General features: G+C 42.1%; 3 protein-coding genes and 1 pseudogene across 4 annotated transcripts; all 4 read left to right on the forward strand.

The window, feature by feature from the left end:
* Positions 1-1,629: 1,629 nt before the first annotated feature.
* Positions 1,630-2,559, forward strand: LOC306646837 (olfactory receptor 7A40-like; the record flags this gene model as incomplete). The annotated part of the gene is made up of 1 exon (XM_079115591.1): positions 1,630-2,559. One exon carries the CDS (start codon positions 1,630-1,632, stop codon positions 2,557-2,559), a length of 930 nt encoding a protein of 309 aa, XP_078971717.1.
* Positions 2,560-16,083: 13,524 nt separating this feature from the next.
* LOC306646840 (olfactory receptor 7A40-like) lies at positions 16,084-17,012 on the forward strand (annotated as a pseudogene). The gene has a single exon. The product of its transcript is annotated as an olfactory receptor 7A40-like (transcript).
* Positions 17,013-30,822: 13,810 nt separating this feature from the next.
* Positions 30,823-31,752, forward strand: LOC306646838 (olfactory receptor 7A40-like; the record flags this gene model as incomplete). The annotated part of the gene is made up of 1 exon (XM_079115592.1): positions 30,823-31,752. One exon carries the CDS (start codon positions 30,823-30,825, stop codon positions 31,750-31,752), a length of 930 nt encoding a protein of 309 aa, XP_078971718.1.
* Positions 31,753-45,567: 13,815 nt separating this feature from the next.
* Positions 45,568-46,646, forward strand: LOC306646836 (olfactory receptor 7A40-like; the record flags this gene model as incomplete). Its single annotated transcript, XM_079115590.1, has 1 exon — positions 45,568-46,646. The coding sequence occupies one exon, from the start codon at positions 45,568-45,570 to the stop codon at positions 46,495-46,497; it is 930 nt and encodes a 309-aa protein (XP_078971716.1). The 3' UTR covers positions 46,498-46,646.
* Between the last annotated feature and the right edge of the window lie 20,841 nt (positions 46,647-67,487).

Here is a 67,487-nt window from a genome sequence, read left to right on the forward strand (position 1 = left end):
TGGTGAACTGACTGATGTGTTTATTTTTACCATGCTGGAAAGGGAAGTGGACAGTGAGCTCAGCAATGGCAGGTCCTTGTTGAGAATGACGTGATGGCAAAGGAAGCCCTGTGGAAGAGGGAGTGCAGGCTTCATATGTGCACTTCTATGTGTCAATTAAAAATTGAAAAACGCAGCTACTCTAATCAACTCTAATCGAATGGTGCAGGAGGCACATGTCTTCTAGTATTTCATTTAAGAATACCCACATTTGTGTTGTTGTTTGGTTGGTTTAAAAATCTTTGTTCTTCTTTTTTGAATATGGACATTTAATCTGTTGTCAGCACCGAGTAAATACTATATCTGTCCTTCGAGAAATGTGTCTTGATTTTCCGTTACCTTTGCTGGTGGTTGGAAGGTGACTGGAGTTGGGATGCAGCCAGAAGGAAGCAGCTCTTTTGTCCTCCTAGCAACATCTTAGATGCACCTGAGTTCAATGCACTGTTTTATCCTTAGAGTCACTCATGTTTACTGAGTAGAACTTTGTGTTACCTTGAATGCAGAGTTCAGAGTCACCTTTCCATGATGGATCAGTGTGTGGCAGAGTGACAAACCGAAATTTCTGAGGACTAACCTTTCCTTTTGAAGAAAAATAATTTGCTGTTGAGCGCTTGGTGGGTATTTATTTATTTTAAATAGGGGACTGAAGATGGGAAGAACATGGCATTGACCTCAGCCCAGGTTGCCCTGGACTCCAGCTGAGTGTGTGTGTGTGTGTGTGCGTGTGAGCCTGTGTGCTTGTGTTTGACTTTAAGGCCTTTAAGGAAAGGGGACCTGGGCTGAGAGTATTCCAGAAGGTGACTCATGACACAGAACCCCTAGCATAAGCCACTGAGAGAAACAGGGTGGTCCCAATTCACAGAGAACCAGGAGATGCCTCAAGGGGAATCTGTGTTCGTCACCCTGGGACACCAGCTCACGACCCTCTCCCTCCCCCTTATCCTCCTGCCCCTCCCCTCTGGCTTCCTGGTTGAACTTGAACATCTGAAATGAGAATCCCCTCAGGCCCTTTGCACTGACCATCCTCCATTCTGCCAGACACACATGGCTGCAGGTAACTCTGTGGCCACCTCCCTGTCTCCCTGGAGGGCTCAACTCAAGTGACACCTCAGGGCTGATCTTGCCTGAAGAAGTAGAAGGAAATGACACTATCAGTGCCCTTTCTCCCGAAGAGCTTCAGTGTACCCGTCACACCTGAGCGTGTGAGGATTAGTGCTCTATGTACCTGCATTTGCTCTGACTTCCTTCCATTATTTCTTCCTCATTAGATTCAAGGGACATTCAGTGTCTTGGGAGTGACCTTTCATTGCTGAGTCCATGACTGGATCAACATTGTTATAAAATGATATCCCCCCATACAAGAAAGAGTTAGTTCTAGTGATTTGAAATAAAGTTTGTGTGGAGGAAAGACTGAGAGTGAGAGAGGAACTCAATATCAGAGAAGGCAAGGAATCCCTTAAAGGAAAAAGGATCATAAAACATAGGAATTAGTCTTGACTGTATACTTCAAAGAAAATATTATTTCAGGTTAGTACTGAATAATAATGTCAAATGATTTCTGTGTATTTTTTCACTAGTCACATTTAATATATGGAGCAAGGGAATGAAACACGCATTTCTAAATTTCTTCTGCTGGGAATTTCAGAGGACCCCAAATTGCAACCCTTCCTCTTTGGGCTGTTTCTGTTTATGTACCTGGTCACTGTGCTGGGGAACCTGCTCATCATCCTGGCCACCATCTCAGACTCCCACCTGCACACGCCCATGTACTTCTTCCTCGCCAACCTGTCCTTTGCAGACATCTGCTTCACCACCACCAGCATCCCAAAGATGCTGGTGAACATCCAGACCCAGAGCAAGGTCATTACCTACACAGGCTGCATCATCCAGATATACTTTTTCATATTCTTTGGTGTTTTGGACAACTTCCTCCTGGCGGTGATGGCCTATGACCGTTATGTGGCCATCTGTCACCCCTTGCACTACACGGTCATCATGAACCGCCGGCTCTGTGGACTGCTGGTGCTGGCATGCTGGGCCACCACTGCCCTGAATTCCTTAATAGATATCTTAATGGCAGTGCAGCTGTCCTTCTGCACAGACCTGGAGATCCCACACTTTGTATGTGAACTCAACCAGCTGGTCCTACTTGCCTGTTCTGACACGTTTTCCATTGATATGGTGATGTATTTTGGAGCGGTGTTGCTGGGAGGTGGCCCCCTTGCTGGGGTCCTTTACTCCTACTCCAAGATAGTGTCCTCCATCCGTGCAATCTCTTCAGCTCAGGGCAAGTACAAAGCCTTCTCCACCTGTGCCTCTCACCTCTCTGTGGTCTCCTTGTTCTACTCTACACTCCTGGGGGTGTACCTCAGTTCTTCCATTACCCAGAACTCACAATCGACAGCAAGAGCCTCGGTGATGTACAGCGTGGTCACCCCCATGCTGAACCCCTTCATCTACAGCCTGAGGAATGAGGACCTCACGGGAGCTCTGAGAAGACTTTTCCGAGGGAAACTGTAGAGGAGACATTTTCCAAGTTGTGCCTGTGGACTCCGGACTCAAGACACTGAACCAGACACTGCAATTCTTTATCCAGACCATGGAAATAGAGGTTGTGCTTTCTGTGAATTTCGTGCAGTTTCCTTTCTTCTCAACTGCGTTAGTGTTTAAGGATGCTCATGAGGAAGCTCTGTCCTCTCTCTGATATTCATCATTCTCTCCCTTTTGCCAATGTACTTTCCACCTTAGATCAGAAGCACTTTTCAGATTCCCGGGAGCCTGATACCCTGATGAGTTGCACTGGTCCAGTGGAATAATGACTTTGGTCACCAAGGCTGTTTCCTTTATTTATGAAGGAGAAATTCTGTTTTTCCATTTTCTGTTCTTTGTTCCTTTCTGTGCTGCTACCTTAACTGCTCTTCCTTAAAATGTCAAGATCCACATAGTGGTGGATTTACAGTTGACTATGTGGGACAGGCATGCACAAGAGCTTGTCTCCTGTCCAGTCATGCCTCTGAGATTGAAGATTTGTGCCTCTGAGATCCAACCCACTTCTGCTCAAATGAACTTAAGCTCTATATCCAGGTGAACTGGAAACTCACCCATGGTCACTTTTTGGTACTATTATCTGAAATAAATGTGAACCACCAGGTAGTCAGAACTATTGCTTTTATAAATATCAGAGCAAATGACAAAGAGAGATTTAGCAGGTTATTCTGAATATCTTCAGTTCTGCTGGCACTGTTTGTAGCGTCAATAAACTTTTGCTACCAAGAATACTATCCCAAAATAAATGGTTTAAAAAATATTGCTTTTGGTTTTGGAGTGCATCTTGGTAAATCTTTCGTTCTTTTTCCTCACCTTTTAAAATTGTTGATTCAGAGTTGTATATATTGTTAGGACTTGTTGTTACATATTTGTGGCTGAACACACTGTAACAATATCATGTGGGAATACCACTCTCCATCTTCTGGCCTTTTCCATGTCTTCATATGTCTCTGTTCCTTTTTAAGTCTATTGTCAACTAAGAGTCACCTGGGGATCTTCTGCTAACCTTGGCTGATACTCTCAGACTTTGGTTAAAGGCTGAGGGTGGGGATATGGGTTAGTCAACCCTGCATCACTGGGACCAAAATACCCAAGAACAATTTGGAGGAAGAAAAATTCATGTTGGCTCCTGGTTCTAGATGTTGAGTCCATTGCTCTGGCCCAAGGTGAGGAAGATCAGCATGGCAGACAGTTGTGGTGGAGAAGCTCTGCTCACCTCATGCCAGGCAGGAGGCAGAGAAGGAGCAGCAGGGTAGGTGCCCGGGGAAAGACAGCCTCCCAGGCATGCCCCTGTGACCTGCCTCCCGTGGCTATGCCCCACCTGCCCATAGTTACTGCCCAGTCAGTCCATTCAAACTGGGACGGGCTGACTAGGTCACAGTCCTTCCAATCCACTGGAATCCTTCACACAGGAGCCTTTGGGGGACACGCATATTCAAACCACAATATGAACATTCTGCAAAGTTTAGCTTAGGAACCCCTTGGGTTTTCTTTTTTTCTGTCCTCTCCAAGTGCCTTCTGCCCCCACTTCCCTGCCCAAGGGTCCCATGTCAGAAGAGGCTACAGCAATTATACATATTTATGCACCCAACAGCCTCTTCTGACACAGAACCTTTTCTGGTCATATCACATCCTTCTCCTTGTCTCCTTTTACAATTTTTATAATTGTCCCTGAAAGTTTCCAGATTTATTTTAGCTGAAAAAAAAGTATGCACATTTACTGTTGTTCAGATCATGTTGAAAACATGTACCTATGGTGTAAGGTTCAAGTCGGGCTGATCATATTTACCCACTCAAACATTTATTAGTGTATCTGGTGAAAACTTTCAAAATTCTCCCGGCTTCTTGCAGTGTGCATCACTTTCCTCTGTCTGTACCGCAGAGACAGGGGATTGAGGGGAGAGCGAGGGTAGCAGGAGATGAAATTGGTAAGATTATGATGTGTGTGTATGAGCACATCTCATGACTACCATGGTTGTGCAGAAATTAAGGCACGAATGTAAAAAATAAAAGGGAGACCAGGAGCGTACGGGAGGGGAATCAGGAGACACAGGGGAAGTATCGGGAATGGAATGGAGCATATTGAGTTATGTGGATCTATGAACATGTCACACTGAGCCCCACAGTCAAGTATGATCATATGGCACTAATGAAAACACCATTTAAAAAAGCATACAGTACATTATTGTTGTCTCTCAAGTAATATATTTGAGTGTAGCAACATCGGAATGAAATAAAAGTATATGCACACCACTAGTGAAAGAGTAAGACTTGGCACAAAGAGTGGGCAAGATAAGGGATAAAAGTAGGGAAGGAAATCTGTGTTGCAGGAACAGAAGCTCCCAAGACTGAGGCTTGGACAGGGAAGGGGAGGCAGAGTGCACTTGGAGAGGGAAGAAAAGAGAAATCTTAGCAAACTCAAGAAGATGGAAATCATATCTGGTATCCTTCTCAACTCTAATAGTTGAAACTAGAATCAACACTAGGAATTTTCTGAATATGTACAAATGCAAGGTCCTTGAAGAACATGCCCTTGAACAACTAGTGGGTCAACGAATAAAATACAAGGAAATGTAAAGTATCCTGAGAGAAATAAAAATGGAAAAAGAATCAAAGGATAATGTGTGGAGAGTGAATGAGCCTCTGCCATTGGTTGATCCTATGGTGTTGGCAAAACCCAAGCCTGGGAAACATTCATTGCTAAAAGCTGAGGATATGAACAGCCTTGACCCTTGGCTCTGACGTTAACAGCTATCAGGTGTTCCAGTGCAATGGGCTTCCTGGGAGTAGAAGGATTATAGCAGGATGTTCGTAGCACTGCAACAGTAGGACAGCTGCAAAAATGTTTCTGATAGACTTGAAACAGAGAAAACATTGAAATGAATCAGAAATGAAACTGGAGACATTACAACTGGTATGATGGAAATATAGATGCATGGGGAACTGCTCTGAACTCTTATCCACCCTCATGGAAAACCAACAGGAAATGTATAAATCCCTGGACCATAAAAGCTACTATGAATCAATGGAAGAAACAGAAAATTGGAAATAATGATAATGAGAGAGGAGCATGAATCAGTCATAGGAAATGTCCCATGTGGTAAAGCCAGGACCTGATGCCTTCCCTGAAGAACTCCACCAAACACTTGGAGAGCTGATGGCAGTCATCTCAGTATTCTCCAAAGGAGAAAAGGAAAGGAAGGATGGGAATCCTTCCAAACTCATTTTACAAGGCCAACATTATGGTGATAGCAAAGTCAGGTAAGGACTCAGACAAATATATGGCGATGTCCTTGACAAAGATATTTAAAAATTATCTCAGGAGTGGAGAGAGAGCATTTGGTAAAACTCAACCTCCATTTATGCTACAAACTCTCAACCAATTAAGTGTCAGGGTCATTTACCTCCACAAAGGACTGAGAGAAGCCTATGGCTAAGGTCGTGCTGATCGGGGAAAGACAGGCAGTGTGTCCTGGGAGATGTGGGAGGAGTTGGGGAGGATCATCCGTATTCACCGTGGTTCTGCCAGTTGTAACCAGTGCAACCAGACAGAAGGAAGAATAAGGGCGTGCACACATAGACCACAAAGGATGGGGTTTAATAAGAACTAAATCAGAGCATTCTCATAAGTTGCTAATAATGCATATAAAACATCTATGTCTTTGAATTATCCACTATTTTATAAACACATCTCTATGTGATAGTTCTTAACTGGGGTGATAAACTCCTATTTCTGTTATTTTGGAAAAAGCATCATGAAGTCACAGATTCAGGAGTCACAGTCATTTAACAAGGGATCCTAGTGCAGTGTAGTTGAAGAGAAGCATAGGAAATTTTCTGGAGATGTTGGGGTGGTGTCCCCAACACAAGCCAAGCTGTGGGGCACAGTGGTCATGATATAGGTTCTTTTGTCTTAGACTTTGGAGAAAACTTTATTTTAGGATTGGGATAAGGTGTAAGTATTAGATCTCTAGAAGGCAGAAGAGTTGTCAGAGTAATAAAGACTAACTGACTTTCACCTCGTGTCTTGGGGAAAAAACTGCTTTTGACCTGGAGCAATTTTCTGCAGGGAATTGATGCCTTGGGGCTGGGATAACAAGCAGCCAAGGAGCCTAATTTGCAGACACAGAGTTGAAATATCTCCCTGCTGCTGTCCCTTTGCTTGTGTGCCACCTTGTTTTGTACTTCGGGACCTGGTTTTGTACTTCAGAGTCCTGCATGTGGCTTGGGGAACTGCTGCTTGACCGTCTGTAGCCTTGTCTGGAGAAAGAGCTTCTGTCTCCAAGGTCCAGCATCCTGGTAGGAATCTGGACTTGCAGTCAGAAACCAGAACCGAGTCAGAACCCACCCAGGTGAGTCTGAGAGCCCAGCAGGTGCTGCAGGGAGAAGCTAGATGCCAAGAACATATACCTGTGGACACCTGAGAGCCCATGCAGCCTTGGTTGGAGCTGAGAGGTTACTGAGGTTGTTTGCTGCAGTGATTGATTATTCATTGGTATCCATGTTTATCATGGTGGAAAGAGGAGTGAGTGAGCTCAGCCAGGTCCTGTTGACAATGACGGGTAGCAAAGGCAGCCCCATGAGAAGAGGGTGCGGAAGCTCCATGTGGTTTCAGTGTAAGTGAGCATGTGTCCAGGACCTTGGCAATGAATTAGGTGGAAAGGAGAAATGCCTGTCACCTGTGGAGGGGCATGCAGGACAGGAGGACATTTGTTATGTCTGAGATGATGCATCCTTTTGATTGGCTTATTATTATCACAAGTCAAATTTATATGATTATTTACATTTTAATGATGGAATTTTTCAGTTTATTTTTTTTTCTCAGTTGACTTTGGGAACCACTTTTTTGGAAATCAGTCATTTTAAATTTTATGTCATCAAACATGTTTATCTTCTTACGTTTGATTTTGTTGACTTACTCCTGACGATTTGCCCATCCATGAATTTTAAATGACGCTCTTTTGATGTTTCTCTGAGATGTGTTGTTTCCTTTCACATAGAGATTGTTAATTTCTTCTTGTTTTGTAAGATACTTGTGCCAGTGCACTGTAGCGTCTCTTGTGCGGGCCTAGCTCATACACGGGGTAAGCGGCATGGAGCCAAGACCCAGACCCTGGGAGTTGGGTGGAAGCAAGCTTGTGGTGAGCAGCCTGCAATCTTGTTTATTGCGGGGACAGCTATACATTTTATAGGTTTCTTGCCCAATCACAAGGCACCGCGGGGGATCAGACCACCAGGTTCCTATATGGGTTCCCTTGGTAACACTAGGTCGATTTGGGGGAGCATGTACTTTCCTAGGTGGCTGAAGTGGAACGCTTCTCCCGCAGGTTTACACGCTTGAGACGTTCACTGCTGCCAGCCAAGAACTAGGATTTCTCCCAACAGGGGACCACCCTCATTTTCCTCAAGATGGATAGACATTGATGCCAGCTCTTAATTATCTACTTAAGCTTTTCCAAGGAAGTTGAAATACAACTTTAGCATCTCTTAGTTGTCCATGTATACAGATTCCCTGTGTAATTGCATAAACAGTATGTGAATGCCTGCTTGATACCACCACACTCAAGGAATATTCTTTGTTGTATTCTGTCATGTCTAGGTATTTGCCAATTTACTTATTAATCCATTATGACAGAATCAGAATTTTGTTCTACATGTATTGTTTCACTGAGTTTTAATACTCCATTAAAATTCATTGAATGCAGCATTTTGAAATCACTGAATTTCACCTTTTCTCATTTCCCTTTCTTTTGTTCCCCAGATTCTTTTCTTTAGTTATATTCTGTATCATGAGCACATATTCTGTACCACTAAGGCACAGCACAGTGTGAGACACGGGTGTGGGAGGTGAGGTCCCTGGCACTTGCCATGGGCAGGATTTTGTTCTGTGAGAAAGGGTGGAAGTGCCAGGGCGTGGCAGGACATTACAGGTAGAACGACCTCATTTAAATATGACAACATGGTCCCTTGTTTATCAGCTGTAGTCACTTGTCCTGAGGCTTCCTTCTTCCCTAAGCACTTGTGCATTAGGAATTCTCCTCTGATTCAGTGAACTTTCCCCATTTCCTCACCCCAGACGATGCCCCTAGAGGAGCTGCTTCTCAGTCCTCCTATATCATTTGCAGAGACCTCACCCTGGGGCTCCTGCTCACTCTGCTGTGGTCATGTGCACCTGAGCTTTGTGCGTGGTGGAGGCGGCACCTGGTCCTCACCGTCAGGGGATGGAGCACAGTCGTGTTCATAAGGCAGGAGAGATTTTCCTTCTGTCCTTGGCTCAGTGAACTGACAACATCGGAATTCTAGAACCTGCATTCTCAATCTTATGGGCAGGCTATCAGGGCAATGTCCAAACAGACTCCATTTCACCCTGAGACCCCATGTCATGTAGGAAATGCTTCTCCCATGGGAATACCCTGCCTCTGTACCCATCAACAGTTGCTTAGCTTAGCATGTTTGGCAACACAAAATGGCAATTCTTATATAATGTAAAATTGTTCTCTCTTCGGTTCCTATTTTTCTTGGACAATGTCCCCTGTCAGACAATGATTGTCTAGATGTTAGTAACCATTCTTTAACTTGTACCCAACTAAGGTCATTTTGACCCACTTCCCCTTCTGCTTCTGATTTTAGATCTCATGATGTGAGTTTGTAGTTTTGAATCATAGCAACAGCCACTTATGATTAATGAACTGACTTATGGTATAAAAACCCTGCAACCCTGATCTTGGGACTGTCCTCCCTATAGCCCTTTTGGGCATTATGCCAGTCAGTCAGCCAGCCGGCTAATAGAAACTCACAAGTCTGAACTTCTCAATGGTGATCGGTGTGTTCTTAAGTAGCACCCCACAACACTCAACGCTTCCATCTAATTTTTTTCTAATGTTGTCATCTCTAGGCCATATACATCTGCTAGACCTCTGGGGACAAGACCTGAGTGGAAAATTTCCAGTCAATTTTTTTTATACAACATACGAAATCCTTTCTTTTATTGGAAATTCTTCTATACACCACAAACATGAAACATACCCAATGTCTCTGGTTTAGTTCTTCAAACATGATTTCTTTCAAAATGGTGTTCTGTATCATTCTTTACCCTTCAAATCACTATCAAGAAATTCGTAGACCATGGCAAGATGAGAGTATACCACCTCCTTCACCAAAATCTACACAGCATGGCATTCACACACCCACAAAATCCCAACAGTTTGCAAAAATACTTCATTTGAATTGAGACTGGCTCTCCAATAATACAGGGAAATCAGTTTGTAAATAAATACCCACTGTTCATCCTGAGTGACATCAGCAGATCTAAGATATATTCAGTACCCTTTCAGTCATTTCTTTTTTTTTAATTAAAAATCATAAATTTACATAGGGCAATATTGTTTGATTCATTCTGTTATATTTTCCCCTTCCCCCCCACCCGTCTCCAATTTTGTCTCCTTGGGGTTATCTCTGAGTTGGGAAGAATGTGCCCTTCCTACTGGGGACATGAAATCTGGTTATAAAAACTGTAAAGAACATGACACGGGACATTCAATAAAGATAAAGAATTGGATTTCATGAGAGGATATAACAATTGTGAACGCATATGCCCATCAGCGAATCACCCAAATATGTGAAGGTAATATTACAGAGTCAGAAGGGAGAGACAGAGCATGATATGAAAATAGTAGGGGTGCTTTTCTTGATGAAAGTGCATTTATCTGTTACGGCATTTCCAAATTAGAGTACAAGCTTACCAAGACTACTAACTAACACAGGACGTTAGATTTAAATTTGTTATACCCTCTCTTGTCTTCCCATTATTAAAAACAATGATATAAGATAAAATTGGTAGTATTTTTGCAGATATACTGATAATTAAAAATTATTTTGATTAGTTGATTGTAGTCACACATAATCATGGGGTTCATTTAGACACATCCATATGTGCATATTATAGAATTAAAAGATGATACACCATGATCAAATAGGATTTATACATACAACTTTTCTCACATGGTGATTCTACATACACAAATCAATAAATGAGACACATCACATCAATGGAATAAAAACCATATGATCATCTCAAAAGACACAGAAAGAGCATTTAATAAAATCTAACCTCCCCACATGATAAAAACTCTCAACAAGTTAGGCATAGGAGGAGCATAGCTCAACACAGTAAAGACTGTATATGACGAACCACAGCAGACGGCTTAGTGAATGGGGATAGGTTGGAAGCTTCTCTGTAAGATGTGGAGGAAGGTGAGGTTGCCCACTCCCACCATTGTTCTTCATCATGGCTCTGGAGGTTCCAATAAGGGCATCCAAACAGGACAGGAGAATGTCAGGTTGTCCCATTTGAGGTGGCCTGATTTTTAACATTTTAGTTGTCACATAATTATACATATTCATGGGTTCAGTGCTAATTTGATATTGTGCACAGCATGCAATAATAAAACCAGCATTACCAGCATTTCCATTGCCTTAAACACTATTATTTCCTTTTGTGTGCAGTGTGCAAGGTCCTCTCTTCCTAGTTCCTATAAAATGCATATAAGTGTTGTAAAACTAATATGAACTTACTGTGCTGTAGAACACCAGAAGATTTTCTGCTTATGAAACTATGTTTTGGTACCTGTTATCCAAGTTTCATGATCTTTTACATAGAAAAACTGGAAGATTTCACTGGGAAAAAATGAAAACTAATAAACACAGGAAAGTTGCAGGCTACGGAGCCAAACTCATACAGAAATCAGCAGTATTTATATACAACAATAATTAACTAGTGAAATAGAAATGAAGAAAACAATCCCATTTTCAATAGCTCTTTAAAACACACAGAAATAAAATAAACCAAGGAAGTAAGAGATTTCTACAATAATTAGAAAACATGATGAAAGAAATTGATGAAGACATACACAAGAGAAGATATCCCAAATTCATGGATTGGAAGTATTAATATTGTTAAAATGCCCAATATACATAAGGCAATTAATTCATGGATTCAATGCAATTCCTATCAAAACACCAATAATGTTCTTCATAGAAGTACAGAAAGCAATCTTAAAAGTTTTAAGGAAGCACTAAAATTCCCAAATAATGAAAACGATCCTGAGCATGGAGAACAGAGGTGAAGAAATGGTAACATCTGTCTTCAAAACATACTACAAAGCAATAGTGACAAAACAGTATGGTAGTGGCGAGGACACAGATGACACAATGGAGAGAGAATAGAGAGCACATTCACAAATCTATAAATTTAAAGCCAACTCATTTCCACAAAGTCGTTAAGAACATACATGGGAGAAAGGATGATGTCTACAAAAAAGTGGAACTGGGAACACTAGATATCTATTTGGAGATGAAAGAAATGGGACCCTTAAGAGAAAAAATGCTTGCTATCGCTGATTATAATGGGGATGCCAATCAAAACTGCAATGGAAACCATCAAACCCCAATTAGAATGAGTATTCTCGAACACATACAAAAATTCTGGTGAGGAGGGGGAGAAAGAGGGATTCTTATACATTGTTGGTGGAATGTAATTAAACCCATTATGGGGAACAGTATGGAGATTCCTCAAACACCTAAAGATAAAGATCTGGAAATTCTCCCACCTAGTATAAATCCTAAAGAAAGGAAATGAGTTTGCTGAAGACATGCCTGCATTCCCATGTCTGTTCATTTCACAATAGCTAAGATATGGGAATCAACCTGAGTGTCCACTTACAGATGAATGGGTAAAAATGTGGCATATGTACACTTTGTAAAGTTACAGAGTCATAAAAACGAGTGAAATTCTGTCCTTTGCAGTAACATGGATAGATCCAGGATACATTCTAATTGAAAGAAACTGGGCATAGAAAGAAAAGTACCACATCTTCTAACTCATAAGTGGAAGCTACAGAAATTGATTTCATAGAAGTTGACAGTAGAATAGTGGTTATCAGAGTCTAGGATGGGCAGGAGGGAGGGAGATTATAAAGAAGTGTGTTATTAGGTGCAAAAACATAGGTTAATTTTAATATTCCAATGCAAATACATCATAAATGTTGAGATTATGGAAATGCTAATCACCCTGAATAAATCATTATACATTATATACATTTATATAAATAGCACAACATAACCCCAAATACGTCCAATTCTTCATTCTTTAAAAATAAAATCAAGACTTATAATTGCAGGAGATAGAATGTGCACCTTGTGTTGATATTGATGCAAAAGAAATCACCACATTGTAAGTGCCTTAAAGCAACACCCCTGTCTTGGCACCCTGCTCTTAGGCATAACATGGCAGCTTTTTCTGCTCAGTGCTTCTCACACATTGACCAAATCAAAGTATTAGTCAGTCTGTGTTCTCAGTGGAACTCCAGAGTCTTCGGCCAGTCTCATGCGGAAACAAGCAGAATTCAGTTGCTCTGCATTGGTAGGACTGAGCTCCAGTTACTGGAGAAGGCTCACGTTCAGCACCAGGAGCTGTCCTTGGTTGTAGCCACTGGGGCCTCTCCAACATGGCAGCTCACTACTGCAAGGACAGCAGAGCACCACACCCTCTTCAGGACCCCTTCCCTAGTCATTGCTGAGGCATTCCCGATCTCTGTCTTTCTAGGCTTCCTTTGTTTGCTGTCCCCCAACCCATTTTTCCATGTTTGTAAGCCTTATGCCTTTTTCTTTCCCACTGGTGTGAATTCTCACTCATCCACCTTCTTGAGCTCTTTAGCAGCACTTTGTACTAAACATCTCAAACCATCTGCCCTATCAAATGATCTATGTATTAATTCACACCGCAAGGAACTTTTGAGCACCAGCTATGTTCCAGGCCCATGGGTCCTGCCTTTATGGTGGTTCCAATCTACTAAGGACAGAATATTTCTGTGTCCTCTAAAATTCTTACTTTGAGATCCATAACACCCAAAGGGTTCCAACTGGACAAATCACTTGGCCATTCTGGACCCATGTGTTTGAATGTAGGGTAAGGTGAACAACAAAGTAGACCACAAAGAATGGGCTTTTGTGGAAACTAAATGAGAGGATCATTATATGCATTGCTAATCACAGGGCAATGCATAAAAGATCCAAATGTTTCTCTTTGAATTATTAAATTTTTATGAGTACAAGATCAAATGAAATCATTTAGCTTGTGTTATAAGCATATTTTTTGGATGTGCAAAGGGTATCATGAAGCCAAGGGTTGTAGTCGTTTGATTTTGTATTCAGCAATCACAGTTCATTCATATTTGAAGAGAGGAATAGTGAACTTTTTGGAGATGGAACTGAAGCCATGGGGATCCATGGGATCTGGTCAAAGAAGGTTCTCAGGCTAGACTTCAGAAAAATCTTTGTCAGGCCTGGGTGAGGTGTGGGAGGTTAGCTATATAGAAGGCAGAACAGTTTTGGAGAAAAACTAATAATGACTAATTCACGTGGCATTTAATTTGTCATCTTGGGAACAGAGAATCAGCAAGAAATAAATTGCTTTTAGGTGCGGAGCCAAGTCCCACAGGGAGATGATGTCTGAATGCTGGAATAACAAGAGGGAAATGTGGCCTCATGGGCAGACTCAGAGAGAGAAATCTTCGTGCCGTGCCCCTCAGCAGTGTGGAGCCTTGGTTTGTGGAGTGGGCTTCCTCACTTTGGAGCTCTGCATCTGCTTTGGGATCTGAAACTTGGCCCCCTCCTGCAGTCTCGTGTGGCACATCACTTCAGGGTCCGTGATCAACCACCAGGGAGGAATTTGGACTTGTATCCAGAATACTCATCCAGGTGAGTTTGAGAGCCAGCAGGTGCTGCAGGAGGTCTTCTGAGAGGCTGGCAGCCAAGAACAGTTCATCCACCCTTGTCCAGGGCTGTGAGGTTGCTGTGGTTGGTGGTGGAATTGTTTGGTTGAACTGACTGATGTGTTTATTTTTACCATGCCTGGAAAGGGAAGTGGACAGTGAGCTCAGCAATGGCAGGTCCTTGTTGAGAATGACGTGATGGCAAAGGAAGCCCTGTGGAAGAGGGAGTGCAGGCTTCATATGTGCACTTCTATGTGTCAATTAAAAATTGAAAAACGCAGCTACTCTAATCAACTCTAATCGAATGGTGCAGGAGGACACATGTCTTCTAGTATTTCATTTAAGAATACCCACATTTGTGTTGTTGTTTGGTTGGTTTAAAATCTTTGTTCTTCTTTTTTGAATATGGACATTTAATCTGTTGTCAGCACCGAGTAAATACTATATCTGTCCTTCGAGAAATGGTCTTGATTTTCCGTTACCTTTGCTGGTGGTTGGAAGGTGACTGGAGTTGGGATGCAGCCAGAAGGAAGCAGCTCTTTTGTCCTCCTAGCAACATCTTAGATGCACCTGAGTCAATGCACTGTTTTATCCTTAGAGTCACTCATGTTTACTGAGTAGAACTTGTGTTACCTTGAATGCAGAGTTCAGAGTCACCTTTCCATGATGGATCAGTGTGTGGCAGAGTGACAAACCGAAATTTCTGAGGACTAACCTTTCCTTTTGAAGAAAAATAACTTGCTGTTGAGCGCTTGGTGGGTATTTATTTATTTTAAATAGGGGACTGAAGATGGGAAGAACATGGCATTGACCTCAGCCCAGGTTGCCCTGGACTCAGCTGAGTGTGTGTGTGTGTGTGCGTGTGAGCCTGTGTGCTTGTGTTTGACTTTAAGGCCTTTAAGGAAAGGGGACCTGGGCTGAGAGTATTCCAGAAGGTGACTCATGACACAGAACCTCCTAGCATAAGCCACTGAGAGAAACAGGGTGGTCCCAATTCACAGAGAACCAGGAGATGCCTCAAGGGGAATCTGTGTTCGTCACCCTGGGACACCAGCTCACGTCCCCTCTCCCTCCCCCTTATCCTCCTGCCCCTCCCTCTGGCTTCCTGGTTGAACTTGAACATCTGAAATGAGAATCCCCTCAGGCCCTTTGCACTGACCATCCTCCATTCTGCAGACACACATGGCTGCAGGTAACTCTGTGGCCACCTCCCTGTCTCCCTGGAGGGCTCAACTCAAGTGACACCTCAGGGCTGATCTTGCCTGAAGAAGTAGAAGGAAATGACACTATCAGTGCCCTTTCTCCCGAAGAGCTTCAGTGTACCCGTCACACCTGAGCGTGTGAGGATTAGTGCTCTATCTACCTGCATTTGCTCTGACTTCCTTCCATTATTTCTTCCTCATTAGATTCAAGGGACATTCAGTGTCTTGGGAGTGACCTTTCATTGCTGAGTCCATGACTGGATCAACATTGTATAAAATGATATCCCCCATACAAGAAAGAGTTAGTTCTAGTGATTTGAAATAAAGTTTGTGTGGAGGAAAGACTGAGAGTGAGAGAGGAACTCAATATCAGAGAAGGCAAGGAATCCCTTAAAGGAAAAAGGATCATAAAACATAGGAATTAGTCTTGACTGTATACTTCAAAGAAAATATTATTTCAGGTTAGTACTGAATAATAATGTCAAATGATTTCTGTGTATTTTTTCACTAGTCACATTTAATATATGGAGCAAGGGAATGAAACACGCATTTCTAAATTTCTTCTGCTGGGAATTTCAGAGGACCCAAATTGCAACCCTTCCTCTTTGGGCTGTTTCTGTTTATGTACCTGGTCACTGTGCTGGGGAACCTGCTCATCATCCTGGCCACCATCTCAGACTCCCACCTGCACACGCCCATGTACTTCTTCCTCGCCAACCTGTCCTTTGCAGACATCTGCTTCACCACCACCAGCATCCCAAAGATGCTGGTGAACATCCAGACCCAGAGCAAGGTCATTACCTACACAGGCTGCATCATCCAGATATACTTTTTCATATTCTTTGGTGTTTTGGACAACTTCCTCCTGGCGGTGATGGCCTATGACCGTTATGTGGCCATCTGTCACCCCTTGCACTACACGGTCATCATGAACCGCCGGCTCTGTGGACTGCTGGTGCTGGCATGCTGGGCCACCACTGCCCTGAATTCCTTAATAGATATCTTAATGGCAGTGCAGCTGTCCTTCTGCACAGACCTGGAGATCCCACACTTTGTATGTGAACTCAACCAGCTGGTCCTACTTGCCTGTTCTGACACGTTTTCCATTGATATGGTGATGTATTTTGGAGCGGTGTTGCTGGGAGGTGGCCCCCTTGCTGGGGTCCTTTACTCCTACTCCAAGATAGTGTCCTCCATCCGTGCAATCTCTTCAGCTCAGGGCAAGTACAAAGCCTTCTCCACCTGTGCCTCTCACCTCTCTGTGGTCTCCTTGTTCTACTCTACACTCCTGGGGGTGTACCTCAGTTCTTCCATTACCCAGAACTCACAATCGACAGCAAGAGCCTCGGTGATGTACAGCGTGGTCACCCCCATGCTGAACCCCTTCATCTACAGCCTGAGGAATGAGGACCTCACGGGAGCTCTGAGAAGACTTTTCCGAGGGAAACTGTAGAGGAGACATTTTCCAAGTTGTGCCTGTGGACTCCGGACTCAAAGACACTGAACCAGACACTGCAATTCTTTATCCAGACCATGGAAATAGAGGTTGTGCTTTCTGTGAATTTCGTGCAGTTTCCTTTCTTCTCAACTGCGTTAGTGTTTAAGGATGCTCATGAGGAAGCTCTGTCCTCTCTCTGATATTCATCATTCTCTCCCTTTTGCCAATGTACTTTCCACCTTAGATCAGAAGCACTTTTCAGATTCCCGGGAGCCTGATACCCTGATGAGTTGCACTGGTCCAGTGGAATAATGACTTTGGTCACCAAGGCTGTTTCCTTTATTTTATGAAGGAGAAATTCTGTTTTTTCCATTTTCTGTTCTTTGTTCCTTTCTGTGCTGCTACCTTAACTGCTCTTCCTTAAAATGTCAAGATCCACATAGTGGTGGATTTACAGTTGACTATGTGGGACAGGCATGCACAAGAGCTTGTCTCCTGTCCAGTCATGCCTCTGAGATTGAAGATTTGTGCCTCTGAGATCCAACCCACTTCTGCTCAAATGAACTTAAGCTCTATATCCAGGTGAACTGGAAACTCACCCATGGTCACTTTTTGGTACTATTATCTGAAATAAATGTGAACCACCAGGTAGTCAGAACTATTGCTTTTATAAATATCAGAGCAAATGACAAAGAGAGATTTAGCAGGTTATTCTGAATATCTTCAGTTCTGCTGGCACTGTTTGTAGCGTCAATAAACTTTTGCTACCAAGAATACTATCCCAAAATAAATGGTTTAAAAAATATGCTTTGGTTTTGGAGTGCATCTTGGTAAATCTTTCGTTCTTTTTCCTCACCTTTTAAAATTGTTGATTCAGAGTTGTATATATTGTTAGGACTTGTTGTTACATATTTGTGGCTGAACACACTGTAACAATATCATGTGGAATACCACTCTCCATCTTCTGGCCTTTTCCATGTCTTCATATGTCTCTGTTCCTTTTTAAGTCTATTGTCAACTAAGAGTCACCTGGGGATCTTCTGCTAACCTTGGCTGATACTCTCAGACTTTGGTTAAAGGCTGAGGGTGGGGATATGGGTTAGTCAACCCTGCATCACTGGGACCAAAATACCCAAGAACAATTTGGAGGAAGAAAAATTATGTTGGCTCCTGGTTCTAGATGTTGAGTCCATTGCTCTGGCCCAAGGTGAGGAAGATCAGCATGGCAGACAGTTGTGGTGGAGAAGCTCTGCTCACCTCATGCCAGGCAGGAGGCAGAGAAGGAGCAGCAGGGTAGGTGCCCGGGGAAAGACAGCCTCCCAGGCATGCCCCTGTGACCTGCCTCCCGTGGCTATGCCCACCTGCCCATAGTTACTGCCCAGTCAGTCCATTCAAACTGGGACGGGCTGACTAGGTCACAGTCCTTCCAATCCACTGGAATCCTTCACACAGGAGCCTTTGGGGGACACGCATATTCAAACCACAATATGAACATTCTGCAAAGTTTAGCTCTAGGAACCCCTTGGGTTTTCTTTTTTCTGTCCTCTCCAAGTGCCTTCTGCCCCCACTTCCCTGCCCAAGGGTCCCATGTCAGAAGAGGCTACAGCAATTATACATATTTATGCACCCAACAGCCTCTTCTGACACAGAACCTTTTCTGGTCATATCACATCCTTCTCCTTGTCTCCTTTTACAATTTTTATAATTGTCCCTGAAAGTTTCCAGATTTATTTTTAGCTGAAAAAAAAAGTATGCACATTTACTGTTGTTTCAGATCATGTTGAAAACATGTACCTATGGTGTAAGGTTCAAGTCGGGCTGATCATATTTACCCACTCAAACATTTATTAGTGTATCATGGTGAAAACTTTCAAAATTCTCCCGGCTTCTTGCAGTGTGCATCACTTTCCTCTGTCTGTACCGCAGAGACAGGGGATTGAGGGAGAGCGAGGGTAGCAGGAGATGAAATTGGTAAGATTATGATGTGTGTGTATGAGCACATCTCATGACTACCATGGTTGTGCAGAAATTAAGGCACGAATGTAAAAATAAAAGGGAGACCAGGAGCGTACGGGAGGGGAATCAGGAGACACAGGGGAAGTATCGGGGAATGGAATGGAGCATATTGAGTTATGTGGATCTATGAACATGTCACACTGAGCCCCACAGTCAAGTATGATCATATGGCACTAATGAAACACCATTTAAAAAAGCATACAGTACATTATTGTTGTCTCTCAAGTAATATATTTGAGTGTAGCAACATCGGAATGAAATAAAAGTATATGCACACCACTAGTGAAAGAGTAAGACTTGGCACAAGAGTGGGCAAGATAAGGGATAAAAGTAGGGAAGGAAATCTGTGTTGCAGGAACAGAAGCTCCCAAGACTGAGGCTTGGACAGGGAAGGGGAGGCAGAGTGGCACTTGGAGAGGGAAGAAAAGAGAAATCTTAGCAAACTCAAGAAGATGGAAATCATATCTGGTATCCTTTCCAACTCTAATAGTTTGAAACTAGAAATCAAAACTAGGAATTTCTGAATATGTACAAATGCAAGGTCCTTGAAGAACATGCCCTTGAACAACTAGTGGGTCAACGAATAAAATACAAGGAAATGTAAGTATCCTGAGAGAAATAAAAATGGAAAAAGAATCAAAGGATAATGTGTGGAGAGTGAATGAGCCTCTGCCATTGGTTGATCCTATGGTGTTGGCAAAACCCAAGCCTGGGAAACATTCATTGCTAAAAGCTGAGGATATGAACAGCCTTGACCCTTGGCTCTGACGTTAACAGCTATCAGGTGTTCCAGTGCAATGGGCTTCCTGGGAGTAGAAGGATTATAGCAGGATGTTCGTAGCACTGCAACAGTAGGACAGCTGCAAAAATGTTTCTGATAGACTTGAAACAGAGAAAACATTGAAATGAATCAGAAATGAAACTGGAGACATTACAACTGGTATGATGGAAATATAGATGCATGGGGAACTGCTCTGAACTCTTATCCACCCTCATGGAAAACCAACAGGAAATGTATAAATCCCTGGACCCATAAAAGCTACTATGAACTCAATACGGAAGAAACAGAAAATTGGAAATAATGATAATGAGAGAGGAGCATGAATCAGTCATAGGAAATGTCCCATGTGGTAAAGCCAGGACCTGATGCCTTCCCTGAAGAACTCCACCAAACACTTGGAGAGCTGATGGCAGTCATCTCAGTATTCTCCAAAGGAGAAAAGGAAAGGAAGGATGGGAATCCTTCCAAACTCATTTTACAAGGCCAACATTATGGTGATAGCAAAGTCAGGTAAGGACTCAGACAAATATATGGCGATGTCCTTGACAAAGATATTTAAAAATTATCTCAGGAGTGGAGAGAGAGCATTTGGTAAAACTCAACCTCCATTTATGCTACAAACTCTCAACCAATTAAGTGTCAGGGTCATTTACCTCCACAAAGGACTGAGAGAAGCCTATGGCTAAGGTCGTGCTGATCGGGGAAAGACAGGCAGTGTGTCCTGGGAGATGTGGGAGGAGTCGGGGATGCTCATCCGTATTCACCGTGGTTCTGCCAGTTGTAACCAGTGCAACCAGACAGAAGGAAGAATAAGGGCGTGCACACATAGACCACAAAGGATGGGGTTTAATAAGAACTAAATCAGAGCATTGTCATAAGTTGCTAATAATGCATATAAAACATCTATGTCTTTGAATTATCCACTATTTTATAAACACATCTCTATGTGATAGTTCTTAACTGGGGTGATAAACGTCCTATTTCTGTTATTTTGGAAAAAGCATCATGAAGTCACAGATTCAGGAGTCACAGTCATTTAACAAGGGATCCTAGTGCAGTGTAGTTGAAGAGAAGCATAGGAAATTTTCTGGAGATGTTGGGGTGGTGTCCCCAACACAAGCCAAGCTGTGGGGCACAGTGGTCATGATATAGGTTCTTTTGTCTTAGACTTTGGAGAAAACTTTATTTTAGGATTGGGATAAGGTGTAAGTATTAGATCTCTAGAAGGCAGAAGAGTTGTCAGAGTAATAAAGACTAACTGACTTTCACCTCGTGTCTTGGGGAAAAAACTGCTTTTGACCTGGAGCAATTTTCTGCAGGGAATTGATGCCTTGGGGCTGGGATAACAAGCAGCCAAGGAGCCTAATTTGCAGACACAGAGTTGAAAATATCTCCCCTGCTGCTGTCCCTTTGCTTGTGTGCCACCTTGATTTTGTACTTCGGGACCTGGTTTTGTACTTCAGAGTCCTGCATGTGGCTTGGGGAACTGCTGCTTGACCCTGTCTGTAGCCTTGTCTGGAGAAAGAGCTTCTGTCTCCAAGGTCCAGCATCCTGGTAGGAATCTGGACTTGCAGTCAGAAACCAGAACCGAGTCAGAACCCACCCAGGTGAGTCTGAGAGCCCAGCAGGTGCTGCAGGGAGAAGCTAGATGCCAAGAACATATACCTGTGGACACCTGAGAGCCCATGCAGCCTTGGTTGGAGCTGAGAGGTTACTGAGGTTGTTTGCTGCAGTGATTGATTATTCATTGGTATCCATGTTTATCATGGTGGAAAGAGGAGTGAGTGAGCTCAGCCAGGTCCTGTTGACAATGACGGGTAGCAAAGGCAGCCCCATGAGAAGAGGGTGCGGAAGCTCCATGTGGTTTCAGTGTAAGTGAGCATGTGTCCAGGACCTTGGCAATGAATTAGGTGGAAAGGAGAAATGCCTGTCACCTGTGGAGGGGCATGCAGGACAGGAGGACATTTGTTATGTCTGAGATGATGCATCCTTTTGATTGGCTTATTATTATCACAAGTCAAATTTATATGATTATTTACATTTTAATGATGGAATTTTTCAGTTTATTTTTTTTTCTCAGTTGACTTTGGGAACCACTTTTTTGGAAATCAGTCATTTTAAATTTTATGTCATCAAACATGTTTATCTTCTTACGTTTGATTTTGTTGACTTACTCCTGACGATTTGCCCATCCATGAATTTTAAATGACGCTCTTTTGATGTTTCTCTGAGATGTGTTGTTTCCTTTCACATAGAGATTGTTAATTTCTTCTTGTTTTGTAAGATTACTTGTGCCAGTGCACTGTAGCGTCTCTTGTGCGGGCCTAGCTCATACACGGGGTAAGCGGCATGGAGCCAAGACCCAGACCCTGGGAGTTGGGTGGAAGCAAGCTTGTGGTGAGCAGCCTGCAATCTTGTTTATTGCGGGGACAGCTATACATTTTATAGGTTTCTTGCCCAATCACAAGGCACCGCGGGGGATCAGACCACCAGGTTCCTATATGGGTTCCCTTGGTAACACTAGGTCGATTTGGGGGAGCATGTACTTTCCTAGGTGGCTGAAGTGGAACGCTTCTCCCCGCAGGTTTACACGCTTGAGACGTTCACTGCTGCCAGCCAAGAACTAGGATTTCTCCCAACAGGGGACCACCCTCATTTTCCTCAAGATGGATAGACATTGATGCCAGCTCTTAATTATCTACTTAAGCTTTTCCAAGGAAGTTGAAATACAACTTTAGCATCTCTTAGTTGTCCATGTATACAGATTCCCTGTGTAATTGCATAAACAGTATGTGAATGCCTGCTTGATACCACCACACTCAAGGAATATTCTTTGTTGTATTCTGTCATGTCTAGGTATTTGCCAATTTACTTATTAATCCATTATGACAGAATCAGAATTTTGTTCTACATGTATTGTTTCACTGAGTTTTAATACTCCATTAAAATTCATTGAATGCAGCATTTTGAAATCACTGAATTTCACCTTTTCTCATTTCCCTTTCTTTTTGTTCCCCAGATTCTTTTCTTTAGTTATATTCTGTATCATGAGCACATATTCTGTACCACTAAGGCACAGCACAGTGTGAGACACGGGTGTGGGAGGTGAGGTCCCTGGCACTTGCCATGGGCAGGATTTTGTTCTGTGAGAAAGGGTGGAAGTGCCAGGGCGTGGCAGGACATTACAGGTAGAACGACCTCATTTAAATATGACAACATGGTCCCTTGTTTATCAGCTGTAGTCACTTGTCCTGAGGCTTCCTTCTTCCCTAAGCACTTGTGCATTAGGAATTCTCCTCTGATTCAGTGAACTTTCCCCATTTCCTCACCCCAGACGATGCCCCTAGAGGAGCTGCTTCTCAGTCCTCCTATATCATTTGCAGAGACCTCACCCTGGGGCTCCTGCTCACTCTGCTGTGGTCATGTGCACCTGAGCTTTGTGCGTGGTGGAGGCGGCACCTGGTCCTCACCGTCAGGGGATGGAGCACAGTCGTGTTCATAAGGCAGGAGAGATTTTCCTTCTGTCCTTGGCTCAGTGAACTGACAACATCGGAATTCTAGAACCTGCATTCTCAATCTTATGGGCAGGCTATCAGGGCAATGTCCAAACAGACTCCATTTCACCCTGAGACCCCATGTCATGTAGGAAATGCTTCTCCCATGGGAATACCCTGCCTCTGTACCCATCAACAGTTGCTTAGCTTAGCATGTTTGGCAACACAAAATGGCAATTCTTATATAATGTAAAATTGTCCTCTCTTCAGTTCCTATTTTTCTTGGACAATGTCCCCTGTCAGACAATGATTGTCTAGATGTTAGTAACCATTCTTTAACTTGTACCCAACTAAGGTCATTTTGACCCACTTCCCCTTCTGCTTCTGATTTTAGATCTCATGATGTGAGTTTGTAGTTTTGAATCATAGCAACAGCCACTTATGATTAACGAACTGACTTATGGTATAAAAACCCTGCAACCCTGATCTTGGGACTGTCCTCCCTATAGCCCTTTTGGGCATTATGCCAGTCAGTCAGCCAGCCGGCTAATAGAAACTCACAAGTCTGAACTTCTCAATGGTGATCGGTCTGTTCTTAAGTAGCACCCCACAACACTCAACGCTTCCCATCTAATTTTTTTCTAATGTTGTCATCTCTAGGCCATATACATCTGCTAGACCTCTGGGGACAAGACCTGAGTGGAAAATTTCCAGTCAATTTTTTTTTATACAACATACGAAATCCTTTCTTTTATTGGAAATTCTTCTATACACCACAAACATGAAACATACCCAATGTCTCTGGTTTAGTTCTTCAAACATGATTTCTTTCAAAATGGTGTTCTTGTATCATTCTTTACCCTTCAAATCACTATCAAGAAATTCGTAGACCATGGCAAAGATGAGTATACCACCTCCTTCACCAAAATCTACACAGCATGGCATTCACACACCCACAAAATCCCAACAGTTTGCAAAAATACTTCATTTGAATTGAGACTGGCTCTCCAATAATACAGGGAAATCAGTTTGTAAATAAATACCCACTGTGCATCCTGAGTGACATCAGCAGATACTAAGATATATATTCAGTACCCTTTCAGTCATTTCTTTTTTTTTAATTAAAAATCATAAATTTACATAGGGCAATATTGTTTGATTCATTCTGTTATATTTTCCCCTTCCCCCCCCACCCGTCTCCAATTTTGTCTCCTTGGGGTTATCTCTGAGTTGGGAAGAATGTGCCCTTCCTACTGGGGACATGAAATCTGGTTATAAAAACTGTAAAGAACATGACACGGGACATTCAATAAAGATAAAGAATTGGATTTCATGAGAGGATATAACAATTGTGAACGCATATGCCCATCAGCGAATCACCCAAATATGCAAAGGTAATATTACAGAGTCAGAAGGGAGAGACAGAGCATGATATGAAAATAGTAGGGGTGCTTTTCTTGATGAAAGTGCATTTATCTGTTACGGCATTTCCAAAGTAGAGTACAAGCTTACCAAGACTACTAACTAACACAGGACGTTAGATTTAAATTTGTTATACCCTCTCTTGTCTTCCCATTATTAAAAACAATGATATAAGATAAAATTGGTAGTATTTTTGCAGATATACTGATAATTAAAAATTATTTTTGATTAGTTGATTGTAGTCATACATAATCATGGGGTTCATTTAGACACATCCATATGTGCATATTATAGAATTAAAAGATGATACACCATGATCAAATAGGATTTATATCACACAATTTTTCTCACATGATAGTTCTACACACACAAATCAATAAATGTGATGCATCACATCAACAGAAAAAAATCAATGTGTGATACATCAATGGAATGAAGGACAAAAACTAAATGATGATCTCAAAAGACACAGAAAGAGCATTTAATAAAATCTAACCTCCCCACATGATAAAAACTCTCAACAAGTTAGGCATAGGAGGAGCATAGCTCAACAGAGTAAAGACTGTATATGACGAACCACAGCAGACGGCTTAGTGAATGGGGATAGGTTGGAAGCTTCTCTGTAAGATGTGGAGGAAGGTGAGGTTGCCCACTCCCACCATTGTTCTTCATCATGGCTCTGGAGGTTCCAATAATAAGGGCATCCAAACAGGACAGGAGAATGTCAGGTTGTCTCATTTGAGGTGGCCTGATTTTTAACACTTTAGTTGTCACATAATTATACATTTTCATGGGGTTCAGTGCTAATTTGATATTGTGCACAGCATGCAATAATAAACCAGCATTACCAGCATTTCCATTGCCTTAAACACTTATTATTTCCTTTTGTGTGCAGTGTGCAAGGTCCTCTCTTCCTAGTTTTTCATAAAACACATAATGAGATGCTGTAAAACTAAAATGAACTTACTGTGCTATAGGACACCAGAAGTTATTCCTCTTGCAAAACACTTTTAGATAGAAAACCGGAAAAATTTCACTGGGAAACAGAGAACCGATAAATCCAGGAAAGCTGCAGATACAAAATCATCATACAGAAATCAGCAGCATTTATATACAAAAATAATGAACTATCTGAAATAGAAATGAAGAAAACAATCCCATTTCCAAAATCTCTTTAGACACACAGAAAAAAATAAATCAAGGAAGTAAGAGATTTCTATAATAATTAGAAAACATTACTGAAAGAAATTGATGAAGACACACAAAGGGAAAGATATCCCATGTTCATGGATTGGAATTATTAATATTGTTAAAATGTCCAACATACAAAGGCACTCCATGCAATCAATGCAATTTGTAACAGTACCAATGACATTCTTCACGGAAGTAGAGACAGCAATCTTAAAAGGTTTTAAGGAAGTTGTAAAAATCCCAAATAGCAAAAACAATCCTGAGCATGCAGAATAGAGGTCAACATCTGCCTTCAAAACGTACTACAAAGCAATAGTGACAAAACAGTATGGTAGTGGCATGGACACAGATGGACCAATGGAGAGAATCGAGAGCGCATTTATAAATCTATCAATTTAAAGTCAACTCACTTCCACAAAGGTGTTAAGAACATCCATGGGAGAAAGAATGACATCTACAAAAAATGGGGCTTGGGACACTGGATATCTATTTTGAGATGAAAGAAATGGGACCCTTAAATGAAAAGATGCTTGTTATCACTGATTATAATGGGGATTCCAATCAAAACTGCAATGGAAACCATTCAAGCCCAGTTAGAAAGAGTATTCTCAAACACTCAGGAGGGGGAGAAAGAGGAATTCTTAACCATTATGGAGAACAGTATGGGGATTTCTCAAACATCTGAAGATAGAACGATCTGATCTGGAAATTCTCCCACGTAGGATAAATCCTAAGGACAGGAAATGAGTATGTTGAGGAGATGTGCGCATTCCCATGTTTGTTACAGGATTTTCACCATAGCTAAGATATGGAATCCACCTGAGAGTCCATTTCCAGATTAATAGATAATGCAAAATGTGGAAATACACATTGTAACGTGACAGATCCATAAAACTGATCCATAAAATCCTGTCATTTGCAGTAACACGGATAGGCCCAGGATATATTATGTTAAGCGAACGAAACTGGGCACAGAAAGTCAAGTACCACTTCTTTTAACTCGTAAGTGAAAGCTAAAGAAATTGATTTCATAGAAGTTGACAGTAGAGTAGTGGTCACCAGAGCCTGGGAGGGGCTGGAGGGAGGGAGAATAAAGAGAAGTGTGTGATTAGGTGCAAAAACACAGTTAGGAGGAGAAGGCGCTCATCTTTTATAACCCAGTAGGGTGACTACAGGTCATTATAATTTATGGTGGATTTCAAAATCACTGGAAAACATTATTTCAAATATTTTCAATGCAAATAAATCACAAATGTTGGAGGTGATGGAAATGTTAATCACCCCGAATAAATCATTACACACTGTAGATATTTGGAAAGAGCTTTTTAAAATTTATTTATTTTATTTTATGTGGTGTCAAGAATTGAACCCAGAGCTGGGGAAGTGCTCTACCACTGAGCAACAATCCCAGACCAAATTGTAGATTTTTATATGCTTATAAATATAGCACACCATAACCTTAAAATATGTACCATTCTGCATCCGTTAAAAATAGAGAGGAGGACCTAAATAAAGACGACCTAACTAATTGGAGAGATAGAATATGCATTGTGATTTGGCATTGATTCAGAAGGAATCACCACATAGTAAGCAACACCCATTTATTATGCCCTGTTCTTAGGCATGACATGGTAGCTTTTTCTACTCAGGTCTTATCACACATTGGCCAAATCAAAGTATTCATCATTGTACAACCAGAGAAAAGAAAAATTGTACCCCGTTTGTATGGAGTGAATAAAAAAAACCTTAAAAATGTATTGGCCAGCCTATGTTCTCAGTGGGAACTGTGGAGTCTCCTCCAGGCTGATGCAGGAAACAAGCAGAATTCAGTTGCTTGCATTGGTAGGACTGAGCTCCAGTTACTGGAGAAGGCTCACGTTCAGCACCAGGAGCTGTCCTTGGTTGTAGCCACGGGGGCCTCTCCAACATGGCAGCTCACTACTGCAAGGACAGCAGAGCACACACCCTCTTCAGGACCCCTTCCCTAGTCATTGCTGAGGCATTCCCGATCTCTGTCTTTCTAGGCTTCCTTTGTTTGCTGTCCCCAACCCATTTTTCCATGTTTGTAAGCCTTATGCCTTTTTCTTTCCCACTGGTGTGAATTCTCACTCATCCACCTTCTTGAGCTCTTTAGCAGCACTTTGTACTAACATCTCAAACCATCTGCCCTATCAAATGATCTATGTATTAATTCACACCGCAAGGAACTTTTGAGCACCAGCTATGTTCCAGGCCCATGGGTCCTGCCTTTATGGTGGTTCCAATCTACTAAGGACAGAATATTTCTGTGTCCTCTAAAATTCTTACTTTGAGATCATAACACCCAAAAGGTCCAACTGGGCAAATCACTTGGCCATTCTGGACCCATGTGTTTGAATGTAGGGTAAGGTGAACAACAAAGTAGACCACAAAGAATGGGCTTTTGTGGAAACTAAATGAGAGGATCATTATATGCATTGCTAATCACAGGGCAATGCATAAAAGATCCAAATGTTTCTCTTTGAATTATTAAATTTTTATGAGTACAAGATCAAATGAAATCATTTAGCTTGTGTTATAAGCATATTTTTTGGATGTGCAAAGGTATCATGAAGCCAAGGGTTGTAGTCGTTTGATTTTGTATTCAGCAATCACAGTTCATTCATATTTGAAGAGAGGAATAGTGAACTTTTTGGAGATGGAACTGAAGCCCATGGGGATCCATGGGATCTGGTCACAGAAGGTTTCTCAGGCTTAGACTTCAGAAAAATCTTTGTCAGGCCTGGGGTGAGGTGTGGGAGGTTAGCTATATAGAAGGCAGAACAGTTTTGGAGAAAACTAATAATGACTAATTCACGTGGCATTTAATTTGTCATCTTGGGAACAGAGAATCAGCAAGAAATAAATTGCTTTTAGTGCGGAGCCAAGTCCCACAGGGAGATGATGTCTGAATGCTGGAATAACAAGAGGGAAATGTGCCTCATGGGCAGACTCAGAGAGAGAAATCTTCGTGCCGTGCCCCTCAGCAGTGTGGAGCCTTGGTTTGTGGAGTGGGCTTCCTCACTTTGGAGCTCTGCATCTGCTTTGGGATCTGAAACTTGGCCCCTTCCTGCAGTCTCGTGTGGCACATCACTTCAGGGTCCGTGATCAACCACCCAGGGAGGAATTTGGACTTGTATCCAGAATACTCATCCAGGTGAGTTTGAGAGCCCAGCAGGTGCTGCAGGAGGTCTTCTGAGAGGCTGGCAGCCAAGAGCAAGTTCATCCACCCTTGTCCAGGGCTGTGAGGTTGCTGTGGTTGGTGGTGGAATTGTTTGGTGAACTGACTGATGTGTTTATTTTTACCATGCTGGAAAGGGAAGTGGACAGTGAGCTCAGCAATGGCAGGTCCTTGTTGAGAATGACGTGATGGCAAAGGAAGCCCTGTGGAAGAGGGAGTGCAGGCTTCATATGTGCACTTCTATGTGTCAATTAAAAATTGAAAAACGCAGCTACTCTAATCAACTCTAATCGAATGGTGCAGGAGGCACATGTCTTCTAGTATTTCATTTAAGAATACCCACATTTGTGTTGTTGTTTGGTTGGTTTAAAAATCTTTGTTCTTCTTTTTTGAATATGGACATTTAATCTGTTGTCAGCACCGAGTAAATACTATATCTGTCCTTCGAGAAATGTGTCTTGATTTTCCGTTACCTTTGCTGGTGGTTGGAAGGTGACTGGAGTTGGGATGCAGCCAGAAGGAAGCAGCTCTTTTGTCCTCCTAGCAACATCTTAGATGCACCTGAGTTCAATGCACTGTTTTATCCTTAGAGTCACTCATGTTTACTGAGTAGAACTTTGTGTTACCTTGAATGCAGAGTTCAGAGTCACCTTTCCATGATGGATCAGTGTGTGGCAGAGTGACAAACCGAAATTTCTGAGGACTAACCTTTCCTTTTGAAGAAAAATAATTTGCTGTTGAGCGCTTGGTGGGTATTTATTTATTTTAAATAGGGGACTGAAGATGGGAAGAACATGGCATTGACCTCAGCCCAGGTTGCCCTGGACTCCAGCTGAGTGTGTGTGTGTGTGTGCGTGTGAGCCTGTGTGCTTGTGTTTGACTTTAAGGCCTTTAAGGAAAGGGGACCTGGGCTGAGAGTATTCCAGAAGGTGACTCATGACACAGAACCCCTAGCATAAGCCACTGAGAGAAACAGGGTGGTCCCAATTCACAGAGAACCAGGAGATGCCTCAAGGGGAATCTGTGTTCGTCACCCTGGGACACCAGCTCACGACCCTCTCCCTCCCCCTTATCCTCCTGCCCCTCCCCTCTGGCTTCCTGGTTGAACTTGAACATCTGAAATGAGAATCCCCTCAGGCCCTTTGCACTGACCATCCTCCATTCTGCCAGACACACATGGCTGCAGGTAACTCTGTGGCCACCTCCCTGTCTCCCTGGAGGGCTCAACTCAAGTGACACCTCAGGGCTGATCTTGCCTGAAGAAGTAGAAGGAAATGACACTATCAGTGCCCTTTCTCCCGAAGAGCTTCAGTGTACCCGTCACACCTGAGCGTGTGAGGATTAGTGCTCTATGTACCTGCATTTGCTCTGACTTCCTTCCATTATTTCTTCCTCATTAGATTCAAGGGACATTCAGTGTCTTGGGAGTGACCTTTCATTGCTGAGTCCATGACTGGATCAACATTGTTATAAAATGATATCCCCCCATACAAGAAAGAGTTAGTTCTAGTGATTTGAAATAAAGTTTGTGTGGAGGAAAGACTGAGAGTGAGAGAGGAACTCAATATCAGAGAAGGCAAGGAATCCCTTAAAGGAAAAAGGATCATAAAACATAGGAATTAGTCTTGACTGTATACTTCAAAGAAAATATTATTTCAGGTTAGTACTGAATAATAATGTCAAATGATTTCTGTGTATTTTTTCACTAGTCACATGTAATATATGGAGCAAGGGAATGAAACACGCATTTCTAAATTTCTTCTGCTGGGAATTTCAGAGGACCCCAAATTGCAACCCTTCCTCTTTGGGCTGTTTCTGTTTATGTACCTGGTCACTGTGCTGGGGAACCTGCTCATCATCCTGGCCACCATCTCAGACTCCCACCTGCACACGCCCATGTACTTCTTCCTCGCCAACCTGTCCTTTGCAGACATCTGCTTCACCACCACCAGCATCCCAAAGATGCTGGTGAACATCCAGACCCAGAGCAAGGTCATTACCTACACAGGCTGCATCATCCAGATATACTTTTTCATATTCTTTGGTGTTTTGGACAACTTCCTCCTGGCGGTGATGGCCTATGACCGTTATGTGGCCATCTGTCACCCCTTGCACTACACGGTCATCATGAACCGCCGGCTCTGTGGACTGCTGGTGCTGGCATGCTGGGCCACCACTGCCCTGAATTCCTTAATAGATATCTTAATGGCAGTGCAGCTGTCCTTCTGCACAGACCTGGAGATCCCACACTTTGTATGTGAACTCAACCAGCTGGTCCTACTTGCCTGTTCTGACACGTTTTCCATTGATATGGTGATGTATTTTGGAGCGGTGTTGCTGGGAGGTGGCCCCCTTGCTGGGGTCCTTTACTCCTACTCCAAGATAGTGTCCTCCATCCGTGCAATCTCTTCAGCTCAGGGCAAGTACAAAGCCTTCTCCACCTGTGCCTCTCACCTCTCTGTGGTCTCCTTGTTCTACTCTACACTCCTGGGGGTGTACCTCAGTTCTTCCATTACCCAGAACTCACAATCGACAGCAAGAGCCTCGGTGATGTACAGCGTGGTCACCCCCATGCTGAACCCCTTCATCTACAGCCTGAGGAATGAGGACCTCACGGGAGCTCTGAGAAGACTTTTCCGAGGGAAACTGTAGAGGAGACATTTTCCAAGTTGTGCCTGTGGACTCCGGACTCAAAGACACTGAACCAGACACTGCAATTCTTTATCCAGACCATGGAAATAGAGGTTGTGCTTTCTGTGAATTTCGTGCAGTTTCCTTTCTTCTCAACTGCGTTAGTGTTTAAGGATGCTCATGAGGAAGCTCTGTCCTCTCTCTGATATTCATCATTCTCTCCCTTTTGCCAATGTACTTTCCACCTTAGATCAGAAGCACTTTTCAGATTCCCGGGAGCCTGATACCCTGATGAGTTGCACTGGTCCAGTGGAATAATGACTTTGGTCACCAAGGCTGTTTCCTTTATTTTATGAAGGAGAAATTCTGTTTTTCCATTTTCTGTTCTTTGTTCCTTTCTGTGCTGCTACCTTAACTGCTCTTCCTTAAAATGTCAAGATCCACATAGTGGTGGATTTACAGTTGACTATGTGGGACAGGCATGCACAAGAGCTTGTCTCCTGTCCAGTCATGCCTCTGAGATTGAAGATTTGTGCCTCTGAGATCCAACCCACTTCTGCTCAAATGAACTTAAGCTCTATATCCAGGTGAACTGGAAACTCACCCATGGTCACTTTTTGGTACTATTATCTGAAATAAATGTGAACCACCAGGTAGTCAGAACTATTGCTTTTATAAATATCAGAGCAAATGACAAAGAGAGATTTAGCAGGTTATTCTGAATATCTTCAGTTCTGCTGGCACTGTTTGTAGCGTCAATAAACTTTTGCTACCAAGAATACTATCCCAAAATAAATGGTTTAAAAAATATTGCTTTTGGTTTTGGAGTGCATCTTGGTAAATCTTTCGTTCTTTTTCCTCACCTTTTAAAATTGTTGATTCAGAGTTGTATATATTGTTAGGACTTGTTGTTACATATTTGTGGCTGAACACACTGTAACAATATCATGTGGGAATACCACTCTCCATCTTCTGGCCTTTTCCATGTCTTCATATGTCTCTGTTCCTTTTTAAGTCTATTGTCAACTAAGAGTCACCTGGGGATCTTCTGCTAACCTTGGCTGATACTCTCAGACTTTGGTTAAAGGCTGAGGGTGGGGATATGGGTTAGTCAACCCTGCATCACTGGGACCAAAATACCCAAGAACAATTTGGAGGAAGAAAAATTCATGTTGGCTCCTGGTTCTAGATGTTGAGTCCATTGCTCTGGCCCAAGGTGAGGAAGATCAGCATGGCAGACAGTTGTGGTGGAGAAGCTCTGCTCACCTCATGCCAGGCAGGAGGCAGAGAAGGAGCAGCAGGGTAGGTGCCCGGGGAAAGACAGCCTCCCAGGCATGCCCCTGTGACCTGCCTCCCGTGGCTATGCCCACCTGCCCATAGTTACTGCCCAGTCAGTCCATTCAAACTGGGACGGGCTGACTAGGTCACAGTCCTTCCAATCCACTGGAATCCTTCACACAGGAGCCTTTGGGGGACACGCATATTCAAACCACAATATGAACATTCTGCAAAGTTTAGCTCTAGGAACCCCTTGGGTTTTCTTTTTTCTGTCCTCTCCAAGTGCCTTCTGCCCCCACTTCCCTGCCCAAGGGTCCCATGTCAGAAGAGGCTACAGCAATTATACATATTTATGCACCCAACAGCCTCTTCTGACACAGAACCTTTTCTGGTCATATCACATCCTTCTCCTTGTCTCCTTTTACAATTTTTATAATTGTCCCTGAAAGTTTCCAGATTTATTTTTAGCTGAAAAAAAAAGTATGCACATTTACTGTTGTTTCAGATCATGTTGAAAACATGTACCTATGGTGTAAGGTTCAAGTCGGGCTGATCATATTTACCCACTCAAACATTTATTAGTGTATCATGGTGAAAACTTTCAAAATTCTCCCGGCTTCTTGCAGTGTGCATCACTTTCCTCTGTCTGTACCGCAGAGACAGGGGATTGAGGGAGAGCGAGGGTAGCAGGAGATGAAATTGGTAAGATTATGATGTGTGTGTATGAGCACATCTCATGACTACCATGGTTGTGCAGAAATTAAGGCACGAATGTAAAAAATAAAAGGGAGACCAGGAGCGTACGGGAGGGGAATCAGGAGACACAGGGGAAGTATCGGGGAATGGAATGGAGCATATTGAGTTATGTGGATCTATGAACATGTCACACTGAGCCCCACAGTCAAGTATGATCATATGGCACTAATGAAAACACCATTTAAAAAAGCATACAGTACATTATTGTTGTCTCTCAAGTAATATATTTGAGTGTAGCAACATCGGAATGAAATAAAAGTATATGCACACCACTAGTGAAAGAGTAAGACTTGGCACAAGAGTGGGCAAGATAAGGGATAAAAGTAGGGAAGGAAATCTGTGTTGCAGGAACAGAAGCTCCCAAGACTGAGGCTTGGACAGGGAAGGGGAGGCAGAGTGGCACTTGGAGAGGGAAGAAAAGAGAAATCTTAGCAAACTCAAGAAGATGGAAATCATATCTGGTATCCTTTCCAACTCTAATAGTTTGAAACTAGAAATCAAAACTAGGAATTTCTGAATATGTACAAATGCAAGGTCCTTGAAGAACATGCCCTTGAACAACTAGTGGGTCAACGAATAAAATACAAGGAAATGTAAAGTATCCTGAGAGAAATAAAAATGGAAAAAGAATCAAAGGATAATGTGTGGAGAGTGAATGAGCCTCTGCCATTGGTTGATCCTATGGTGTTGGCAAAACCCAAGCCTGGGAAACATTCATTGCTAAAAGCTGAGGATATGAACAGCCTTGACCCTTGGCTCTGACGTTAACAGCTATCAGGTGTTCCAGTGCAATGGGCTTCCTGGGAGTAGAAGGATTATAGCAGGATGTTCGTAGCACTGCAACAGTAGGACAGCTGCAAAAATGTTTCTGATAGACTTGAAACAGAGAAAACATTGAAATGAATCAGAAATGAAACTGGAGACATTACAACTGGTATGATGGAAATATAGATGCATGGGGAACTGCTCTGAACTCTTATCCACCCTCATGGAAAACCAACAGGAAATGTATAAATCCCTGGACCCATAAAAGCTACTATGAACTCAATAAGGAAGAAACAGAAAATTGGAAATAATGATAATGAGAGAGGAGCATGAATCAGTCATAGGAAATGTCCCATGTGGTAAAGCCAGGACCTGATGCCTTCCCTGAAGAACTCCACCAAACACTTGGAGAGCTGATGGCAGTCATCTCAGTATTCTCCAAAGGAGAAAAGGAAAGGAAGGACGGGAATCCTTCCAAACTCATTTTACAAGGCCAACATTATGGTGATAGCAAAGTCAGGTAAGGACTCAGACAAATATATGGCGATGTCCTTGACAAAGATATTTAAAAATTATCTCAGGAGTGGAGAGAGAGCATTTGGTAAAACTCAACCTCCATTTATGCTACAAACTCTCAACCAATTAAGTGTCAGGGTCATTTACCTCCACAAAGGACTGAGAGAAGCCTATGGCTAAGGTCGTGCTGATCGGGGAAAGACAGGCAGTGTGTCCTGGGAGATGTGGGAGGAGTTGGGGATGCTCATCCGTATTCACCGTGGTTCTGCCAGTTGTAACCAGTGCAACCAGACAGAAGGAAGAATAAGGGCGTGCACACATAGACCACAAAGGATGGGGTTTAATAAGAACTAAATCAGAGCATTGTCATAAGTTGCTAATAATGCATATAAAACATCTATGTCTTTGAATTATCCACTATTTTATAAACACATCTCTATGTGATAGTTCTTAACTGGGGTGATAAACGTCCTATTTCTGTTATTTTGGAAAAAGCATCATGAAGTCACAGATTCAGGAGTCACAGTCATTTAACAAGGGATCCTAGTGCAGTGTAGTTGAAGAGAAGCATAGGAAATTTTCTGGAGATGTTGGGGTGGTGTCCCCAACACAAGCCAAGCTGTGGGGCACAGTGGTCATGATATAGGTTCTTTTGTCTTAGACTTTGGAGAAAACTTTATTTTAGGATTGGGATAAGGTGTAAGTATTAGATCTCTAGAAGGCAGAAGAGTTGTCAGAGTAATAAAGACTAACTGACTTTCACCTCGTGTCTTGGGGAAAAAACTGCTTTTGACCTGGAGCAATTTTCTGCAGGGAATTGATGCCTTGGGGCTGGGATAACAAGCAGCCAAGGAGCCTAATTTGCAGACACAGAGTTGAAAATATCTCCCCTGCTGCTGTCCCTTTGCTTGTGTGCCACCTTGATTTTGTACTTCGGGACCTGGTTTTGTACTTCAGAGTCCTGCATGTGGCTTGGGGAACTGCTGCTTGACCTGTCTGTAGCCTTGTCTGGAGAAAGAGCTTCTGTCTCCAAGGTCCAGCATCCTGGTAGGAATCTGGACTTGCAGTCAGAAACCAGAACCGAGTCAGAACCCACCCAGGTGAGTCTGAGAGCCCAGCAGGTGCTGCAGGGAGAAGCTAGATGCCAAGAACATATACCTGTGGACACCTGAGAGCCCATGCAGCCTTGGTTGGAGCTGAGAGGTTACTGAGGTTGTTTGCTGCAGTGATTGATTATTCATTGGTATCCATGTTTATCATGGTGGAAAGAGGAGTGAGTGAGCTCAGCCAGGTCCTGTTGACAATGACGGGTAGCAAAGGCAGCCCCATGAGAAGAGGGTGCGGAAGCTCCATGTGGTTTCAGTGTAAGTGAGCATGTGTCCAGGACCTTGGCAATGAATTAGGTGGAAAGGAGAAATGCCTGTCACCTGTGGAGGGGCATGCAGGACAGGAGGACATTTGTTATGTCTGAGATGATGCATCCTTTTGATTGGCTTATTATTATCACAAGTCAAATTTATATGATTATTTACATTTTAATGATGGAATTTTTCAGTTTATTTTTTTTTCTCAGTTGACTTTGGGAACCACTTTTTTGGAAATCAGTCATTTTAAATTTTATGTCATCAAACATGTTTATCTTCTTACGTTTGATTTTGTTGACTTACTCCTGACGATTTGCCCATCCATGAATTTTAAATGACGCTCTTTTGATGTTTCTCTGAGATGTGTTGTTTCCTTTCACATAGAGATTGTTAATTTCTTCTTGTTTTGTAAGATACTTGTGCCAGTGCACTGTAGCGTCTCTTGTGCGGGCCTAGCTCATACACGGGGTAAGCGGCATGGAGCCAAGACCCAGACCCTGGGAGTTGGGTGGAAGCAAGCTTGTGGTGAGCAGCCTGCAATCTTGTTTATTGCGGGGACAGCTATACATTTTATAGGTTTCTTGCCCAATCACAAGGCACCGCGGGGGATCAGACCACCAGGTTCCTATATGGGTTCCCTTGGTAACACTAGGTCGATTTGGGGGAGCATGTACTTTCCTAGGTGGCTGAAGTGGAACGCTTCTCCCCGCAGGTTTACACGCTTGAGACGTTCACTGCTGCCAGCCAAGAACTAGGATTTCTCCCAACAGGGGACCACCCTCATTTTCCTCAAGATGGATAGACATTGATGCCAGCTCTTAATTATCTACTTAAGCTTTTCCAAGGAAGTTGAAATACAACTTTAGCATCTCTTAGTTGTCCATGTATACAGATTCCCTGTGTAATTGCATAAACAGTATGTGAATGCCTGCTTGATACCACCACACTCAAGGAATATTCTTTGTTGTATTCTGTCATGTCTAGGTATTTGCCAATTTACTTATTAATCCATTATGACAGAATCAGAATTTTGTTCTACATGTATTGTTTCACTGAGTTTTAATACTCCATTAAAATTCATTGAATGCAGCATTTTGAAATCACTGAATTTCACCTTTTCTCATTTCCCTTTCTTTTTGTTCCCCAGATTCTTTTCTTTAGTTATATTCTGTATCATGAGCACATATTCTGTACCACTAAGGCACAGCACAGTGTGAGACACGGGTGTGGGAGGTGAGGTCCCTGGCACTTGCCATGGGCAGGATTTTGTTCTGTGAGAAAGGGTGGAAGTGCCAGGGCGTGGCAGGACATTACAGGTAGAACGACCTCATTTAAATATGACAACATGGTCCCTTGTTTATCAGCTGTAGTCACTTGTCCTGAGGCTTCCTTCTTCCCTAAGCACTTGTGCATTAGGAATTCTCCTCTGATTCAGTGAACTTTCCCCATTTCCTCACCCCAGACGATGCCCCTAGAGGAGCTGCTTCTCAGTCCTCCTATATCATTTGCAGATACCTCACCCTGGGGCTCCTGCTCACTCTGCTGTGGTCATGTGCACCTGAGCTTTGTGCGTGGTGGAGGCGGCACCTGGTCCTCACCGTCAGGGGATGGAGCACAGTCGTGTTCATAAGGCAGGAGAGATTTTCCTTCTGTCCTTGGCTCAGTGAACTGACAACATCGGAATTCTAGAACCTGCATTCTCAATCTTATGGGCCAGGCTATCAGGGCAATGTCCAAACAGACTCCATTTCACCCTGAGACCCCATGTCATGTAGGAAATGCTTCTCCCATGGGAATACCCTGCCTCTGTACCCATCAACAGTTGCTTAGCTTAGCATGTTTGGCAACACAAAATGGCAATTCTTATATAATGTAAAATTGTTCTCTCTTCGGTTCCTATTTTTCTTGGACAATGTCCCCTGTCAGACAATGATTGTCTAGATGTTAGTAACCATTCTTTAACTTGTACCCAACTAAGGTCATTTTGACCCACTTCCCCTTCTGCTTCTGATTTTAGATCTCATGATGTGAGTTTGTAGTTTTGAATCATAGCAACAGCCACTTATGATTAACGAACTGACTTATGGTATAAAAACCCTGCAACCCTGATCTTGGGACTGTCCTCCCTATAGCCCTTTTGGGCATTATGCCAGTCAGTCAGCCAGCCGGCTAATAGAAACTCACAAGTCTGAACTTCTCAATGGTGATCGGTGTGTTCTTAAGTAGCACCCCACAACACTCAAAGCTTCTCATCTAATTTTTTTCTAATGTTGTCATCTCTAGGCCATATACATCTGCTAGACCTCTGGGGACAAGACCTGAGTGGAAAATTTCCAGTCAATTTTTTTTTATACAACATACGAAATCCTTTCTTTTATTGGAAATTCTTCTATACACCACAAACATGAAACATACCCAATGTCTCTGGTTTAGTTCTTCAAACATGATTTCTTTCAAAATGGTGTTCCTGTATCATTCTTTACCCTTCAAATCACTATCAAGAAATTCGTAGACCATGGCAAAGATGAGTATACCACCTCCTTCACCAAAATCTACACAGCATGGCATTCACACACCCACAAAATCCCAACAGTTTGCAAAAATACTTCATTTGAATTGAGACTGGCTCTCCAATAATACAGGGAAATCAGTTTGTAAATAAATACCCACTGTTCATCCTGAGTGACATCAGCAGATTCTAAGATATATATTCAGTACCCTTTCAGTCATTTCTTTTTTTTTAATTAAAAATCATAAATTTACATAGGGCAATATTGTTTGATTCATTCTGTTATATTTTCCCCTTCCCCCCCACCCGTCTCCAATTTTGTCTCCTTGGGGTTATCTCTGAGTTGGGAAGAATGTGCCCTTCCTACTGGGGACATGAAATCTGGTTATAAAAACTGTAAAGAACATGACACGGGACATTCAATAAAGATAAAGAATTGGATTTCATGAGAGGATATAACAATTGTAAACGCATATGCCCATCAGCGAATCACCCAAATATGTGAAGGTAATATTACAGAGTCAGAAGGGAGAGACAGAGCATGATATGAAAATAGTAGGGGTGCTTTTCTTGATGAAAGTGCATTTATCTGTTACGGCATTTCCAAATTAGAGTACAAGCTTACCAAGACTACTAACTAACACAGGACGTTAGATTTAAATTTGTTATACCCTCTCTTGTCTTCCCATTATTAAAAACAATGATATAAGATAAAATTGGTAGTATTTTTGCAGATATACTGATAATTAAAAATTATTTTTGATTAGTTGATTGTAGTCACACATAATCATGGGGTTCATTTAGACACATCCATATGTGCATATTATAGAATTAAATGATGATACACCATGATCAAATAGGATTTATATCACACAATTTTTCTCACATGATAGTTGTACACACACAAATCAATAAATGTGATGCATCACATCAACAGAAAAAAATCAATGTGTGATACATCAATGGAATGAAGGACAAAAACTAAATGATGATCTCAAAAGACACAGAAAGAGCATTTAATAAAATCTAACCTCCCCACATGATAAAAACTCTCAACAAGTTAGGCATAGGAGGAGCATAGCTCAACAGAGTAAAGACTGTATATGACGAACCACAGCAGACGGCTTAGTGAATGGGGATAGGTTGGAAGCTTCTCTGTAAGATGTGGAGGAAGGTGAGGTTGCCCACTCCCACCATTGTTCTTCATCATGGCTCTGGAGGTTCCAATAATAAGGGCATCCAAACAGGACAGGAGAATGTCAGGTTGTCCCATTTGAGGTGGCCTGATTTTTAACACTTTAGTTGTCACATAATTATACATTTTCATGGGGTTCAGTGCTAATTTGATATTGTGCACAGCATGCAATAATAAAACCAGCATTACCAGCATTTCCATTGCCTTAAACACTTATTATTTCCTTTTGTGTGCAGTGTGCAAGGTCCTCTCTTCCTAGTTTTTCATAAAACACATAATGAGATGCTGTAAAACTAAAATGAACTTACTGTGCTATAGGACACCAGAAGTTATTCCTCTTGCAAAACACTTTTAGATAGAAAACCGGAAAAATTTCACTGGGAAACAGAGAACCGATAAATCCAGGAAAGTTGCAGATACAAAATCATCATACAGAAATCAGCAGCATTTATATACAAAAATAATGAACTATCTGAAATAGAAATGAAGAAAACAATCCCATTTCCAAAATCTCTTTAGACACACAGAAAAAAATAAATCAAGGAAGTAAGAGATTTCTATAATAATTAGAAAACTTTACTGAAAGAAATTGATGAAGACACACAAAGGGAAAGATATCCCATGTTCATGGATTGGAATTATTAATATTGTTAAAATGTCCAACATACAAAGGCACTCCATGCAATCAATGCAATTTGTAACAGTACCAATGACATTCTTCACGGAAGTAGAGACAGCAATCTTAAAAGGTTTTAAGGAAGCAGTAAAAATCCCAAATAGCAAAAACAATCCTGAGCATGCAGAATAGAGGTCAACATCTGCCTTCAAAACGTACTACAAAGCAATAGTGACAAAACAGTATGGTAGTGGCATGGACACAGATGGACCAATGGAGAGAATCGAGAGCGCATTTATAAATCTATCAATTTAAAGTCAACTCACTTCCACAAAGGTGTTAAGAACATCCATGGGAGAAAGAATGACATCTACAAAAAATGGGGCTTGGGACACTGGATATCTATTTTGAGATGAAAGAAATGGGACCCTTAAATGAAAAGATGCTTGTTATCACTGATTATAATGGGGATTCCAATCAAAACTGCAATGGAAACCATTCAAGCCCAGTTAGAAAGAGTATTCTCAAACACTCAGGAGGGGGAGAAAGAGGAATTCTTAACCATTATGGAGAACAGTATGGGGATTTCTCAAACATCTGAAGATAGAACGATCTGATCTGGAAATTCTCCCACGTAGGATAAATCCTAAGGACAGGAAATGAGTATGTTGAGGAGATGTGCGCATTCCCATGTTTGTTACAGGATTTTCACCATAGCTAAGATATGGAATCCACCTGAGAGTCCATTTCCAGATTAATAGATAATGCAAAATGTGGAAATACACATTGTAACGTTACAGATCCATAAAACTGATCCATAAAATCCTGTCATTTGCAGTAACACGGATAGGCCCAGGATATATTATGTTAAGCGAACGAAACTGGGCACAGAAAGTCAAGTACCACTTCTTTTAACTCGTAAGTGAAAGCTAAAGAAATTGATTTCATAGAAGTTGACAGTAGAGTAGTGGTCACCAGAGCCTGGGAGGGGCTGGAGCGAGGGAGAATAAAGAGAAGTGTGTGATTAGGTGCAAAAACACAGTTAGGAGGAGAAGGCGCTCATCTTTTATAACCCAGTAGGGTGACTACAGGTCATTATAATTTATGGTGGATTTCAAAATCACTGGAAAACATTATTTCAAATATTTTCAATGCAAATAAATCACAAATGTTGGAGGTGATGGAAATGTTAATCACCCCGAATAAATCATTACACACTGTAGATATTTGAAAAGAGCTTTTTAAAATTTATTTATTTTATTTTATGTGGTGTCAAGAATTGAACCCAGTGCTGGGTAAGTGCTCTACCACAGAGCAACAATCCCAGACCACATTGTAGATTTTTATATGCTTATAAATATAGCACACCATAACCTTAAAATATGTACCATTCTGCATCCGTTAAAAATAGAGAGGAGGACCTAAATAAAGACGACCTAACTAATTGGAGAGATAGAATATGCATTGTGATTTGGCATTGATTCAGAAGGAAACATAGTAAGCAACACCCATTTATTATGCCCTGTTCTTAGGCATGACATGGTAGCTTTTTCTACTCAGGTCTTATCACACATTGGCCAAATCAAAGTATTCATCATTGTACAACCAGAGAAAAGAAAAATTGTACCCGTTTTGTCTAGAGTGAATAAAAAAAACCTTAAAAAAGTATTGGCCAGCCTATGTTCTCAGTGGGAACTGTGGAGTCTCCTCCAGGCTCATGCAGGAAACAAGCAGAATTCAGTTGCTTGCATTGGTAGGACTGAGCTCCAGTTACTGGAGAAGGCTCACGTTCAGCACCAGGAGCTGTCCTTGGTTGTAGCCACGGGGGCCTCTCCAACATGGCAGCTCACTACTGCAAGGACAGCAGAGCACACACCCTCTTCAGGACCCCTTCCCTAGTCATTGCTGAGGCATTCCCGATCTCTGTCTTTCTAGGCTTCCTTTGTTTGCTGTCCCCAACCCATTTTTCCATGTTTGTAAGCCTTATGCCTTTTTTCTTTCCCACTGGTGTGAATTCTCACTCATCCACCTTCTTGAGCTCGTTAGCAGCAGTTTGTACTAACATCTCAAACCACCTGTCCTATCAAATGATCTATGTATTAGTTCACACCGCAAGGAACTTTTGAGCACCTGCTATGTTCCAGGCCCATGGTTCCTGCCTTTATGGTGGTTCCACTCTACTAAGGACAGAATATTTCTGTGTCCTCTAAAATTCTTACTTTGAGATCATAACACCCAAGGGGTTCAACTGGGCAAATCACTTGGCCATTCTGGACCCATGTGTTTGAATGTAGGGTAAGGTTAACAACAAAGTAGACCACAAAGAATGGGCTTTTGTGGAAACTAAATGAGAGGATCATTATATGCATTGCTAATCACAGGGCAATGCATAAAAGATCCAAATGTCTCTCTTTGAATTATTAAATTTTTATGAGTACAAGACCAAATGAAAACATTTAGCTTGTGTTATAAGCATATTTTTTTGTTGTGCAAAGGGTATCATGAAGCCAAGTGTTGTAGTCGTTTGATTTTGTATTCAGCAATCACAGTTCATTCATATTTGAAGAGAGGAATAGTGAACTTTTTGGAGATGGAACTGAAGCCCATGGGGATCCATGGGATCTGGTCAAAGTAGGTTTCTCAGTCCTAGACTTCAGAAAAATCTTTGTCAGGCCTGGGGTGAGGTGTGGGAGGTTAGCTATATAGAAGGCAGAACAGTTTTGGAGAAAACTAATAATGACTAATTCACGTGGCATTTAATTTGTCATCTTGGGAACAGAGAATCAGCAAGAAATAAATTGCTTTTGGTGCGGAGCCAAGTCCCACAGGGAGATGATGTCTGAGTGCTGGAATAACAAGAGGGAAATGTGCCTCATGGGCAGACTCAGAGAGAGAGAAATCTTCCTGCTGTGCCCCTCAGCAGTGTGGAGCCTTGGTCTGTGGAGTGGGCTTCCTCACTTTGGAGCTCTGCATGTGCTTTGGGATCTGAAGCTTGGCCCCTTCCTGCAGTCTCGTGTGGCACATCACTTCAGGGTCCGTGATCAACCACCCAGGGAAGAATTTGGACTTGTATCCAGAATACTCATCCAGGTGAGTTTGAGAGCCCAGCAGGTGCTGCAGGAGGTCTTCTGAGAGGCTGGCAGCCAAGAACAAGTTCATCCACCCTTGTCCAGGGCTGTGAGGTTGCTGTGGTTGGTGGTGGAATTGTTTGGTGAATTGACTGATGTGTTTATTTTTACCATGCTGGAAAGGGAAGTGGACAGTGAGCTCAGCAATGGCAGGTCCTTGTTGAGAATGACGTGATGGCAAAGGAAGCCCTGTGGAAGAGGGAGTGCAGGCTTCATATATGCACTTATATGTGTCAATTAAAAATTGAAAAACGCAGCTACTCTAATCAACTCTAATCGAATGGTGCAGGAGACACATGTCTTCTAGTATTTCATTTAAGAATACCCACATTTGTGTTGTTGTTTGGTTGGTTTAAAAATCTTTGTTCTTCTTTTTTGAATATGGACATTTAATCTGTTGTCAGCACCGAGTAAATACTATATCTGTCCTTCGAGAAATGTGTCTTGATTTTCCGTTACCTTTGCTGGTGGTTGGAAGGTGACTGGAGTTGGGATGCAGCCAGAAGGAAGCAGCTCTTTTGTCCTCCTAGCAACATGTTAGATGCACCTGAGTTCAATGCACTGTTTTATCCTTAGAGTCACTCATGTTTACTGAGTAGAACTTTGTGTTACCTTGAATGCAGAGTTCAAAGTCACCTTTCCATGATGGATCAGTGTGTGGCAGAGTGACAAACCGAAATTTCTGAGGACTAACCCTTCCTTTTGAAGAAAAATAACTTGCTGTTGAGCGGTTGGTGGGTATTTATTTATTTTAAATAGGGGACTGAAGATGGGAAGAACATGGCATTGACCTCAGCCCAGGTTGCCCTGGACTGCAGCTGAGTGTGTGTGTGTGTGTGTGCGTGTGAGCCTGTGTGCTTGTGTTTGACTTTAAGGCCTTTAAGGAAAGGGGACCTGGGCTGAGAGTATTCCAGAAGGCGACTCATGACACAGAACCTCTAGCATAAGCCACTGAGAGAAACAGGGTGGTCCCAATTCACAGAGAACCAGGAGACGCCTCAAGGGGAATCTGTGTTCGTCACCCTGGGACACCAGCTCACGTCCCTCTCCCTCCCCCTTATCCTCCTGCCCCTCTGGCTTCCTGGTTGAACTTGAACATCTGAAATGAGAATCCCCTCAGACCCATTGCACTGACCATCCCCCATTCTGCCAGACACACATGGCTGCAGGTAACTCTGTGGCCACCTCCCTGTCTCCCTGGAGGGCTCAACTCAAGTGACACCTCAGGGCTGATCTTGCCTGAAGAAGTAGAAGGAAATGACACTATCAGTGCCCTTTCTCCCTAAGAACTTCAGTGTACCCGTCACACCTGAGCGTGTGAGGATTAGTGCTCTATGTACCTGCATTTGCTCTGACTTCCTTCCATTATTTCTTCCTCATTAGATTCAAGGGACATTCAGTGTCTTGGGAGTGACCTTTCATTGCTGAGTCCATGACTGGATCAACATTGTTATAAAATAATATCCCTCAATAGAAGAAAGAGTTAGTTTTAGTGATTTGAAATAAAGTTTGTGTGGAGGAAAGACTGAGAGTGAGAGAGGAACTCAATATCAGAGAAGGCAAGGAATCCCTTAAAGGAAAAAGGATCATAAACAAAATATAGGAATTAGTCTTGACTGTATACTTCAAAGATAATATTATTTCAGGTTAGTACTGAATAATAATGTCAAATGATTTCTGTGTATTTTTTCACTAGTCACATTTAATATATGGAGCAAGGGAATGAAACACGCATTTCTAAATTTCTTCTGCTGGGAATTTCAGAGGACCCCAAATTGCAACCCTTCCTCTTTGGGCTGTTTCTGTTTATGTACCTGGTCACTGTGCTGGGGAACCTGCTCATCATCCTGGCCACCATCTCAGACTCCCACCTGCACACGCCCATGTACTTCTTCCTCGCCAACCTGTCCTTTGCAGACATCTGCTTCACCACCACCAGCATCCCAAAGATGCTGGTGAACATCCAGACCCAGAGCAAGGTCATTACCTACACAGGCTGCATCATCCAGATATACTTTTTCATATTCTTTGGTGTTTTGGACAACTTCCTCCTGGCGGTGATGGCCTATGACCGTTATGTGGCCATCTGTCACCCCTTGCACTACACGGTCATCATGAACCGCCGGCTCTGTGGACTGCTGGTGCTGGCATGCTGGGCCACCACTGCCCTGAATTCCTTAATAGATATCTTAATGGCAGTGCAGCTGTCCTTCTGCACAGACCTGGAGATCCCACACTTTGTATGTGAACTCAACCAGCTGGTCCTACTTGCCTGTTCTGACACGTTTTCCATTGATATGGTGATGTATTTTGGAGCGGTGTTGCTGGGAGGTGGCCCCCTTGCTGGGGTCCTTTACTCCTACTCCAAGATAGTGTCCTCCATCCGTGCAATCTCTTCAGCTCAGGGCAAGTACAAAGCCTTCTCCACCTGTGCCTCTCACCTCTCTGTGGTCTCCTTGTTCTACTCTACACTCCTGGGGGTGTACCTCAGTTCTTCCATTACCCAGAACTCACAATCGACAGCAAGAGCCTCGGTGATGTACAGCGTGGTCACCCCCATGCTGAACCCCTTCATCTACAGCCTGAGGAATGAGGACCTCACGGGAGCTCTGAGAAGACTTTTCCGAGGGAAACTGTAGAGGAGACATTTTCCAAGTTGTGCCTGTGGACTCAGGACTCAAAGACACTGAACCAGACACTGCAATTCTTTATCCAGACCATGGAAATAGAGGTTGTGCTTTCTGTGAATTTCCTGCAGTTTCCTTTCTTCTCAACTGCGTTAGTGTTTAAGGATGCTCATGAGGAAGCTCTGTCCTCTCTCTGATATTCAACATTCTCTCCCTTTTCCCAATGTCCTTTCCACCTTAGATCAGAAGCACTTTTCAGATTCCCGGGAGCCTGATACCCTGATGAGTTGCACTGGTCCAGTGGAATAATGACTTTGGTCACCAAGGCTGTTTCCTTTATTTTATGAAGGAGAAATTCTGTTTTTCCATTTTCTGTTCTTTGTTCCTTTCTGTGCTGCTACCATAACTGCTCTTCCTTAAAATGTCAAGATCCACATAGTGGTGGATTTACAGTTGACTATGTGGGACAGGCATGCACAAGAGCTTGTCTCCTGTCCAGTCATGCCTCTGAGATTGAAGATTTGTGCCTCTGAGATCCAACCCACTTGTGCTCAAATGAACTTAAGCTCTATATCCAGGTGAACTGGAAACTCACCCATGGTCACTTTTTGGTACTATTTCTAAAATAAATGTGAACCACCGGGCAGTCAGAATTATTGCTTTTATAAATATCAGAGCAAATGACAAAGAGAGATTTAGCAGGTTATTCTGAATATCTTCAGTTCTGCTGGCACTGTTTGTAGCGTCAACAAACTTTTGCTACCAAGAATACTATCCCAAAATAAATGGTTTAAAAAATATTGCTTTTGGTTTTGGAGTGTATCTTGGTAAATCTTTCATTCTTTTCCCTCACTTTTTAAAATTGTTGATTCAGAGTTGTATATATTGTTAGGATTTGTTGTTACATATTTGTGGCTGAACACACTGTAACAATATCATGTGGGAATACCACTCTCCATCTTCTGGCCTTTTCCATGTCTTCATATGTCTCTGTTCCTTTTTAAGTCTATTGTCAACTAAGAGTCACCTGGGGATCTTCTGCTAACCTTGGCTGATACTCTCAGACTTTGGTTAAAGGCTGAGGGTGGGGATGTGGGTTAGTCAACCCTGCATCACTGGGACCAAAATACCCAAGAACAATTTGGAGGAAGAAAAATTTATGTTGGCTCCTGGTTCCAGAGGTTGAGTCCATTGCTCTGGCCCAAGGTGAGGAAGATCAGCATGGCAGACAGGTGTGGTGGAGAAGCTCTGCTCACCTCATGCCAGGCAGGAGGCAGAGAAGGAGCAGCAGGGTAGGTGCCCGGGGAAAGACAGCCTCCCAGGCATGCCCCTGTGACCTGCCTCCCGTGGCTATGCCCACCTGCCCATAGTTACTGCCCAGTCAGTCCATTCAAACTGGGACGGGCTGACTAGGTCACAGTCCTTCCAATCCACTGGAATCCTTCACACAGGAGCCTTTGGGGGACACGCATATTCAAACCGCAATATGAACATTCTGCAAAGTTTAGCTCTAGGAACCCCTTGGGTTTTCTCTTTTCTGTCCTCTCCAAGTGCCTTCTGCCCCCACTTCCCTGCCCAAGGGTCCCATGTCAGAAGAGGCTACAGCAATTATACATATTTATGCACCCAACAGCCTCTTCTGACACAGGACCTTTTCTGGTCATATCACATCCTTCTCCTTGTCTCCTTTTACAATTTTTATAACTGTCCCTGGAAGTTTCCAGATTTACTTTTAGCTGAAAAAAAAAAAGTATGCACATTTACTGTTGTTTCAGATCATGTTCAATACATGTACCTATGGTGTAAGGTTCAAGTCGGGCTGACCATATTTACCCACTCAAACATTTATTAGTGTATCATGGTGAAAACTTTCAAAATCCTCCCGGCTTCTTGCAGTGTGCATCACTTTCCTCTGTCTGTACCGCAGAGACAGGGGATTGAGGGAGAGCGAGGGTAGCAGGAGATGAAATTGGCAAGATTATGATGTGTGTGTATGAGCACATCTCATGACTACCATGGCTGTGCAGAAATTAAGGCACGAATGTAAAAAATAAAAGGGAGACCAGGAGCGTACGGGAGGGGAATCAGGAGACACAGGGGAAGTGTCGGGGAATGGAATGGAGCATATTGAGTTTTGTGTATCTATGAACATGTCACACTGAGCCCCACAGTCAAGTATGATCATATGGCACTAATGAAAACACCATTTAAAAAAGCATACAGTACATTATTGTTGTCTCTCAAGTAATATATTTGAGTGTAGCAACATCGGAATGAAATAAAAGTATATGCACGCCACTAGTGAAAGGGTAAGACTTGGCACAAGAGTGGGCAAGATAAGGGATAAAAGTAGGGAAGGAAAGCTGTGTTGCAGGAACAGAAGCTCCCAAGACTGAGGCTTGGACAGGGAAGGGGAGGCAGAGTGGCACTTGGAGAGGGAAGAAAAGAGAAATCTTAGCAAACTCAAGAAGATGGAAATCATATCTGGTATCCTTTCCAACTCTAATAGTTTGAAACTAGAAATCAAAACTAGGAATTTCTGAATATGTACAAATGCAAGGTCCTTGAAGAACATGCCCCTGAACAACTAGTGGGTCAACGAATAAAATACAAGGAAATGTAAAGTATCCTGAGAGAAATAAAAATGGAAAAAGAATCAAAGGATAATGTGTGGAGAGTGAATGAGCCTCTGCCATTGGTTGATCCTATGGTGTTGGCAAAACCCAAGCCTGGGAAACATTCATTGCTAAAAGGTGAGGACATGAACAGCCTTGACCCTTGGCTCTGACGTTAACAGCTATCAGGTGTTCCAGTGCAATGGGCTTCCTGGGAGTAGAAGGATTATAGCAGGATGTTCCTAGCACTGCAACAGTAGGACAGCTGCAAAAATGTTTCTGATAGACTTGAAACAGAGAAAACATTGAAATGAATCAGAAATGAAACTGGAGACATTACAGCTGGTATGATGGAAATATAGATGCATGGGGAACTGCTCTGAACTCTTATCCACCCTCATGGAAAACCAACAGGAAATGTATAAATCCCTGGACACATAAAAGCTACTATGAAGTGAATCCGGAAGAAACAGAAAATTGGAAATAATGATAATGAGAGAGGAGCATGAATCAGCCATAGGAAATGTCCCATGTGGTAAAGCCAGGACCTGATGCCTTCCCTGAAGAACTCCACCAAACACTTGGAGAGCTGATGGCAGTCATCTCAGTATTCTCCAAAGGAGAAAAGGAAAGGAAGGATGGGAATCCTTCCAAACTCATTTTACAAGGCCAACATTATGGTGATAGCAAAGTCAGGTAAGGACTCAGACAAATATATGGCGATGTCCTTGACAAAGATATTTAAAAATTATCTCAGGAGTGGAGAGAGAGCATTTGGTAAAACTCAACCTCCATTTATGCTACAGACTCTCAACCAATTAAGTGTCAGGGTCATTTACCTCCACAAAGGACTGAGAGAAGCCTATGGCTAAGGTCGTGCTGATCGCGGAAAGACAGGCAGTGTGTCCTGGGAGATGTGGGAGGAGTTGGGGATGCTCATCCGTATTCACCGTGGTTCTGCCAGTTGTAACCAGCGCAACCAGACAGAAGGAAGAATAAGGGCGTGCACACATAGACCACAAAGGATGGGGTTTAATAAAAACTAAATGTGAGCATTCTCATAAGTTGCTAATAATGCATATAAAACATCTATGTCTTTGAATTATCCACTATTTTATAAACACATCTCTATGTGGTAGCTCTTAACTGGGGTGATAAACATCCTATTTCTGTTATTTTGGAAAAAGCATCATGAAGTCACAGATTCAGAAGTCACAGTCATTTAACAAGGGATCCTAGTGCAGTGTAGTTGAAGAGAAGCATAGGAAATTTTCTGGCGATGTTGGGGTGGTGTCCCCAACACAAGCCAAGCTGTGGGGCACAGTGGTCATGATATAGGTTCTTTTGTCTTAGACTTTGGAGAAAACTTTATTTAGGATTGGGATAAGGTGTAAGTATTAGATCTCTAGAAGGCAGAAGAGTTGTCAGAGTAATAAAGACTAACTGACTTTCACCTCGTGTCTTGGGGAAAAAACTGCTTTTGACCTGGAGCAATTTTCTGCAGGGAATTGATGCCTTGGGGCTGGGATAACAAGCAGCCAAGGAGCCTAATTTGCAGACACAGAGTTGAAGATATCTGCCCTGCTGCTGTCCCTTTGCTTGTGTGCCACCTTGGTTTTGTACTTCGGGACCTGGTTTTATACTTCAGAGTCCTGCATGTGGCTTGGGGAACTGCTGCTTGACCCGTCTGTGGCCTTGTCTGGAGAAAGAGCTTCTGTCTCCAAGGTCCAGCATCCTGGTAGGAATCTGGACTTGCAGTCAGAAACCAGAACCGAGTCAGAACCCACCCAGGTGAGTCTGAGAGCCCAGTAGGTGCTGCAGGGAGAAGCTAGATGCCAAGAACATATACCTGTGGACACCTCAGAGCCCATGCAGCCTTGGTTGGAGCTGAGAGGTTACTGAGGTTGTTTGCTGCAGTGATTGATTATTCATTGGTATCCATGTTTATCATGGTGGAAAGAGGAGTGAGTGAGCTCAGCCAGGTCCTGTTGACAATGACGGGTAGCAAAGGCAGCCCCATGAGAAGAGGGTGCGGAAGCTCCATGTGGTTTCAGTGTAAGTGAGCATGTGTCCAGGACCTTGGCAATGAATTAGGTGGAAAGGAGAAATGCCTGTCACCTGTGGAGGGGCATGCAGGACAGGAGGACATTTGTTATGTCTGAGATGATGCATCCTTTTGATTGGCTTATTATTATCACAAGTCAAATTTATATGATTATTTGCATTTTAATGATGGAATTTTTCAGTTTATTTTTTTTTCTCAATTGACTTTGGGAACCACTTTTTTGGAAATCAGTCATTTTAAATTTTATGTCATCAAACATGTTTATCTTCTTACGTTTGATTTTGTTGACTTACTCCTGACGATTTGCCCATCCATGAATTTTAAATGACGCTCTTTTGAGGTTTCTCTGAGATGTGTTGTTTCCTTTCACATAGAGATTGTTAATTTCTTCTTGTTTTGTAAGATACTTGTGCCAGTGCACTGTAGCGTCTCTTGTGCGGGCCTAGCTCATACACGGGGTAAGCGGCATGGAGCCAAGACCCAGACCCTGGGAGTTGAGTGGAAGCAAGCTTGTGGTGAGCAGCCTGCAAACTTGTTTATTGCGGGGACAGCTATACATTTTATAGGTTTCTTGCCCAATCACAAGGCACCACGGGGGATCAGACCACCAGGTTCCTATATGGGTTCCCTTGGTAACACTAGGTCAATTTGGGGGAGCGTGTACTTTCCTAGGTGGCTGAAGTGGAACGCTTCTCCCCGCAGGTTTACACGCTTGAGACGTTCACTGCTGCCAGCCAAGACCTAGGATTTCTCCCAACAGGGGATCACCCTCATTTTCCTCAAGATGGATAGACATTGATGCCAGCTCTTAATTATCTACTTAAGCTTTTCCAAGGAAGTTGGAATACAACTTTAGCATCTCTTAGTTGTCCATGTATACAGATTCCCTGTGTAATTGCATAAACAGTATGTGAATGCCTGCTTGATACCACCACACTCAAGGAATATTCTTTGTTGTATTCTGTTATGTCTAGGTATTTGCCAATTTACTTATTAATCCATTATGACAGAATCAAAATTTTGTTCTACATGTATTGTTTCACTGAGTTTTAATACTCCATTAAAATTCATTGAATGCAGCATTTTGAAATCACTGAATTTCACCTTTTCTCGTTTCCCTTTCTTTTTGTTCCCCAGATTCTTTTCTTTAGTTATATTCTGTATCATGAGCACATATTCTGTACCACTAAGGCACAGCACAGTGTGAGACACGGGTGTGGGAGGTGAAGTCCCTGGCACTTGCCATGGGCAGGATTTTGTTCTGTGAGAAAGGGTGGAAGTGCCAGGGCGTGGCAGGACATTACAGATAGAATAACCTCATTTAAATATGACAACATGGTCCCTTGTTTATCAGCTGTAGTCACTTGTCCTGAGGCTTCCTTCTTCCCTAAGCACTTGTGCATTAGGAATTCTCCTCTGATTCAGTGAACTTTCCCCATTTCCTCACCCCAGACGATGCCCCTAGAGGAGCTGCTTCTCAGTCCTCCTATATCATTTGCAGAGACCTCACCCTGGGGCTCCTGCTCACTCTGCTGTGGTCATGTGCACCTGAGCTTTGTGCGTGGTGGAGGCGGCACCTGGTCCTCACCGTCAGGGGATGGAGCACAGTCGTGTTCATAAGGCAGGAGAGATTTTCCTTCTGTCCTTGGCTCAGTGAACTGACAACATCGGAATTCTAGAACCTGCATTCTCAATCTTATGGGCAGGCTATCAGGGCAATGTCCAAACAGACTCCATTTCACCCTGAGACCCCATGTCATGTAGGAAATGCTTCTCCCATGGGAATACCCTGCCTCTGTACCCATCAACAGTTGCTTAGCTTAGCATGTTTGGCAACACAAAATGGCAATTCTTATATAATGTAAAATTGTTCTCTCTTCGGTTCCTATTTTTCTTGGACAATGTCCCCTGTCAGACAATGATTGTCTAGATGTTAGTAACCATTCTTTAACTTGTACCCAACTAAGGTCATTTTGACCCACTTCCCCTTCTGCTTCTGATTTTAGATCTCATGATGTGAGTTTGTAGTTTTGAATCATAGCAACAGCCACTTATGATTAACGAACTGACTTATGGTATAAAAACCCTGCAACCCTGATCTTGGGACTGTCCTCCCTATAGCCCTTTTGGGCATTATGCCAGTCAGTCAGCCAGCCGGCTAATAGAAACTCACAAGTCTGAACTTCTCAATGGTGATCGGTGTGTTCTTAAGTAGCACCCCACAACACTCAACGCTTCTCATCTAATTTTTTCCTAATGTTGTCATCTCTAGGCCATATACATCTGCTAGACCTCTGGGGACAAGACCTGAGTGGAAAATTTCCAGTCAATTTTGTCTCCTTGGCGTTATCTCTGAGTTGGGAAGAATGTGCCCTTCCCACTGGGGGCATGAAAGCTGGTTATAAAAACTGTAAAGAGAGAGGAGGGGCTGCGTGGTGAGCTGTTTGGACTCAGACCACTTCTGAACACCGGGGCCTGCCCGGAGGAATAGGAGGAGGAGGAGGAGGAGCGCGGCGGGTCGTTTGGACTCGCAGTGACTGCATTAGCGCTCCAGGTGGCTGCTCAGAGGAGAAGGCGAGTGGTGAGTTGTTTGGACTTAAAGCGACAGCTCCTGAACACAGGGGGGCTGCGTGGAGGGGAAGCGTGGTGGGTCGCTTGGTCTTGAGTGGCCGCACCAAGAGCTCCGGGTGGTTGCCCAGAGGACCCGTGCTGCGGGTCACGTGGATTCAGAGCCCCTCAGAGCGACCGCTCCTGAACACTCGGAGGGTTATCTGGAGAAGGAGGAGGAATGGGGAGGGTCACTTCGACTCGGAGTGATTGATTGCCCAGGGCTACGGGTGGTTGGTGGGAGGTGGAGGCATGCAGTGAGTTTCTTGGACTCCTAGTGACCGCACCAGAATACTGGGCGGCTGTCTGGAGGAAGAGGCATGTGGCGGGTCTCTGGGTCTCAGAGCGATTGTACGGGGCCCAAGGTGGCTGCTCAGAGGAGGGGCCGCATAGCGAGGCGATTAGGTGCAGAGCAGGGTCCCAGGATCTAGGAGGCTTCTGGGTGGAAGAGCCGCACAGAGACAGGCTTAGGGCGGAGCGAAGGTTCCAGGCCTGCGGTCAGATTCTCTGAGGAGGGGCAGCCTAAGGAGATTCATCTGCGAAGGGTGAGGCTCCCAGGCCCAGGAGATAGGGCCGGGCCCCTGGGAACTTTGCAGAGGACGGCAGCCCAGCCCAGGCAGTAGCTGTAAATTGAGGGGAACCTCTAGGAGGGTACTGACCAGCGAGACCTCCCCACCGGGTGAGTCTTCCCTGCCGGATGAAGTTTCCCCACAAGGACGGTAACACTAGAGACTCAGGCCCAAACAGGCCTTGCCTCAGCCCGCAGCCTAGGTCCCCTTTAGACGACCATTGGTCAACAAGTGGAGGCACCTCTGCCCACTAGCAGGGAATACCCCACCTGAAGGCCACCACTCCTAGAGAGGCAGCTTCCTTGTGGAGCACCGCATTATCAACTTCCTCCAAGACTTCAGGCTACTGAAGGCTAAGGGGGGATATATATAGAAATCTGTAGGGACATTGTAAGTCAATAGAGGAAATCTGCAATATCTCAGCGGTCCACTGATACCTGAACAATATGAGAAAACAAGGAAAGAAAATGCTGCAAACAAATCTAGATGTTACATCAATAAAACCCAATGACAGCATGGCAGAAGAAATGACAGAAAAGGAGTTCAGAATGTACATAATTAAAATGATCAGAGAAGCAAACGATGAGATGAAAGAGCAAATGCAAGCATTGAATGATCACACCAATCGACAGTTAAAAGAGCAAATACAGAAAGCAAAAGATCATTTCAATAAAGAGGTAGAGATATTGAAAAAAAACCAAACAGAAATCCTTGACATGAAGGAAGCAAGAAACCAAATTAAGAACTCCATAGAAAGCATATCCAATAGGATAGAACACCTGGAAGACAGAACCTCAGACATTGAAGACAAAATATTTAACCTTGAAAACAAAGTTGAACAAACAGAGAGGATGGTAAGAAATCATGAACAGAATCTACAAGAACTATGGGACATCATGAAAAGGCCAAATTTAAGAATTATTGGGATTGAGGAAGGCCTGGAGAAACAAGCCAAAGGAATGAACAATTTATTCAATGAAATAATATCAGAAAATTTCCCAAATCTGAAGAATGAAATGGAAAATCAAGTTCAAGAGGCTTATAGGACTCCAAATATACAAAATTACAACGGACCCACACCAAGGCACATTATAATGAAAATACCTAACATACAAAATAAAGACAGAATTTTAAAGGCTGTGAGAGACAAGAACCAAATTACATTCAGGGGGAAACCAATACGAATATCAGCAGATTTTTCAATCCAGACCCTAAAAGCTAGAAGGGCCTGGAACAACATTTTTCAAGCCCTGAAAGAAAATGGATGCCAACCAAGAATCTTATACCCAGCAAAACTTACCTTCAAATTTGACGATGAAATAAAATCCTTCCATGATAAACAAAAGCTAAAAGAATTTACAAAAAGAAAGCCAGCATTACAGAACATTCTCAGCAAAATATTCCATGAGGAAGAGATGAAAAACAAAGAAGCAAATCAGCAAAGGGAGGAATTATCCTAAAGGAATTGTCAAATAAAGGAGGAAACAAGTTGTGTCAAACAAATAAATAAATAAAATTTAAAAAATGAACCAAATGACTGGGAAACCAAATCATATCTCTATAATAACCCTGAATGTTAATGGCCTGAATTCATCAATCAAAAGACATAGACTGGCAGATTGGATTAAAAAGAAAGATCCAACAATATGTTGCCTGCAAGAGACTCACCTCATAGAAAAAGATACCCATAGACTAAAGGTGAAAGGATGGGGAAAAACATACCATGCGCATGGACTCAGCAAAAAAGCTGGAGTATCCATCCTCATTTCCGATAATGTGGACTTCAAGCCAAAGTTAGTCAGAAGGGATAAAGAAGGTCATTTCATACTGCTTAAGGGAAGCATAAATCAGCAAGATATAACAATCATAAACATCTATGCCCCAAACAGTGGCTCATCCATGTATGTCAAACAAATCCTTCTCAATTTCAGAAACCAAATAGATCATAACACAATAATACTAGGTGATTTTAACACGCCTCTCTCACCACTGGACAGATCTTCCAGACAAAAATTGAACAAAGAAACCATAGATCTCAATAACACAATCAATAATTTAGACTTAACGGACATTTATAGAATATACCATCCAACCAAGAGCGAATACACTTTCTTCTCAGCAGCACATGGATCCTTCTCTAAAATAGACCATATATTATGCCACAAAGCTAATGTTAGCAAATACAAGAAGATATAGACAGTACCTTGTATTCTATCAGATCATAATGGATTGAAGTTAGAAATAAATGAAAGAGTAAAACACAGAAACTATTCCAACACCATGAGATTAAACAATATGCTATTATATGATGAATGGATAACAGAAGATATTAGGAAGGAAATTAAAAAATTCTTAGAGGTAAATGAGAACAAAGAAACATCATATCAAAATCTCTGGGACACTATGAAAGCAGTACTTAGAGGGAAATTTATTTCATGGAGCGCACTTAATAAAAGAAGTAAAACTCAACAAATAAACGACCTAACACTACAGCTCAAAGCCCTAGAAAAAGAAGAACAGAACAGCACCAAAAGTAGTAGAAGACAGGAAATAGTTAAACTCAGAGCTGAAATCAATGAAATTGAAACAAAAGAAACAATACAAAAAATTGACAAAATAAATAGTTGGTTCTTCGAAAAAATAAACAAAATTGATAAACCTTTAGCCACACTAACAAAGAGAAGACGAGAGAAAACCCAAATCACTAAAATTTGGAATGAACAAGGAAATATCACAACAGACAGGATTGAAATACAAAACATAATTAGAAGCTATTTTGAAAATCTATACTCCAACAAAATAGAAAATTTCGAAGACATCAACAGGTTTCTAGAGACATATGAATTGCCTAAACTGAACGAGGAGGACATAAACAATTTAAATAGACCAATTTCAAGTACTGAAATAGAAGAAGTCATCAAAAGCCTACCAACAAAGAAAAGTCCGGGACCAGATGGGTTCTCAGCCGAGTTCTACAAAACCTTTAAAGAAGAGCTCATTCCAATACTTCTCAAAGTATTCCATAAAATAGAAGAGGAGGGAACCCTCCCAAACTCATTCTATGAAGCCAATATCACACTGATAACTAAACCAGACAGAGACTCATCAAGGAAAGAAAATTTCAGACCAATATGCTTAATGAACATCGATGCAAAAATTCTTAACAAAATTTTAGCAAATCGCATACAAAAACATATTAAAATATAGTGCACCATGATCAAGTGGGCTTCATCCCAGGTATGCAAGGTTGGTTCAACATCAGGAAATCAATAAACGTAATTCACCATATTAATAGACTTAAAGTCAAGAATCACATGATTATTTCAATAGATGCAGAAAAAGCATTTGATAAAATACAGCACCCCTTCATGCTCAAAACACTAGAAAAAATAGGGATAGTGGGAACATTCCTTAACATTGTAAAGGCCATTTATGCTAAGCCCATGGCTAATATCATTCTAAATGGTGAAAAACTGAAAGCATTCCCCCTAAAAACTGGAACAAGGCAGGGATGCCCTCTTTCACCACTTCTATTCAACATCGTTCTTGAGACCCTGGCCAGAGCATTTAGACAAACCAAAGAAATTAAAGGGATACGAATTGGAAAAGAAGAACTCAAACTATCCCTGTTCGCTGATGACATGATTATATATTTAGAGGAACCTGGAAATTCCACCAGAAAACTCTTAGAACTCATAAGTGAATTCAGTAAAGTAGCAGGTTACAAGATCAATGCCCATAAATCCAACGCATTTTTATACATAAGTGATGAATCTTCAGAAAGAGAAATTAGGAAAACTACCCCATTCACAATAGCCTCGAAAAAAATAAAATACTTGGGAATCAATCTCACAAAAGAGGTGAAAGACCTCTACAATGAGAACTATACAATACTAAAGGAACGAAATTAAAGAACACCTTAGAAGATGGAAAGATCTTCCATGTTCTTGGATAGGAAGAATTAATATTGTCAAAATGGCCATACTACCTAAAGTGCTATACAAATTCAATGCAATTCCAATTAAAATCCCAATGACGTACCTTACAGAAATAGAGCAAGCAATTATGAAATTCATCTGGAAGAATAAGAAACCCAGAATAGCTAAAGCAATCCTTAGCAGGAAGAGTGAAACGGGGTATTGCAATACCAGATCTTCAACTCTACTACAAAGCAATAGTAACAAAAACGGCATGGTATTGGTACCAAAATAGAAAGGTAGATCAATGGTACAGAATAGAGGACACGGACACAAACCCAAATAAATACAATTTTCTCATACTAGACAAAGGTGCCAAAAATATGCAATGGAGAAAAGATAGCCTCTTCAACAAATGGTGCTGGGAGAATTGGAAATCCATATGCAACAGAATGAAACTAAACCCATATCTCTCACCATGCATGAAACTAAACTCAAAATGGATTAAGGACCTCGGAATCAGACCAGAGACCCTGCAGATTATAGAAGAAAAAGTAGGTCCAAATCTTCACCTTGTTGGTCTAGGACCAGACTTCCTTAACAGGACTCCCATAGCACAAGAAATAAAAGCTAGAATCAACCACTGGGATAGATTCAAACTAAAAAGCTTTCTCTCAGCAAAGGAAACTATCAGCAATGCGAAGAAAGAGCCTACAGAGTGGGAGAATATCTTTGCCAATCATACTTCAGATAGAGCGCTAATCTCCAGAATCTATAAAGAACTCAAAAAACTCTACTCCAAGAATTCAAATAATCCAGTGGACAAATGGGCTAAGGAAATGAATAGACACTTCACAGAAGAAGATCTACAAGCAATCAACAAACATATGGAAAAATGTTCAACATCTCTAGTAATAAGAGATATGCAAATCAAAACCACCCTAAGATTCCATCTCACCCCAATTAGAATGGCGATTATCAAGAATACGAGCAACAACAGGTGTTGGTGAGGATGTGGGGAGAAAGGTACACTCATATATTGCTGGTGGGACTGCAAATTAGTGCAGCCACTCTGGAAAGCAGTGTGGAGATTCCTTAGAAAACTTGGAATGGACCCTCCATTTGACCCAGCTATCCCACTCCTTGGCCTATACCCAAAGGACTTAAAATCAGCATACTACAGAGATACAGCCACATCAATGTTCATAGCTGCTCAATTCACAATAGCCAGACTGTGGAACCAACCTAGATGCCCTTCAATTGATGAGTAGATAAAGAAACTGTGGTATGTATATATACAATGGAATATTACTCAGCCATAAAGAATGATAAAATTATGGCATTTGCAGGCAAATGGATGAAATTGGAGAATATCATGCTAAGTGAGATAAGCCAATCTCAAAAAGCCAAAGGACGAGTGATATCGCTAATAAGTGGAGGATGACACATAATGGGGGGGAGGGAAGGGTTAGTGTAAGGGTTAGAGTTAGGGTTAGGGAGGGGGGCAAGTATGGAGGAAGGAAGTACTGTATAGAGGGTAAAGAGGGGTGGGAGGGGTGGGGGGAAGGGAAAAAATAACAGAATGAATCAAACAACATTGCTCTATGTAAATTTATGATTACACAAATGGTATGCCTTTATGCCATGTACAAACAGAGAAACAACATGTATCCCATTTGTTTACAATAAAAAAAAAAAACTGTAAAGAACATGACACGGGACATTAAATTAAGATAAAGAATTGGATTTCATGAGAGGATATAACAATTGTGAACGCATATGCCCATCAGTGAATCACCCAAATATGTGAAGGTAATATTACAGAGTGAGAAGGGAGAGACAGAGCATGATATGAAAATAGTAGGGGTGCTTTTTTTGATGCAAATTCATTTATCTGTTATGGCATTTCCAAATTAGAGTATAAGCTTTACGAAGACTACTGAACACAGGACGTTAGATTTAAATTTGTTATACCCTCTCTTGTCTTCCCATTATTAAAAACAATGATATAAGATAAAATTGGTAGTATTTTTGCAGATATACTGATAATTAAAAATTATTTTTGATTAGTTGATTGTAGTCACACATAATCATGGGGTTCATTTAGACACATCCATATGTGCATATTATGGAATTAAAAGATGATACACCATGATCAAATAGGATTTATATCACACAATTTTTCTCACATGATAGTTCTACACACACAAATCAATAAATGTGATGCATCACATCAACAGAAAAAAATCAATGTGTGATACATCAATGGAATGAAGGACAAAAACTAAATGATGATCTCAAAAGACACAGAAAGAGCATTTAATAAAATCTAACCTCCCCACATGATAAAAACTCTCAACAAGTTAGGCATAGGAGGAGCATAGCTCAACAGAGTAAAGACTGTATATGACGAACCACAGCAGACGGCTTAGTGAATGGGGATAGGTTGGAAGCTTCTCTGTAAGATGTGGAGGAAGGTGAGGTTGCCCACTCCCACCATTGTTCTTCATCATGGCTCTGGAGGTTCCAATAATAAGGGCATCCAAACAGGACAGGAGAATGTCAGGTTGTCCCATTTGTGGTGGCCTGATTTTTAACACTTTAGTTGTCACATAATTATACATATTCATGGGGTTCAGTGCTAATTTGATATTGTGCACAGCATGCAATAATAAAACCAGCATTACCAGCATTTCCATTGCCTTAAACACTTATTATTTCCTTTTGTGTGCAGTGTGCAAGGTCCTCTCTTCCTAGTTTTTTATAAAACACATAATGAGTTGTTGTAAAACTAAAATGAACTTACTGTGCTATAGGACACCAGAAGTTATTTCTCTTACAAAACTCTTTTACATAGAAAACCGGAAAGATTTCACTGGGAAACAGAGAACCGATAAATCCAGGAAAGTTGTAGATACAAAATCATCATACAGAAATCAGCAGCATTTATATACAAAAATAATGAACTATCTGAAATAGAAATGAAGAAAACAATCCCATTTCCAAAAGTTCTTTAGACACACAGAAAAAAATAAATCAAGGAAGTAAGAGATTTCTATAATAATTAGAAAACTTTACTGAAAGAAATTGATGAAGACACACAAAGGGAAAGATATCCCATGTTCATGGATTGGAATTATTAATATTGTTAAAATGTCCAACATACACAAGGCACTCCATGCAATCAATGCAATTTGTAACAGTACCAATGACATTCTTCACGGAAGTAGAGACAGCAATCTTAAAAGGTTTTAAGGAAGCAGTAAAAATCCCAAATAGCAAAAACAATCGTGAGCATGGAGAATAGAGGTCAACATCTGTCTTCAAAACGTACTACAAAGCAATAGTGACAAAACAGTATGGTAGTGGCATGGACACAGATGGACCAATGGAGAGAATAGAGAGCGCATTTATAAATCTATCAATTTAAAGTCAACTCATTTCCACAAAGTTGTTAAGAACATCCATGGGAGAAAGAATGACATCTACAAAAAATGGGGCTTGGGACACTGGATATCTATTTTGAGATGAAAGAAATGGGACCCTTAAATGAAAAGATGCTTGTTATCACTGATTATAATGGGGATTCCAATCAAAACTGCAATGGAAACCATTCAAGCCCAGTTAGAAAGAGTATTCTCAAACACTCAGGAGGGGGAGAAAGAGGAATTCTTAACCATTATGGAGAACAGTATGGGGATTTCTCAAACATCTGAAGATAGAACGATCTGATCTGGAAATTCTCCCACGTAGGATAAATCCTAAGGACAGGAAATGAGTATGTTGAGGAGATGTGCGCATTCCCATGTTTGTTACAGGATTTTCACCATAGCTAAGATATGGAATCCACCTGAGAGTCCATTTCCAGATTAATAGATAATGCAAAATGTGGAAATACACATTGTAACGTGACAGATCCATAAAACTGATCCATAAAATCCTGTCATTTGCAGTAACACGGATAGGCCCAGGATATATTATGTTAAGCGAACGAAACTGGGCACAGAAAGTCAAGTACCACTTCTTTTAACTCGTAAGTGAAAGCTAAAGAAATTGATTTCATAGAAGTTGACAGTAGAGTAGTGGTCACCAGAGCCTGGGAGGGGGTGGAGGGAGGGAGAATAAAGAGAAGTGTGTGATTAGGTGCAAAAACACAGTTAGGAGGAGAAGGCGCTCATCTTTTATAACCCAGTAGGGTGACTACAGGTCATTATAATTTATGGTGGATTTCAAAATCACTGGAAAACATTATTTCAAATATTTTCAATACAAATAAATCACAAATGTTGGAGGTGATGGAAATGTTAATCACCCCGAATAAATCATTACACACTGTAGATATTTGAAAAGAGCTTTTTAAAATTTATTTATTTTATTTTATGTGGTGTCAAGAATTGAACCCAGTGCTGGGGAAGTGCTCTACCACAGAGCAACAATCCCAGACCACATTGTAGATTTTTATATGCTTATAAATATAGCACACCATAACCTTAAAATATGTACCATTCTGCATCCGTTAAAAATAGAGAGGAGGACCTAAATAAAGACGACCTAACTAATTGGAGAGATAGAATATGCATTGTGATTTGGCATTGATTCAGAAGGAAACATAGTAAGCAACACCCATTTATTATGCCCTGTTCTTAGGCATGACATGGTAGCTTTTTCTACTCAGGTCTTATCACACATTGGCCAAATCAAAGTATTCATCATTGTACAACCAGAGAAAAGAAAAATTGTACCCCTTTTGTCTAGAGTGAATAAAAAAAACCTTAAAAATGTATTGGCCAGCCTATGTTCTCAGTGGGAACTGTGGAGTCTCCTCCAGGCTGATGCAGGAAACAAGCAGAATTCAGTTGCTTGCATTGGTAGGACTGAGCTGCAGTTACTGGAGAAGGCTCACGTTCAGCACCAGGAGCTGTCCTTGGTTGTAGCCACTGGGGCCTCTCCAACATGGCAGCTCACTACTGCAAGGACAGCAGAGCACACACCCTCTTCAGGACCCCTTCCCTAGTCATTGCTGAGGCATTCCCGATCTCTGTCTTTCTAGGCTTCCTTTGTTTGCTGTCCCCAACCCATTTTTCCATGTTTGTAAGCCTTATGTCTTTTTTCTTTCCCACTGGTGTGAATTCTCACTCATCCACCTTCTTGAGCTCTTTAGCAGCACTTTGTACTAACATCTCAAACCACCTGTCCTATCAGATGATCTATGTATTAATTCACACTGCAAGGAACTTTTGAGCACCTGCTATGTTCCAGGCCCATGGGTCCTGCCTTTATGGTGGTTCCATCTACTAAGGACAGAATATTTCTGTGTCCTCTAAAATTCTTACTTTGAGATCATAACACCCAAAGGGTCCAACTGGGCAAATCACTTGGCCATTCTGGACCCATGTGTTTGAATGTAGGGTAAGGTTAACAACAAAGTAGACCACAAAGAATGGGCTTTTGTGGAAACTAAACGAGAGGATCATTATATGCATTGCTAATCACAGGGCAATGCATAAAAGATCCAAATGTTTCTCTTTGAATTATTAAATTTTTTATGAGTGTAAGATCAAATGAGAACATTTAGCTTGTGTTATAAGCATATTTTTTTGTTGTGCAAAGGGTATCATGAAGCCAAGGGTTGTAGTCGTTTGATTTTGTATTCAGCAATCACAGTTCATTCATATTTGAAGAGAGGAATAGTGAACTCTTTGGAGATGGAACTGAAGCCCATGGGGATCCATGGGCTCTGGTCAAAGTAGGTTTCTCAGTCTTAGACTTCAGTAAAACCTTTGTCAGGCCTGGGGTGAGGTGTGGGAGGTTAGCTATATAGAAGGCAGAACAGTTTTGGAGAAAAGTAATAATGACTAATTCACCTGGCATTTAATTTTTGTCATCTTGGGAACAGAGAATGAGCAACAAATAAATTGCTTTGGTGTGGAGCCAAGTCCCACAGGGAGATGATGTCTGAGTGTTGGAATAACAAGAGGGAAATGTGCCTCATGGGCAGACTCAGAGAGAGAAATCTTCCTGCCGTGTCCCTCAGCAGTGTGGAGCGTTGGTGTGTGGAGTGGGCTTCCTCACTTTGGAGCTCTGCATGTGCTTTGGGATCCAACGCTTGGCCCCTTCCTGCAGTCTCGTGTGGCACATCACTTCAGGGTCCGTGATCAACCACCCAGGGAAGAATTTGGACTTGTATCCAGAATACTCATCCAGGTGAGTTTGAGAGCCCAGCAGGTGCTGCAGGAGGTCTTCTGAGAGGCTGGCAGCCAAGAGCAAGTTCATCCACCCTTGTCCAGGGCTGTGAGGTTGCTGTGGTTGGTGGTGGAATTGTTTGGCGAATTGACTGATGTGTTTATTTTTACCATGCTGGAAAGGGAAGTGGACAGTGAGCTCAGCAATGGCAGGTCCTTGTTGAGAATGACGTGATGGCAAAGGAAGCCCTGTGGAAGAGGGAGTGCAGGCTTCATATATGCACTTCTATGTGTCAATTAAAAATTGAAGAAACACAGCTACTCTAATCAACTCTAATCGAATGGTGCAGGAGACACACGTCTTCTAGTATTTCATTTAAGAATACCCACATTTGTGTTGTTGTTTGGTTGGTTAAAAAATTTTTGTTCTTCTTTTTTGAATATGGACATTTAATCTGTTGTCAGCACCAAGTAATTACTATATCTGTCCTTCGAGAAATGTGTCTTGATTTTCCGTTACCTTTGCTGGTGGTTGGAAGGTGACTGGAGTTGGGATGCAGCCAGAAGGAAGCATCTCTTTTGTCCTCCTAGCAACATCTTAGATGCACCTGAGTTCAATGCACTGTTTTATCCTTAGAGTCACTCATGTTTACTGAGTAGAACTTTGTGTTACCTTGAGTGCAGAGTTCAGAGTCACCTTTCCATGATGGATCAGTGTGTGGCAGAGTGACAAACCGAAATTTCTGAGGACTAGCCTTTATTTTGAAGAAAAATAATTTGGTGTTGAGCCCTTGGTGGGTATTTATTTATTTTAAATAGGGGACTGAAGATGGGAAGAACATGGCATTGACCTCAGTCCAGGTTGCCCTGGACTCCAGCTGAGTGTGTGTGTGTGTGTGCGTGTGAGCCTGTGTGCTTGTGTTTGACTTTAAGGCCTTTAAGGAAAGGGGACCTGGGCTGAGAGTATTCCAGAAGGCGACTCATGACACAGAACCCCTAGCATAAGCCACTGAGAGAAACAGGGTGGTCCCAATTCACAGAGAACCAGGAGACGCCTCAAGGGGAATCTGTGTTCGTCACCCTGGGACACCAGCTCACGTCCCTCTCCCTCCCCCTTATCCTCCTGCCCCTCTGGCTTCCTGGTTGAACTTGAACATCTGAAATGAGAATCCCCTCAGACCCTTTGCACTGACCATCCTCCATTCTGCCAGACACACATGGCTACAGGTAACTCTGTGGCCACCTCCCTGTCTCCCTGGAGGGCTCAACTCAAGTGACACCTCAGGGCTGATCTGGCCTGACGAAGTAGAAGGAGATGACACTATCAGTGCCCTTTCTCCCTAAGAACTTCAGTGTACCCGTCACACCTGAGCGTGTGAGGATTAGTGCTCTATGTACCTGCATTTGCTCTGACTTCCTTCCATTATTTCTTCCTCATTAGATTCAAGGGACATTCAGTGTCTTGGGAGTGACCTTTCATTGCTGAGTCCATGACTGGATCAACATTGTTATAAAATGATATCCCTCAATAGAAGAAAGAGTTAGTTTTAGTGATTTGAAATAAAGTTTGTGTGGAGGAAAGACTGAGAGTGAGAGAGGAACTCAATATCAGAGAAGGCAAGGAATCCCTTAAAGGAGAAAGGATCATAAACAAAATATAGGAATTAGTCTTGACAGTATACTTCAACGATAATATTATTTCAGGTTAGTACTGAATAATAATGTCAAATGATTTCTCTGTGACAGTGAGCTCATCAATGGCAGGTCTTTGTTGAGAACGACGTGATGGCAAAGGAAGCCCTGTGGAAGAGGAGTGCAGGCTTATGTGGACCTCCAGGTCCTCTTCTACAGGTGCCAATCCAATGCCTCCAGTGCTTTTTAAATTTATAGACATAGAACCCATGTCCTAGCACCTCAAAAATGCATATTAACTGTGGAGGCCACCCAGTGAGTGGAGGTCACTTTCTAATTCTGAGACAGAGCACCATTTTGATTGGCTTGTTATAGTCGTAAGCTACTTTTCTACACTTATTAGCATTTTAATGAAATTCTCTAGTTTATTGTTTCTCTGTTGAGTTTTGGAGTGATCGTTTTTGGTCAGTGAATGTTTTCAGTTTCTCTTAGTGTAATATCATGTCTTCTTGGTTCTGATTGTCATGCCTTTTCCAAGATGATTTTATGCACCCGAGAACTTGACATGATGTTTCTTCAATGTGTGTGATTTACTTTTCTTCTGGGGGCATCTGGGACTCCAGGTACCTCCTTCCTTTTCCTCCAGATCGTAGCTGCTCTTGCTGGGTGTTGTGCATCTCATCAAGCTTTTACACCTCGGTGTGAAGGTAGACTTGTTGCTTGTTCAGTGTCCTATGTCTTGAGGCAGAATTTCTGTTAAGTTCCACAGGCATCTGCTGTGTGCCACCCCACTTGAGGAAGGTACTTCTCCATGTTCTTTCCTGTCTGGGCACCAGCCCTTTAAATCATGACTCCATCTCGAGAGCGTCAGATGATCATTACTGCATATTTTCTTTCACTGAATGCCTGATGCTCCACTCAATTTTGTCAGATACAGTGCGGTTTTTTGCCTTTCTTTTTCTTTTTTCTTTTTTAATGTTTTACAGACTGTATTTTTAAATTAAGAATATATATATATATATTTTATTGTAAACAAATGGGATACATGTTGTTTCTCTGTTTGTACATGGAGTAAAGGCGTACCATCTGTGTAATCATAAATTTACATAGAGTAATGTTGTTTGATTCATTCTGTTATTTTTCCCTTCCCCCCACCCCTCCCACCCCTCTTTTCCCTCTATACAGTCCTTCCTTCCTCCATTCTTGCCCCCCTCCCTAACCCTAACTCTAACCCTAACACTAACCCCTCCCACCCCCCATTATGTGTCATCATCCACTTATCAGCGATATCATTCGTCCTTTGGTTTTTTGAGATTGGCTTATCTCACTTAGCATGATATTCTCCAATTTCATCCATTTGCCTGCAAATGCCATAATTTTATCATTCTTTATGGCTGAGTGATATTCCATTGTGT

The sequence above is a fragment of the Sciurus vulgaris genome (assembly GCF_902686455.1).
Source record: "Sciurus vulgaris genome assembly, chromosome: 16".
NCBI lineage: Eukaryota > Metazoa > Chordata > Mammalia > Rodentia > Sciuridae > Sciurus > Sciurus vulgaris.